This window comes from Balaenoptera ricei, chromosome X, assembly GCF_028023285.1.
Source record: "Balaenoptera ricei isolate mBalRic1 chromosome X, mBalRic1.hap2, whole genome shotgun sequence".
Taxonomy (NCBI): domain Eukaryota; kingdom Metazoa; phylum Chordata; class Mammalia; order Artiodactyla; family Balaenopteridae; genus Balaenoptera; species Balaenoptera ricei.
The window spans coordinates 131643810-131710808 of NC_082660.1; the positions used below are offsets into that span (position 1 = coordinate 131643810).

Here is a 66999-nt window from a genome sequence, read left to right on the forward strand (position 1 = left end):
TTTAATTGTGCTAATCATTTACATTTAATATAATTACTGATGAGGTAAGATTTGTGTCTGCCATTTTTCTATTTGTTTTCTACATTCCTTATGTATTTTTTGTTTCTCAATTCCTCCATTACTGCCTTGTTTTGAGTTAAATATATATGTTATAGTGTACAATTGTTTTCATTGTTATTTATTTTATTCTACATTTTTGAATTATTTTCTTCATGGTTGCCCTGGGGATTACTATTAACATCTTAATCTATAAATGTCTAGTTCAGATTAGTGCGAACTTAATTTCAATAATGTACAAAGACTTTTCTTCTTCATGGCTCTTTTCTCCATATAATATTATCATCAAAAATTGCCTCTTTATACATCTTGCTCCCTTCAACGTGTATTTATAATGATCACATTATGCAGTTGTCCGTTAAATCATATAGAATATAAAAGGAGTTACAAACAAAAATACATTTATACTGTCTTTTATATATACCTATGTAGTTACCTTTACTAGTATCCTTTATTTCTTCATATGGATCCAAGTTACAGTCTAGTTTTCTTTCATTTCAGCCTGAAGGACTTCCTTTATTATTTCCTGTTGGGAAGGTTTGCTTGTGATGATGCCCTTCAGTCTTTGTTTATCTGGGAATGTCTTAATTTCTCCTTCATTTTTGAATGATATATTTTGTTCTGTATATGTAACTCATGGTTGATAGTAGTTTCTTTTGTTTCGTTTTTTCCTTTCAGTACTTTGAAAATGTCATCTCACTGCTTTCTGATCTCCATGGTTTCTGATGAGAAATCAGCTTATCTTATTGGGGATCCCTTGTAAGTGAAGAGTCACTTCTCTCCTGCTCCTTTCAAGATTCTCTCTTTGTCTTCGTCTTTGGACATAATTTTATTACGTTGTGTCTAGATGTAAATATCTTTGAGATTATTACACTAAGAGTTCATTGAGCAGATATACAAATGGTCAGTAGCACATAACCACATGACCATAATGATGGTCAACATCATTAGCCATCCGGGAAATGCAAGTCAAAACCAAAATGAGATATCACTTCACACTAAGTAGGATAGAAATAATTAAAAGGTCATGTAATAACATGTTGGCGAGGTTGTGAAAAAAATTGAAACTCTCATACTCTGCTTGTGGGAATGTAAAATGGCACAGGAGTTTGAAAAAGAGTTTGGCGGTTCCCCAAAAAGCTAAACATAGTTACCATATGACCCTGGAATTCCACTCCTAGGTATATACCCATGAGAAATGCAAAGCATGTCCACACAGAAACCTGTACATGAATGTTCATAGCAGCATTAGTCATAATAACCAAAGGGTGGAAAAAACCCAAATGTTCATCCACTGATGAAAGAATAAATAATATGTGGTACATCCATACGATGGAATATAATTTGGCCATAAAATAAATGGAGTACTACAACAATGCATGAACCTTGAAATCATTATGCCAAGTGAAAGAAGCCAGTCACAAAGGACTATGTATTATAAGATTCCATTTATATGAAATATTCAAAATACGCGAACCTATAAACAGAAAAGATGTTACTGGTGGCTTAAGGCTGGGCACGGATAGGGAGATTGGGAGGTGATGACTGTGGTGCGTAGGGTTTCTTTCTGGAGTCCTGAAAATATTCTAAAGTTGATTAAGGTGAAAGCTGCAGAACTCTGTGAATATATTAAGTCATTGATCTGTACACTAAAAATGGGTGAATTGTATGGTATATGAATTATATCTCAATAAAGCTGTTTAAAACAATAGATGAACAAGAACTGTCTTCGTGAAGGTAGTTTACTAGTTAGTGCTTTGTAATCATAAAATGCTTGGCAATAAGACCTGGGCTTGAGTCTTTACTGCTCACTAGCTGTGTGACTTTGGGTGAATCATTTTCTCTTTCTGACTCTCATTTTCCTCATCTGTAAAATGGGGTTAATAGTAGTACCTACCTTATAAGGTGATTGTAAGGATCAAATTAAATATTGAATAAAAGGTGATTTCCAAACCTGAATATATGAAGACCCCAAGAATATATCTGTGGGCTCCTGAGAATATGTTCTGTGGTCTCAAGTTTGAGAAACACTGCCATTTCCATTTATCACAAGCACCAATACCAGTGCTAAAGCAGACACGGAAGCCAAGTATCACAGTTCACTTATGTGTGGTCCCCAAAATCATCCAGGATATACTTACTCATCAAAATCATAGAGAACTCACTGACCCTAACCCCCTTGAGAATATATCCACTGCAACTATAACTCTCATTACTGCTGGAGGGAGTGTAAGGTGTTACAACTACTTTGGACAACTGGTTGGCAATCAGTATACCTACAATGGAATATTATTCAGCCTTATAAAGGAAGGAAGCTCTGACACCTGCTACAACGTGGATGAACCTTGAGGACATTATGCTAAATGAAATAAGCCAGTCACAAAAAGACAAATATTGATACTACATGATTCCACTTCTGTGAGGCCCCTAGAGTAGTCAAATCCATAGAGACAGAAAGTAGAAGGGCAGGTGCCAGGGGATGTGGGCAGAGAGAAACAGGGAGTTGCTCTTCAATGGGTATAGGGTTTCAATTTTGCAAGATGAAAAAATTCTAGAAATCTGTTGCACAAAGGTATGATATTGTTAACACTACTGAACTACACACTTAAAAATGGTTAAGATGGTAAATTTTATGTTATGGGTTTTTAAACCACAATTTAAAAAAAATAAAAATAAAACACTTTCAAAAGAAAAGAAAAGGAGTATTTGCTGTTGGGCCACAAGAGCCAGAAGAGCTGGCAGCTGGGAAGCCATGTGGTACCAACACAGCCAGCACTAAAGTTTCTTCTGTCTGTTTGCTCTGGCATCAGGGTCCAGCTTCTCACCTAAAGTCCAACACAGTGGTCTTCTATCTTGGTTGCATGTTGGAATCACCTGAGGGGATTTGACATGTTCTGATGTCTGAACCCCACCCTAGAGATTCTGACCTACTTTATCCAGGGTATGGCGTGGTAATTTAAAAAACAAAACCAAAAAACAGGTATTTCTCAAATACAGCCACGATGGAGGACCACTGATCTAGAGAGATTCAGAGTTGGTGTGCAGGTCTCCTTGGGGACTTGTGATGGGGTTTCCAGGACTGATGCACTTTAAGGGCCTGAAATGAAGTAGCTAGTGGCGACAGAGAGAAGGTAGAATCAGCTGAGCTTGGTGATGATTGGAGTGGTTGGGGGGAGTCAAGGGTAACTTCCAGGTTCCTGGTTTGAACAACAGAAAGATGGTAGTGTGAATCAGTGCGGTAGGGAAGACTGGCTAGAGGAACAGTATTTGCAGGGGAAGACCATGGATTCAGGTTAGGAGAAGACTTATGGAGCTTGAGATGCCTATTATAGGTCCAGGTAGGGATGGTGGGTAGGGAATTGGATATTGTAAGCTGGAGCTTGGGGAGAGGTCCATGGCAGAGGTAAATCTGTGTATCATTGAAAGGTATAGGGATTAAGGAAATCACCCTGGGGAGGAAGTGTAGAGCGAGAAAAGAGAGCTCAGAACCAGCTTCTTGAGTACTTCAGTACTGGCTTAGGAAACTGAAAAAAAGAAGTGCCTTTAAAAATGGTAAAAATAATAACAGCTAATCTTTATTAGAAATTAATTTGTGCAGAGCCCTGTTCTCCAACCCTGTTCTAAAGGCTTTACTTGTTTTAACTCAATGCTCACAACAACTCTGAGTTAGGTCATTGTGATCAGTGTCTAAGTGCATTTTGGCTTTTGACTGCTTTGTTTGTTTTGTTTTGTTTTGTTTTTCTCTGGCTGCGCTGTGCAGCATGCAGGATCTTAGTTCCCCGACCAGGGATCAAACCCACGCCCCCTGCATTGGAAGAGCAGAGTCTTAACCACTGGACCACCAGGGAAGTCCCATGGTTGTTGACTGCTGAGAGCTTTCAAGCCCCATTCCTCCTCCTTTCCCTTTGGCCCCATACCTGAGCAAGTTCAGTGCTCTGTCCTGGGCACCAGTGGGAATTTCAAACCATGCAAGGCCCAGCCTCCACACACAGATTCCCACCCCAGCTCCACCCCCTCACCACAATAAAAGCCTGAAGCCATCCACCATCACCTCACTGCTGTTTTGCCCTAAACTGAACCTGAGCCCTTCACCTTGGGGAATCTTTGTGCTGTTCACTGTGTGAATAATCGACTATATTAGTTTCCTGTGGATGCTATAACAAACTACCACAAACTTGGTGGCGTAAACAGCAGAAATTTATTTTCTTACAGTTCTGGAGTCTGAAATCAGTTTCACTTGCCTGAAATTAAGGGTTAGCAGGACCACACTTCCTCCGGAAGCTCCAGGGCAGAATCTGTCCTCAGCATCTTTCAGCCTCTGGTGGCTGCCAGCATTCCTTGACTTGTGGCTGCATCCTCAGAAAACTAGGATCTTCAAATCGTTCTCTGTTCCATCTCCATATTGCCTTCTCCTCTGTGTGTGTGTGTGACCTTTGTCTCCCTCTGATAAGGATACATGTGACTGCACTTGGGGCCCACCTAAATGGCCCACCTAAAGATAATCCAGGGCAATGTCTTCATCTCAAGATCCTTAACTTCATCACACCCACAGAGATCCTTTCTTCAAATAAGGTAACATTTCCAGGTCCAAGGGATTAGGGCCTGATGTCTCAAGGAGCCATTTTTCAGCCTACCACACATGCATTGGTGCCCATGTGTCATTGTCCCAACATCCAAAAATCCTTGTGTGGAAGAAGCCTGTCCAGTATCCAGCAGGGGATGGCAGGCTCCCAAATAAAACAGCAGTATTATTCCCAATTCACAGATGACTGGAATGAGGGAACGGAGGAGCTTGGGGAAGTGAGGGAAGATGTGTTGTTTGGTTTTGTTTCTGCCCACAGGACTACTCCCTCATTACCTGAAAAAAACTCTTGGATCCTTAATAGCAATCAGGCAAGAAGTGAAAAGGCCATCTGTAGTGCAGTTTGCTGGCCTGGAAGTATTGGAGGAAAAGAAAAGAAAAATTCGAGACCCAAAGGACCATACCAATTCCTCAGTATAGAATGAGCTGATTGTAACCGTAACCTCTGAGCAGAGCGAATACCTTGAACGCCTGCAGGGAGCTAGCAAGCAGCTCCAAAGCTACAGTGGCGGTTCAGATCTGTTTACATGGAATTAAAGCTATAGTTGTTATCCATCACCCTACTTTTAGTGAGCAGCACATACTCAATTCACATCAGTAGTTACCGTGACAGTAGTTACTCTGATGTAGTTTTTCATAATTATCAGGCTGACTTTGACATTTGCTCTTCACAGTTCCTTACCAGTTTCCCCTGACAGTTTATCCTGCACGTATGGTTAGTTGCACCCTTTGACATTCCTCAGTGAAGTTGGATTAAGTTCAGTTTCCCCACAGAAGTTAGAAGATCCGGTTTCAAGTCCTGGTTCTGCCACTCTTGCTGAGCGACATGGACCAAATCCCTCCTCCTCTCTGGGTTTCAGATTTTGCATCTGAAAAAGAAGGGAGGTGTACGGCCCTTTTCAAAAGCACACAATTCTTTATAGTGGCTGAAGCATCTTGGACCTTCCCTGGAGAGAAATGATCTAAAAGGCAACTCAAACCACAGCACCGCTGACCCACACAGGAGGCTGCTGCCTTTGCAGTGTCTCAAGTTGGTCCTGAATTCTAAGACGTGGCATTGGGCAAAGAAAGGTCATCATTCTTCTTTGCAATGACTGTAACAGAGCTCATTCTTGGCAATTACTGTAGGTGGGAAGGAGAAAATTCTTTCATGATGAACAAAAGCTTTTGTGTCTCCTCCAAGCAGTGGAAAACTGCCTAGATGGACACACCAAACCACCCTGATGGGAGACTTTGGAATGTCTAATTTGAAAAACAGGCACGTGGCAAGCCAATGAAGGCTTCTGCTTCCCTTTTTCTCCATCTCTTTGCCTCTCCCCTACTTGTTCCACTGTGCCAAAATTAAACCGTCTTTTCTCTGGAAACTTTAAAACTTTACCATAATCATTTTTATTGGTTTTAAGCAATTACTAAATTAATCAGCAAAATAGTACAGCCAGATAACCAGCTTAATGTACTCCTGGGGTAGACAGCCTTTAAAGAGGCTCTTTATTCCATAGCAGCTAACCCATTTCCCTCTAGGATAAAACAGTTGGGACATGGGCTTTGAGCCTGATAAAGTCAGGCTGTAATCCCAAGTCTCTTATTTCCTGTGTGACTTTGGGCAAGTTGTTAACTTTTCTGGTCCTCCATTTCCTCATCTATAAAATCAGGCTCATAATAGCTACACCCTATGGTAAGTGGTTTACACGGATTCTATCCCTTAATGCTCACAGTAGCTCCTGAGGTTGGTGTCATCCGCCTTTATTGTGAGGATTAAGTGAGATAACTCAGGTAGGCAACCAGTATGTAGTAGGATGCTCAACAAAATGGTGACCAGTTACCTCTGTGTGCTCAACTTTGTGGCAGGTACTATAGAGGAAGTCAAGAAGTATTTACTCACTAAACATGAATTGAGCACCTACCATGTATTCATTTTAAAAGTAGAGAGGGAATGTTCAGAGAAAGTACACAACTCAGCTTCTCAATCTTGACTGGTTCTCTTCCGTTGGGAAGGGTTTGGATGAGGTTGGATTAAATACCCCTACTGGCCAGATAGCCTCCAAGTGTCATAGGTTTCTCTCCTGTATTTCCTAGTTCAGAGCTCAGGGCCACAAACTGGGACTTGATCCTCTGGTGGGGTGGGGTTGTGGAGGAAGCATCACTGGCATTGCTGATGAGGCTGGATAGAAACCAAAGCAAAGGCAGAAAAGATTTGGGCCATTCAAGTGGTCTCTGCAAGAGAAGGCAGGGGCTTGCACTCCCTCCTGCACAGAATGGCCTTCCCCCAACTTGGCTCCGGTCCACTGACTCTCCCTCCCACATCCCCCCATCTGTTGCACATGCTCCTTGCAGACCTTGCCAGACTCCCACTCTTTGATCTTTTTGGCATCTTCAGGTTATTCCCTAGGTCTGGCAGGAGACTTATATGCCCATTGAAATTCAACTCATCTTACGAGTTTGAATGGCCCCTCTGGGGACACTATAAGGACTGACATTTGAGGCCACCTTTCTATGGCATATGGTGAGAATGGCAGCTCTTTAATATGATATGAGCTGATGAGAGAAGTTTAATCCCTATTAAAGCCATCACAAATGTATGGTTATTTTTTTAATAAAAATAAGAGTGATATTTATGTAGTATGCATAAACCAACTATGAACATAAATCAATAAATAAAAAGTATCTGGTGGTACGACACACCAGATGTCAGCTTATTGCCAGATGCCAATATTTATAACCTTATCTATCTATATCATACACATACCCTGCTGCATTGATTAACATATAAACACTTTTGAATTACATGATTACATGTGATTTATAGATTTATATATGAGAAAACACAATTAACCAGGGAAAAAAACTATAAAGATGGTTGAGGCACTAAACAGCCTAAACAACAAAGGAATGCCAAAGATTAGACTATGGTACATTCAAGCATCAGTGATTTAAAGTAAGAAATGTTGCGTATAAAGACCTCACACTTAGCTTTCGGGCTACTGGTTCCAAAATGCAAAAAAATAAAATAAAAATTTTATCCGCTTAATTTTACTGAGCCACTGTAGCAGGTTGAAGAGCACCACCCTCCACCCCCCAATTCATGTCCACCTGGAACCTCAGACTGTGATTTTCTTTGGAAATAGAGTTTTTGCAGTTATAATTAGTTAAGAATCTCAAGATGAAATCATTCTGGATTTTGGGTGAGTCTTAAATCCAATGGCTGGTGTCCTTATGAGAAGACAAGAGGACACAGAGAGACAAACAGGGGAAAGCCATGTGAAGACGAAGGCAGAAATTAGAGTGATGCATCTGCAAGTCAAGAAATGCCAAGAATTGCCAACAACCACCAGAAGCTAGGAGAGAGAGGCACGGAACTGATTTCCCCTCAGAGCCTCTAGAAGGAATCAACCATCTCTACACCTTTATTTCAGACTTCTGGCCTTCTGAACTGTAAGACAACAAATTTCTGTTGCTTTAAGCCACCAGTTTGTGATAACTTGTTACAGCAGCCATCAGAAACAAATACAACCAACCACCTTAACTTTTATATCCAAACCTGACAAAGCATCAAAAATGAGAACTAATAAGCTATCTAATTTGTGAATATAGAAGCATAAATTCTAAATAAAATATCAGCAAAGCAATTCCTGAAAAATAATAAATTTTTTTGAGACTTGTTTACTAGGACCAGGCAGGTTTTATTTTAGATGTTTATTCGAAAAATCTATGATTAGTATTCATCACATCAGAATCAAAGCCATATGACCATCTTAATAGGTGTTAAGAGGGCATTTGTTAAAATCCACATGAGTTCCTAATAATCATTCTTAATAACATGTGATCATGAACATATTTCCTTAGCAGGACATACAATATGCATCTGAATGTGTGTATGTTGTGTGTCTATGTATACACACATGTTCTTCCTAGCTCTATCTACGGAGAGGACCTAGAAGCAATGACCCCAGTGGCAATGACCACACCTAGTGCCCAGATCTTGATTTCTGAATACCATTCTCCTTGGAGAAATGGACTGGGGCAGTAAATGTACAAGATGCGCCTGAAGCATCTTGTATACCAGAAAGTAGGAAATGCTCAAAGAATAAAAGGATGAGGATATGCCAAAGGAATTTAGGAGCCAACCTGAAAGAGCAGTCAATGGTTAAAGTTGGAACAATTCGAGCAACAAAATAAAGTAGTATTGGAGTATAACCCAAAGTACAAAATAAATATACATGAGTTCATACTGACATACTTGATTGAATAAATAAATGAGGTAGAAAGAAAAGCTCTTTCAATTCATAAATATAGGCAGAATAATGGACATAGAAAATCACCATTTGGCAAACGCCACCGTTTTTAAGAAGAATCAATAGCAGATGCTAAAATCGGTGCATGAAAGTATGATGAGCAACAGGATATTTACATAGTCTCAAAATATTTTACCACAAGATATTTATTATTACTAAGGGAAGCATACTAACTTTACAGTGAAGAAAGCCGGCAAACAATGATCAAAGTTAACATGATCAGCATGGGACATATCACCGTCACGCACCTCCTGATATGATGCCCTAAGAAGCACACAGAATCACTTCTGAGGCATTCTTGCTCCAAATGCAAAATATGAATTTAATCAAGGAAATGTCAGACAAACCCAGCTTAAATGACATTCTACAAAATAAGTGGCCAGTTCTCTTCAAAATTTCAGAATCGGTAAAAATAAAGACTAAAGGACCATCCCAGATCATAAAAGATGCGGGGGACATGACAACTACATGCCATGCGTGATCCTGGATTGGATCCTGGACCAAAAAAGAACAGATATCAGTGGAACAATTGTTAAAATCTGTGTAACATCTGTAGATTGGTTAATAATATTGTATCAATGTTAATTTTCTGGTTTTGATACTTGTACTATGGTTATGTAAGGTGTTAACTTTTGAGGAAACTGGATGAAGGGAATATGAGACTCCTTTGTACTATTTTGCATATTTTTGCCAATCTGAAATTATTTCAAAATCAAAAGTCAAATTTCAAGAAGCGCCTCTCAAAGTTTTAAAATTATAGTGTATATCATACAATGGAATTTTATGCAGATATTAAATTTAGGCTTTTCTTAAAGTAATAAGGTACCAATGAGGAAATGCTCACACTATATTAATTGAAGATATACTATGTATGTAAATTTTATGTTCTATATGATCCCGATTCTGTATAATTATTCATAGATATACACATAGCAAAGCAAGAAAAATGAAGGTAATACTGCAAAGGAGAGGACAAAATGATCATATCTGCAGATGTTATCACACTCCACTTCTACTTAGAAATGCAAGAGAATCAACTCTAAGAATTCTTAAGAGAATTCAATTAGGTGGTTATAAAATAAATGTACAGGATTTAGAGCATTCTGTATGCCAGCAATAACAAGTTGGAAAATACAATTTTAAAAGAAAATCCCATTCACAAATAAAACCTTTAGAATATTAAGGGTAAACTAAGATTTTAGCAAGAGGGATTTGAAATCTAAGCTAGTAAAGAGTTTGGATAGAGCTGGTAGAATTGGTTAAATATGGGGAAAAATAAAGTGAATCAGTATTCTTGCACTATATGCCATTGAAGAGTAGCAGAATATGCCACCCCAAAATATGACTCTTTGTTAAGGATTATTTTGAGCTGATTATTTTGAGAAACTGCAGACACAGGAGAAGCTCTAAAAACAGAGTAGAAGCTACCCTTTTGTAAGAGACATTTACATTAGAAAGTGGTCTGTACCAGGAAGAGAGCTATTACTAGAGATCATTTTTTTCATCTGAGACACTTACCTACATGGCAGGGAAGATTCTATTTACCATATATTTCCTCTTCTCACCTTCCTGTGAGTGGCCTTCTTCCCCTTTGAAACCCCAGAGCCCTGTCCCTTTCCTTAGCCCAGGATGGTATATAAGCCTGAATTGCCTGGCTGCCTTTTTGAGACTCATATCTTTGTGGGGCTCCTGTACGTACATATGTGCATACATAATTAAAATCATTTTTCTCCTTTTAATCTATTTCTTATTACAGGAGGGTCTCATCCAAGAATCTAGAAGCGTAGAGGGAAAATTATTTTCCCTGCTCTACACCATTATAAATATCCTATGAAATAAATAGTTAAATGTGAAATGTTTAACCATTGGGGAGAAATAACTAGACATCATTGAGGTGAATATTTAATCCCAGGGGAAGGAATAATTATTTAAGCATAAGTAGGTAGAAGATATAAAGGAAAAGACTGCTAGTTTTGACTACATAAAGTTTTAAATTTATTTACTTCAACAAGACCATAAATAAGAATAAGAGAAATAACAAATTTGGGAAAAAATTGTAATATATTTGACAGACAAGGGTCAGTAACCTTAATATGCAAAGAGTGCTTACAAATAAGCAAGAAAAAAAACTCGAACAGAAAAGAAGAGAATCCTAGAGTCTCCACCCCAAAACTATTGGAACTAATAAATAAATTCAGCAAAGATTGCAGGATACAAGAGTAATATACAGAAATTTGTTGCATTTTTTATACATTTATAATGAAATATCAGAAAGAGAAATTTTAAAAAAATCCCATTTAAAATCACATCAAAAAATAAAGTAAAATACCTAGTAATAAACCTAACTGAGGAGGTGAAAGAATTATACACTTAAAACTATAAAGCATTGATGAAGGAAATTGAAGATAATTCAAAGAAATGGAAAGATAGCTCGTGTTCTTGGATTGGAAGAATCAGTATTCTTAAAATGGCCATACTACCCAAAGAAATCCACAGATTTGATACAATCTCTATCAGAATATCCATGACATTTTTCACAGAACTAGAACAAATAATCCTAAAATGTATATGGACCCAGAAAAGACCCCAACTTGCCAAAGCAATCGTGAGAAAAAAGAACAAAGTTGGAAGTTTAACCCTCCCAGACTTCAGATTATACTACAAAGCTACAGTAATCAAAACAGCATGGTATTGGCACAAAAATAGACACATAGATCAATGGAACAGAATAGAGAGCCCGGAAATAAACCCACACATCTACGGTCAATTAACAAACAAGGTAAGAATATGCAATTGAGAAAAGACAGTCCTTCAATAAGTGGTGCCAGGAAAACTGGACAGCTACATGTAAAAGAGCAAAATTAGAACAGTTCTTCACACCATATACAAAAATAAATTCAAAATGGATTAAAGACCTAAATGTTAGACCAGATACAATAAAACTCCTAGAGGAACACATTGGCAGAACATTCTTTGACATAAATCACAGCAGTATCGTTTTGGATCCTTCTCCTACAGTAATGGAAACAAAAGCAAAAATAAACAAATGGAACCTAATTAAACTTAAAAGCTTTTGTACAGCAAAGAAAACCATAAACAAAATGAAAAGACAACCTGAGGAATGGGAGAAAATATTTGCAAACTATGCAACCAACAAGGGATTTCCAAAATATACAAACAGCTTACACAGCTCAATATCAAAAAACAAAAAACCCAATCAAAAAATGGGCAGAAGACCTAAATAGGCACTTCTCCAAAGAAGACATACAGATGGCCAACAGGCACATGACAAGATGGTCAATGTCACTCATTATTACAGAAATGCAAATCCAAATTACAATGAGATACCACCTCACACTGGTCAGAATGGCCATTATCAAAAAGTCTACAGGGCTTCCCTGGTGGCGCAGTGGTTGGGGATCTGCCTGCTAATGCAGGGGACACGGTTTTGAGCCCTGGTCTGGGAAGATCCCACATGCCGCGGAGCAACTGGGCCCGTGAGCCACAACTACTGAGCCTGCGTGTCTGGAGCCTGTGCCTCGCAACGGGAGGGGCCGCGATAGTGAAAGACCTGCGCACCGCGATGAAGAGTGGCCCGCGCACCGCGATGAAGATTGGCCCCCGCACCACGATGAAGAGTGGCCCCCACTTGCGCAACTAGAGAAAGCCCTCGCACGAAACGATGACCCAACACAGCCATAAACAAATAAATAAATAAATAAATAAATAAATAAATAAATAAAGTAGCTATTAATTTTAAAAAAAGTCTACAAAGAATAAATGCTGGAGAGGGTGTGGAGAAAAGGGAACCCTCTTACACTGATGGTGGGAATGTAAATTGGTTCAGCCACTATGGAAAACAGTACGGAGGTTCCTTAAAAAACTAAAAACAGAGCTACCATATGATCCAGCAATCCCACTTCTGGGCATATATCCAGAAAAGAAAAAAACTCTAATTTGAAAATATACATCACTGCAATGTTCATAGCAGCACTATTTACAATAGCTAAGACATGGAAGCCACCTAACTGTCCATTGAAAGATGAATGGATAAAGAAGACGTGGTATATATATATATATATATATATATATATATATATATATATACACACACACACACACACACACACACACACACACACACACTATGGAATACTACACAGCCATAAAGAAGAATGAAATATTGCCATTTGCAGCAATATGGATGAAACTAGAGATTATCATACTAAGTGAAGTAAATCAGACAGAGAAAGACAACTATCATATGATATCACCTATATGTGGAACCTAAAAATATGATACAAATGAACTTATTTACAAAACAGAAACAGACTCACAGACATAGAAAACAAACTTACGGTTACCAAAGGGGAAGGGGGAGAGGGATAAATTGGAAATTGGGGATTAACAGATACACACTATTATATACAAAATAGGTAAACAACAAGGACCTACTGTATAACACAGGGAACCATATTCAATATCTTGTAATAACCTATAATGGAAAAGAATCTGAAAAATAATATATATATGTATGTATAACTGAATCACTTTGCTGTACACCTGAAACATTGTAAATCAACTATACTTCAATAAAAAATATACTAAAAAATGAAACCAAAAACGAGACAGTTGGATTAAGAAGATATGGTATATATATGGAACACAATGGAACATTACTCAGACACAAAAAAGAATGAAATACTGCAATTTGCAGCAACATGGATGAACCTAGAGAGTATTATGCTTAGTGAAAAAAGTCAGACAAAGACAAATATTATATGGTATCACTTATGTGTGGAATCTAAAAAATAAAACAAGCAAAGGTATATACAAAACAGAAACAGACTCACAGACATAGAAAAAAAAAACTTGTTGTTACCAAATGGGAGAGGGAAAAGGGGAGGGACAGATTAGGGGTATGAGATTAACAGATACAAGCTACCATATATAAAACAGATAAGCAACAAGGATATACTGTATAGCACAGGGAATTATACCCATTATCTTGTAATAACCTATAATGGAATATAATATGCAAAAATACTGAATCATTATGCTGTACACTTGAAACTAACACAATACTGTAAGCCAACTATACTTCAATTTTCAAAAAGTGAAAAAAACATACAACAGTACTTACAGGAACAAAATATCAAAAACGGTATAAAAAATCCTGGTCCGTTTATCTTATAAGATAAAATACCACACATCAAAAATTATCTGACAAAAATTTCGGAATTATAAAAATAGTTACAAAATACAATATATTGCCAAGTAAAATACAATACAGGGTAAAGTAATAAAAACATGTTATAAAATAGTATTAAAGTATAATCTCAATTTAAATATATATATATTTATATTATATATTTTAAATATATAAGTACCTCCACCATTTGGCTTACTTCAAATATAACAAGAAAGTCTGTTTTGAATGTATTGGGAAGCCACTAAGAGTACAAAAATTTAAAACATAATTGAAATTGAAACAGTGTGATATTTTAATAAAAGAAAATCTAATTATATGATTTTAAATCACATATATATAAGTTCATTTATTCAGTAAATATTTATCAGGCACTGATTATGTAGCAAGCACTCTAGTAGGTTCTAGGGATACAATCATGAACAAGAACCCAAACTTGACCTGTGGCATTTACACTCCGGTACAGCACATGTATTCAGCATACAAATACACAAATAAATATATTACTACAGATTTCAATAAGTGTCTTGAAGAAATATTACAGGTTACTACTATGGCACATAAAGGGGGACTCATTTGTTAGGAGGGTGGGCGTGGTGTGAAGAGCATAGAAAAAGAACTAAAAGTTGTTTTTCAAATGTTAAAAGTGATGATGGGCCTTCCCTGGTGGCGCAGTGGTTGAGAGTCTGCCTGCCAATGCAGGGGACACGGGTTCGAGCCCTGGTCTGGGAAGATCCCACATGCCGCGGAGCAGCTGGGCCCATGAGCCACAACTACTGAGCCTGCGCGTCTGGAGCCTGTGCTCCACAACAAGAGAGGCCGCGAGAGTGAGAGGCCCGCGCACCGCGATGAAGAGTGGCCCCCGCTTGCCGCAACTAGAGAAAGCCCTCGCACAGAAACGAAGACCCAACACAGCCAAAAATAAATAAATAAATTTATTTTTTTTAAAAAGTGATGATGATTTTAATATGATCATTAGTAATCATTAGTGATTTTTCCTTTTTATAACTTTTGCTATATTTCCTTAAATTTCAGCAATGAACCTGTATTACTTTTATAATCAAAAGTGAAGAAAATACTTAGGAGTACACTTAACCAAGGAGGTGAAAGCCTTGTACACTGAAAACTATAAAATACTAACGATGGAAATTAAAGCAGACACAAGTAAATGGAAAGATACCTCGTGTTCATGGATTAGGAGAATCAATATTGTTAAAATGTCCATACTACCCAAAGCAATATACAGATTCAATGCAATCCCTATCAAAATCCCAGTGGCATTTTTTACAGAGATAGAAAAATCAACCCTAAAATTCATATGGAACCACAAAAGACTCCACATAGCCAAAACAATTTTGAGCAAGAACAAAGCCAGAGGCATCACACTTCCTGATTTCATAATATATTACAAGCTACAGTAATCAAAACAGTATGATACTGGCATAAAAACAGATATATAAACCAATGGAACAGAATAAAGAGCCCAGAAATAAACCCACACATATACAGTCAACTGATCTTCCAAAGGGTGCCAAGAATACACAATGGAGAAAGGATAGTGTCTTTAATAAATAATGTTGGGGAAACTGGATATCTGCATGCAAAAGAATGAAATTAGACCCTTATCTTGCACCATACACAGAAGTAAAGTCAAAATGGATTAAAAACTTAAATGTAAGACCTAAGACTGTAAAACTCCTAAAAGAGCTTCTTGACATTGGTTTCAGCAATGATTTCTTGGATATGACATCAAAAGCACATGCAACAAAAGCAAAAATAAACAAGGAGGATTACATCAAACTAGAAAGCCTTTGCACAGCAAAGGAAACAATCAATAAAATGAAAAGACAACCTACAGAATGGGAGAAAATGTCTGCAAACCATGTATCTGATGAAGAGTTAATATCCAAAATATATAAGGACCTCTTAAAACTCAACAGCAAAAAACCCAGAAATAATTCAATTAAAAACTGGGCAAAGGACTTAAATAGACATTTCTCCAAAGAAGACATACAAATAGGTCAACAGGGACATGAAAAGGTGCTCAACATCACTAATCACCAGGGAAAAGCAAATCAAAACCACAATGATATATCACTTCACATCTGTTAGGATGGCTATTATTAAAAAAAAAAAAAAAGATAGCAAGTGTTTTCAAGGATGTGGCAAAAAGGGAACCCTTGCATACTGTCAGAGGGAGTCTAATTTGGTGCAGCCACTATAGAAAACAGTTTTGAGGTTCCTCAGTAAATTACTTTTTTAATAAACTTATTTACTTATTTTATTTTTTGGCTGCGTTGGGTCTTCATTGCTGCATGCGGGCTTTCTCTAGTTGCGGCAAGCGGGGGCTACTCTTCATTGCGGTGTGCGGGCTTCTCATTGCAGTGGCTTCTCTTGTTGCAGAGCACAGGCTCTAGGCACACGGGTTTCAGTAGTTGTGGCACGTGGGCTCAGTAGTTGTGGCTCGTGGGCTCTAGAGCGCAGGCTCGGTAGTTGTGGCGCATGGGCTTAGTTGGTCCACGGAATGTGGGATCTTCCCAGACCAGGGCTTGAACTTGTGTCCCCTGGATTGGCAGGCGGATTCTTAACCACTGCACCACCAGGGAAGTCCCAAGGTGACTCAATAAATTAAATAGAGCTACCATATGATTCAGCTATCCTACTGCTAGGTATATATCCAAAGGAATTGAAATCAGGATCTCAAAGAGATATCTGTAATCCCATGTTCATTGCAACATTATTTACAATAGCCAGGACATGGAAGCAACCTAAATGTTCATTATCGGATGAATGGATAAAGAAAAGGTGGTTGTCTTAGTTTGGGATGCTATGACAAAGTACCATAAACTGGATGGCTTAAACAACAAACATTGATTTCTCCAGTTCCAGAGGCTAACGGTACTGTATTGTATACTTAAAAATCTGCTAAGAAGATAGATCTTTTGTTAAGTGTTCTATCATAAAAAATAATAGTAAATAAAGATGGTGGTAAAAAATTTTTGGAGATAATGGGTATGTTTATGACATAGATTGTGGTGATGGTTTCATGGGTGTATACTTGTCTCCAAACTCATCAAGTTGTTTATATTAAATATGTACAGCTTTTTGTATGTCAATCAGACCCCAATGAAGTGTTTTTTTAAAAAAGACATAAACAGTAAATGTAAAAGAAAACATAACAAAAATAAAACAGATATTTTAAATATTACTGCTTACTTTAGCCAATCCTCCAAAAATCATACTGTCTAACGAGGACAAGCTGACTTGCCTAAAATGTGTCCCTGTGTACATCTCCCCCCGTGGCCTGATGAACACAAAGGGACACCTGAGCCTTGTCCCAACTGCTCTTCAAGTCATTTTTTAAACTTTGTCACGACGTTGACATCTCCACCACTGGCTTACCTCAAATGCAAAAAAGAAAGTCTATTTTGGATATACCGGGAATCTTCTAAGAGCAAAAATTTTAAACATAGTTGAGAAAATAAGATAATGAATATAAAGCACTTGGCCCAGTGGGCGGAAGACGGTGACTGTTCAGTCAATGACGACCAACACCATCATCATTGGTATTACTTCTCAGTATATATTTACAATCCTCCTTTTGAAATACCGTAAGACCAATAACTTGGTAGCCTCATGGCTCTCCACATATTAGGGATAAGCATTTTTTTGCATGCAAATACACCATATTTATTGATTCCTCTGTCTCTCCTCCATGGAAGAAAATACTGTTGGTAGAAATAAAATATCAGCCTCAACTTGTACGGATACCCAAGATCTTGTAAGTCATTACAATGTGTTTTTGAGAGTTGCCACTTCACTGCTCTATAAAAAGCTTCCTGGAAAAGTATTAACAGATGGCCTCTGTTAGTAGCACACCAGATGGCAACCCAAATGAGAAGATTCAACTTAAATTCTCCAAACTGAAGGAACTGTGACACTAGCTTTTTAATAGGTGTGCAGCATTAGAGGTAGCAAAGAAATGATCAGTTAAGATAAAAACTCACTTTCTCTCCTTATTTCAATGTGGAATACAGTCTTCATTGCCTTACCAGTTTGCCAGATCATTCTGATAAAATGCTGGAAATGGTTTGCCCCACACAAACAGAAATTTTATTTGAAATGACTGACAGATTTATGAGGTGTAAGGCTAGTCTAAAGAATGAAAATACAAAGCAGTGCCCCAGGGACGAGTGATCTGTGGCACAGACACTCCTTTTTCTCCAGGACCAGTCAGTCATTAGTTTGCAACATTTTGCTCTTATTGTTAGAAATACTAGGCCTCAGCTCAACTATCAAACTTTGGACAGGGAGGTAATAACTGTTCTGAGATACTCATCTTTCCAGATGTCCAGTGCACCTACTGGTGAATAAAAGCCTGGGCTGCAGGTTCCCTTCTCAGGCATCGCTACTATACCAATTCTCTCAGGTTTCCCTGCGTGCCAAAATAACATTGCCTCATTAGGGTTCAGAAAAGGCCAACAGAGTCTTCATGTTGGCTTAGGAAGGTATCCTTCTACGATCTTAGGTTACATTAGTCAATGAAGATGTTTCTGGATATCAGAGAATACCCAAATATCAATGTTTCAAGACACCATGGAAACCACCCCCCCCAAGTTGGCACTCAACCATTTCATTCTGCAGGCTACCTTGGATCTTCAAATATGGAAGCCAATGGGGCACACTGTACAGATGGATTTTTGGCAAAGTGGCTGGAACTATGGTCTGCAGTACAAACACACCGCATTAGAATATGCATATATATGCTCTGAATCAGTCATTTGAGGGACATGGTGGATCACAGCCTCCCTGACTGCACAAGGCTGCCGTCCTCTCCTGCCTCAAGTGCAACTCTATTGCAGGGCTGAGGTAGACACAAAGGAAACATGAAGGCCACAAACCACATCAAACTGTCAGGAGTTCCTTCCAGTTTTCTTGCAAGCTCCGAGGACAGCTAGACGCTGTGAACACCAGGGATTGGGCTCCATCCGCTGCTCTCACGAACCCTCCATGCCTGTGAGTTTTAAGCTAAGACTGTGAGCACCCTTGCACAGTCACACATGGCTCCAGGGTTCCAGAGCACAGGTGCTGTCTAAAGAAAGAGTGAGTCCATCAAGGGGGCTGACCAGCCTGGAAAACCAAGTTCAAAGAAGTGCAAGTCGTCATGCATATCCAGCACCATCTGAAGGAGAGAAATCCTGGATCTGGGGTTGCTAAGGAGATGATCCTTGCTCAAGACAGGAACAGAGCACCGAGCTCCCTCAGTGCTGGAGTAAAAAATGCCCACCCCCAGGCCACCCACCTCTCCAAGCAATATTTGGCTTAATGACTCTGCTTCCCAGGTCTCTGGATACCAAGAAGGAGACGCAAAAACATTCTGGCTACTGGAAAGAGGGAAGTACTGTTATAGATTCTTTGACTTCTTGCTTTCTATGTCACTGCCTAGTATTTCAGTTGGCATGAGTCTGTCCTCACTTCTGGCACCCTGACATGACACAGCTTAAGACTGAGAACCAGCCTGCAGAAGTGGAGTTCTTCACCTGGGGTTCATGGCCTTTTAGGATAGGTCTTTAGGAGTTCAAGGAATTCCACGAACTTATATGTACAAATGTGTGCACAGGTGCGTATGACCATGAGGGGATATGAAGTAAAACAAAAATTCAGATTCCCAAAGTGGCCCATGACTCAAAAAAGGTTAAAAACCACTTCTCTAGCTTCCTGGTTGGTGAACACACATAGGTGCTGGGAGGGTGGCATGCCCGGAGAAGTCACAGAAGCTCCGTGCCACCCCCTATCCACCCACAATACCCTGCCCTGTGCATCTCTTTCATTTGGCTGTTCCTGAGTTGTGCCCTTTATAATAAACCAGTAATAGTAAGTTTCTGTTTTTAATCACTTCTCTAGAATGTGGTGACCCAACCAAGAAGCTGCTCTTGGGAAACCCTGCCCACCACTAACCATCACCCTTAGATGGCACCTAGGTATCTAGACAGCATCCCTGCATCCCCTTAAATTGCAACAGTGCAATGCCTAAACCATACCAGGCATGACCATTTCTATTATTTCTAAAGACTGTCAGAAAAGATTTTACAACGCCTCTCAGTTATAATCCAAAAGACAACTGTCCTCAAAGTAAAATAATAATTCTATTATTTGCTACCAAGCCTCACCCCACAGAAAGTTTGTCTTTTCTGTACTTCTAAGTCTTAGTATAATTGACTCATCTTCTCCAGGAATTATAAGGGCGGTCTGGTGGAAGGGTAGTTCTTCTTAATCCAAAAGTGCCTGGGCTTTCTTTACCACGTGATGTATTAGAGCTCAAAAACAGGTGGCATTAATCTCCTAATAATTAAATGAATCCATGATTGCCAATGAACAGCAGAGGACAATGTATGAACTTGCAAACCACACAGATGTCCTTTCAGACAAAGAAAGGATTTATAGAAAGTCAAATATACTGATAATAACATCACATATTTATCATGATGGTGGACGCAGGCAGAATCCCACAGAGTAAGCCTTCCTCTTGGCTTCGGCATTGGCTGCCAGCCAAAATTCACAGACTGTAAACAATGAAAACCTTTCCATGAAGAAAGTTAGGAGTGGAACTCGCTTGGGGTCCCCAACTTTCTGAGGAAGCGCTCAAGCCATAAGTCAAAGCAACATTTTCATCAGCCCAAGGTGGCAGGCAGGATAAATGACCTGGCCATGAATGCACACGTTGAGAGGGAACTGTGAGAGGGGCCCTCAGGAAATACCTGAGGAATGCTGACGCCCATCTCTGTGGGCCTGGGCTGGAGACGAAGGCCCCAGCGAAGGTGTTAGCCCACCGTGGGAAGCCGAGCTCCTCTGAGCCTGTCTCGCTCCAGTAAAACACAACGGCTTCATTGTTGACTTTCTGTGGAAACAAGGTTCTGGTTTTGCAAGCAGCCTAATTCAGGGAACATGCTGCCTGGCCTTGTGTGTTATGCGAAGCTAAGAGGGTTGAAGGCGGCCCTAAGTCGGGTCGTGGGCGGCCTGGTCCAGGAGATTACAATTCATGAGAGCAGATGTCCCCAGATTTTCCACTCTACTTTCCCAAGGTGTTGACGTTTCCCAGCTTTTGAAGATGCAAATTTGTGACGTGTGAAATGAAAAGTCCAGTACCCGTTCCTTTGAAAACCTAAAAGAAAAAAGTCACTTAGAAAAACTTCTTTCCCCTTGAGGTCACTGGGTTGATTCCACCCTCGACTGGTTGTTACCAAAGTTCATTACTCAGACTTTAAGTTCTAAATATCAAGGTTTCGGGGCATTGAGAGATGAGGGGAGAAAGGGGGGCTGAGAGGAAGCTGGGGGAAAGATGGGGGCACCGGAACTCTCAGCGGCTGGGCCAACTGGGGTCCAGACCCCAAAGAAGGAGTGCATTATGGCGAGGGGGCCCAGAAGAGTGGTCTCAGGTCCATGAGGAGCTTGCGGGAATGAACCCTCCTTATTCTTTTTTCCCACTGTTGAAATATCTGCAGGATGTTCTTAGGATAAAGAAGGGGAACAGGTCCTCTCCTCCTGCCTAGTGAATCACAGTCACGCTCTGCTCAAGAGTTTTTTCAGGATCCTGGTCCCCCACTCGGGATGAGTAGAAAGTCAGAGGTGATGATGGACACCTATGATTCCCAGAATACTTGCCATTATAGAATTGGGGTTCAAAGAAGACTGTAATACATAGGGCTCCCACAAAAAAGAGGTATCACTGGGAAATTTAATGGGCACCTTCGAACCCTTAATAGAGCTTTTCTGTGGACAGGAATGGGTAGAGAAGGGCAAAACCATGTGAATCTGCAGATGCTAGATGCTGGGCTAGACTCCTTCCTGTGTACCAACCTCCCAGTGCCTCCATCAGAGTTACAAATGGCTACATGTTCTGAAACAATCACTGAAACCACATAAAATAAATACACACCCAAAGGTCAAAGGACTCCTCAATTTGTCAAGTGCCTGGCACAGCATAGAGGAGTCAGCACATGGAAGAAATTGTTATGATCACATAGTTGTTTGAAACTGTTCCCAGCTTCTCCAACTGGACTGAGTTCCTTGAGAGCAGATGCCTCTTGTTATCTCCCTGCTGTACAGAGCACAGTTCCCGAAAGATAGAGTCAATGTAGGCAGCATTCAGTAAGTGTTTTTCAATGACTGAACGGAAGGAAGAAAGGAAGGAAGGAAGGAAGGGAGGAAGGGAGGAAGGAGGGAAGGAAAGAAGGAAGAATGGAAGGGAGGAAGGGAGGAAGGAAGGGAGGAAGGAGGGAAGGAAAGAAGGAAGAATGGAAGGGAGGAAGGGAGGAAGGAAGGGAGGAAGGGAGGAAGGAGGGAAGGAAAGAAGGAAGAATGGAAGGGAGGAAGGGAGGAAGGAAGGGAGGAAGGGAGGGAGGGAGGGAGGAAGGGAGGAAGGAAGGGAGGAAGGGAGGGAGGGAGGGAAGGAGGGAGGAAGGAAAGAAGGAAGGGAGGAAGGGAGGAAGGAGGGAAGGAAAGAAGGAGGGAAGGAAAGAAGGAGGGAAGGAAAGAAGGAAGAATGGAAGCGAGGAAGGGAGGAAGGGAGGGAGGTGGGGAGGGAGGGAAGGAGGGAGGAAGGAAGGAAGAAGAAAGAAAAAGCACTACATAGTCATTGCATGAAAAAAAGAACTTTCTCTCATCCGCCACATCAAATCAGTACCGCTGATTTTACTTCGCAACATCTTTAAAGCCATTCCTCCACTTCCTCCATCGCCGCTGCCACCATCTTGTCATGCACTCTAGCCTGGCCTCTTCCAGTCTCATAACTGGTCTTTCTTCCACCTATCTCAACTCCCCTTCCAATTACACTCCACTCCGCAGTCCAAAGAATTTAAGATTCATATCCAATCATCGTGATGGCCTCCTTCTTAAAATATTTCGGTGGATCCATTGCACACTTGGGATAAAGACCAACTCCTTACCACGGTGTGGCCGATTAAATGTGTGCTGAGAAGACCAGCATGGCCGCAGTGACGGGAATCCTAAAAGCAGAGCACATAAGAGGCTAGTTCAACTTCCGAGGAACAATATCCATTCCAGGCGGAGGCAGCCAGGGGGCAGCTGCTGAAGAAAGCCCTACTCTACCCAGACACGAAGGATACCTGTGGCTGAGACTGAGTGGACTAAGAAATCAGAGAGAAGAAATTTTGGACTTTAATTCTTTGGAATTAAGAATTCTAAGCTTTGGACTTCACTCAAGTACTTTAAGAACACCCATTTACTAACCAAGAATTGCCATGTTGAGAAGAAGTCATTATTGTCTCTCCTTTTTATTTTATAAATTTATTTATTTTTTAAATTTATTTCTTTATCTTTGGCTGTGTTGGGTCTTCTCTAGTTGCGGCGAGTGGGGGCTACTCTTCGTTGTGGAGCACCGGCTTCTCACTGCGGTGGCTTCTCTTGTTGCGGAGCACGGGCTCTAGGCACGCGGGCTTCAGTAGTTGTGGTCATGGCCTCAGTAGTTGTGGCTCGTGGGCTCTAGAGCACAGGCTCAGTAGTTGTGGCACACGGGCTTAGGTTCTCCGTGGCATGTGGGATCTTCCCGGACCAGGGCTCGAACCCGTGTCCCCTGCATTAGTAGGCGGATTCTTAACCACTGTGCCACCAGGGAAGTCCCATTATTGTCTCTTCATTGAAGCAGGTTCTCAAAGATACCTTTTGATCCCGGTTCGAGTCATTGTACGAATTTATTTTACAGCATTTGCCAATGTAATGTAATGGATTCCAAGAAAGGTTTTCTGCTATAACCCCTTCATTTTTTTGGTCAAATATTTATTGAGCACCTACTATGTTTCAGGTACTCTGCTAGGTGATGGGGTATCAATAGTAAAAAAGAAAGATATGGTTCCTTCCTTCAGGGAGCTGGGAAGTGTTCTGAAGGAAAAGAACAGGGTGCTCTGAGAGTGTATAACATGGGACCTGACCTAGCCAGAGGGGACAGAGAAAATATGACATTCTCTCTGAGACCAGAAAGATGAATAAGAATTACCCTGACATGGCACCTGTCAGTAGGATATTGGTTAAATAGAATATTCAAGAAATATGGTATTTAGGTTAATTGAAAGTTCTAGCTTTTTAATTAAATAATTAATTATACCTCATTTATAAAGACTAAAATTCCAGTCCTTTCATTTCTATTTTCTCATTTTACTGTTATAAACCCTCAATGAGGGAGATTGAGAATGTATCATTCTCTCTGGTTTTGTAGATATTTTCTGTGTCCCATCCACGTCCCTCAGCCCTTAGCATTTCCATGCACACCGGCCCTGCTTCCTGCTGCCAGTATGTGTGTCTCTTTGCCTGAGCGCTATCTCTGACCACTAGTGTCTGCTCCCCCTGCCCACGTGGCAGGCCTGAAGGATGAGGAATTAACCCTGTGCTGGAAGCAGCTCTGAACCAATGACCGGTGGGAGTCAGTATATGAACGACCTAGGCCTTCATCCCTTAGGCAGGACAACTTGGAGGCAGGTATTCTACTTTGGTACCTAGAGATCTCCAGAGGGATTAAGCTGCCATTGTCCACAGTGGTAACTGACTTCATAACACACACTTTGGTGGTTGCTTTCCTGCCTTGTAGCATTTCTGTATTCCTCTGTAGGTGTTTCCTGAGATCACCTCTCTAATGGTTAATTTTATATGTCAACTTGGCTAGGCCATGGTGCTCAGCTGTTTGGTCAAACACCGCTCCACATTTTCTGTGAAGGTATTGTTTAGGTGTGATTAACACTGAAATCAGTAGACTTTGAGTAAAGCAGGTTGCCCTCCATTGTGTGGGTGGGCCTCATCCAATCAGTTGAAGGTGCTAAAAGAAAAAGGCTGAGGTTCCCCCAAAGAGGAAGCAGTTCTGCTCTGGATGGCCTTCAGACTTGAGCTGCAACGTCAATACTTCCCTGCATCTCCAGCCTGCTGGCCTGTCCTGCAGATTTCAGGCTTGCCAGCCCCCCAGGTCTATAGCTATATCTATGCAAATATATACACGCAAATATACATATAGAAATGCATACATAAATACATACACAAATATATACATATATGCATTATATGTAGAACATACGTGTGTATGTATATATATGTTTGGATAGATAGATAGAGCTAAGTGACTTACTGAAGTCACAAAATGTCTTCGACATAGAGTTCAGACGAGAAACCCCATCTCCTCACTGGCACGTGATTTGGCAAACACTTGCTTCACCCTCCTATTCCCATGTCCACGCAGACATGGTGAGTTGATCTTTTCCTCTGGGCCCAGTCGCATCCTCAGAAACTCTCTCAAGCCTCACTCTGGGCAGCCTTTTGCAGTCAGTAGGGCCTGGTGTACAAGAAGAGACCCGTTCGCCACCCCTGTTCTGGACCGCATTGAGAACCTCTCTGAAACACATCGCCATACTTTCTGACTTTGGTAGCGGCTGGCAGGATCTGACTAGTTCTCCCCACCTCTGACGCCCGACCAGCAACTTGAAGCTGGAGTCAATCGTGCATTGCAGACCCACCCCACCCTGCCCGCCCCTCCGCACACTTACATGCCCATTCAAGCCTGCTCCATTTCCTGACAGCACCCCTCCCCCCGAACACCCATGCCCAGGCCCTGAGCTGGGAATTGTGTCACTCCCAGAGCCCAGATCTGATGGCCCAGCCAGAGCTGAGGCTAGCATGGGCCTGGCCAGGAAGAGGTGGTACTCTATGCTGATGGGCTGAGAAAAGCAACTCAGGAGGGAATGAACTCCTCTAGACACAGGCGATTATTGCGGTCCCTCCTTCCAGTGGCTAAGGGGAGCTGGCTAAGAAAAGAACAAAAAAGTGTCACAGAGCTGATCCTGTTCTTCTCGAGTCCTCACACATGAGCCTAGAGCTCATTCACATATTTGCCAAAGTGCTTGCAGGTGCCGCAACTTCTCTTCTTATGGAATCTAAGGCCACGGATTTGGGAAAGTGGATTCGCAAGATAAACGCAGCAGAGGTGGCAAACCCTAGTGGGTTAAGAGCAGCAAAGGGGGCTGGTGCAGGGACCCCTGGCCCAGCTGGGAATCTTCCGACTGTCCCCGGAGACAAAGCTGCCCATGTTGGTCCGGGCGGCTCCTGGAAGATGGAGGCGTGGAACCAGCGGGCCCCTCCCCCATCCAGGCTGCGGGTCTGCAGCACACACAGCTGCAGCGCATCAAGACAAAAGGGAGAAAATGAAAGGGCTCTAGGCTGCAGGTTGAGTGGGACACGGTGACGAAGACAGCAGGAACCTTCCACGAGAGGAAATGCTTTAGCAAACAAGGCCTGGCCTCTGAGCCCTCACCCCCACCTTTGACCTGCTTTGATCAGCACAAGCCAGCTGCGAAAGCGAGGATGCTGGGAACTAGCAAAGCCGAGGCTCCCGATTCCTAGTGGGAAAACAGTCTACCTTTTCTCCTACGTGGGTACATAGTTTGTCAAGGTCACGTTGATGAGACCACAAATAGTGAACCAAAAGCCATCTGGATCAGAGATTAGGAGACCAGGGTCCAAGTGTCAGCATGACCACCGACCCCCAAGGTGACACACCCAAGGTCAAGGGCCATCCACATGCAGGGTGATATTGCGGTAGCATAACCACTCTGAGGCTTTGTGTTTGGAAAGTCCGTACAGTTCACTGGTCTGAGCAAATCCTGAAAACAACCCAGTGAGACAGGCAGGTGTATCATCCCATTTTACACATGACGCGACTAAGACTCAGAGAGGTTAACACACTTACCTAAGGACACACAGCTAGTCAGCGGTGGAGTCAGAATTCACACTCTCAAATCAGGGCCCATTCTTACCTGCCATGGTTTCTCTTACAAGCTCTCAGAGAGTGATCAAAAAGTGATGCAACAAATACTTTTTCAAGCACTCGTGAGGCCCTGATCTGAGTGCTGAGTGTGAGAAGGCAGTGGTAAAGAAGATATGACAAGGAAGATATGCCCCAGGAAGTCAGGAAATGTGTGTGTGTGAGTTTGGTTTGAGGTTAAACTCATCCAAGTCTAGTTTATAAAGAAAGAAGGAAAATAAACCCAGGAGATTATGTTGCTGCTCATAGTGAACACAGCTCCCATGCGGAGAAGAGCAGGCCTTTTGCAGGACTCCTGAGTGTGACAGCTGGGAAGGATTGGCCCCAGATGGGGAGACCCAGGCCCAGGAAGGAGATCTGTCCCAGGTCACCCCATGGGTCACGGGCAGGATCAGGGTCAAGGCTTCAATCTCAGGACTGGGAGGGCAGAGATGGGAACACAATCCCTAACCTCCAGGCAAACAATGAAGAAATGTTATAAATAACTGTCAGAGACCTTAATACTTACAAAGTCATTATTCCATTAAGTAGCTTCTTTTTAGCAGAAGTATCCCCTGACCAGAGTCCCCCTTCCCTCTTAATGTTTCTACTCCAGCAGTGGCAGCTTGGAGTGTGCAGATTCATCAGAGGGTCCCTGATCTCATGGAGCTTGGAAAAAAAGAGGGGACATACTTCTGGAACAGATGCCAGACACTGCCCGGGCGTGACACGTTCTCAGGCCCGAGAGGGCACGTGGCTTGCACATGGTCATCCAGCCTTCAGGCAGCAGAATAGGATCAACCTGGATCTGTGTGGGCTCTTCCGGACCCTCGTGGGAATTCTGCTTGGCCACCTGAAGGTCCAAGCTGACTCGAAAAAGGGGACCAGAGGTGGGGGGCTCATTGGGAAATCTGGTTTAGTTGCCAAGACCAGAAGATAGAAATTCCATGGCTGCACATCCCCACTGAGTCCTGGAGCCCTCCAACCAGATGGGAGAGCCTTGTGAAGAGTCTGGAGATGTGGACATGAATGTGTTGGGACCCCAGTGATTTCAGGAGCCCCCCCGTTCAAAATGCCCAATGTTGCCACCTATAATACCAGGCAAATGCCCCTTGGCAGGCTTCACCTCCTTCTTGGGCTTCCCAGAGTTAAATCACTGCTGGTCCTTCCACTGTGGGGTCTGGGTGCCCACGCCAGGGGCACGGCCTGTATCAGTGCATCCTGTGTGCACAGGGCCTCCCAGAGCCCAAACCCGGTGACCAATGGTTGAACTCAGTGGAGCTCGGCATAAAGTCCCCCGAAACTGGTGTGCCCGCGTGGGTGTTAGAGCGAGGGCAGTAAACAAAAAGAGAAAAGTAGAGCATTACCTCCAGTTGCTGCTTCTAACTGACTCCTAACCGCTAGGCGGGTCTAAGGACCTATTTGTTCTCTGCCTGAACACGTGGACTTATCACCGTCCACCTTGGACCAGAACTCCTGGAGCCTGGCTTCAGCCCTAACCGCTCCCAGGCTCTGAGTCCCCTCAGGGCAGCTCACTGCTACCCCACCCGAGTCACCCTGCCCGTGGAGGGTGGCCAGAATTGGCAAATCATAATCCCGGATGCCCAGTTAAATTGGAATTTCCGATAAACAACAAATCATTGTTTAGTTAAGTATGACCCATGCGATATTTGGGACGTACTGATAGTAAGCAATGTATTCATTGTTCATCTGAAATTCGTATTTAACCAGGCGTCCTGGATTTTATCAGGCAACCCTATTCCTGCAGCCCACTTGGTGGCTGGCACCTGCCGCCAAAACTGGTTGAGGGAGAAAACAGTAAAATATCCTGCTTTGCAAAAGTATTGGGGGATACATACTACAGGCTGCAGCCGCGGCTTTTCTTCCTCTTGTGTCATTTTTGGAGGGCGTTTTCACCACATATAAAGCCTGCATCTCATGGCATGCAAATGAGACCCAGTCCCAGAGGGGGGAAAATGAGTTAGAGAGTAGTTAGAAAACAACCCCAGGGAATCCGAGACCCGCGCTTCATCTGCCGAGTCTTTTCTTCTCGTTAATTCATAACAGTGTCTTTTAAATCCTGGACTAGAATTCGAGAACAGTCGGTGTGCGAGTGTGACAGTCATTACTTCTAGAAGACGCCCGCTCCGCCAGCTGGGCGCCCTCCGCGTGTTCTTGGTGCCACAGCGGCCTCCAGTGGTCGCCCGAGGAACCGCACGCCGTCTCCACCGCCGGCCAGAGCCCGAGCCAGGCCCCGGCGGCTGCAGGGAGGAGCGGCGCCGGCGGCCCCGCGGCCCGGGCTGGGTGGGAGGATCGCAGCCGAAAGGCACAAATCCAAGCGCGCCACGTGGAAACAAAGCTCTTCCCTGTGGCTGTGAAGCTCCGAGCAGACCAGGGTTATATTTCATCTTGTGTGCCAACGTGCAACGTGTCTGCTGACCCAATTTTACAGACGTTCTCTTCAAAACGGACTCGGCTTTGTGAATATTTTTCTTTATCAAGCCGTGATGATGGAAACGTCAAAAAAAAATCCTTTAAATAGAGAGAAGGTTGGGCTTGGAATTGATTCTTATTCTACCAGGTGGTGATGCTTAAATGGATAGTTGGGGAGATGTGGTGAAACCGCTGGAATTAGTACTCCCACCCCCACCCCTTGCCTCTTACCTCCAACCTAGCAACAGTCTCGCTTCATTTCCGAGCAAGGGCGGCACGGCTGATCGATTATTGAAAACACACGGCTCCCAGAACCTTGTTCATTTTCATATATGCAGCTCGGGGCAAGAGGTTCTCTGCCACAGCTTCCCTTTGATTTGAAAGCAATACAAAGAATAAAGGGAAATGAAAAATATGGCCATAGAGGGGCCGGCGCTTGATCCTTACACACACACACACACACACACACACACACGTGTGCGCCTTCCAGGTACATACAAAGGCAATTTTCCGAACGGGTGGGTCACCAGCCTTTCCCCTTTCACAAGTTGATATTCTGGCAGCTCCACAGCTTTGAGTTGGCTCGTTTGCACATTATTTCAGCTGAAATCTACCTCCTGGGTGGGGAGACCCAAGGACAGCAACGATGCCCACGCAGCAGCCCCTGCAGCGGGGCCACGGAGAACCGGCTCGGAGGTGGCGGGAGGAGAGACGCGTGGACCTGGGTCTGAGGCCTGCCCGCCCGGGCACCTGCGAGAACTTGGCCCAGCGGCTTCCGGGCTCTGCGCTTCAGCGCCCCCTCGTGGAATAAGGAGCTGCCTGGGCGTCCTCCCAACTCTGAGTCTCTCTCAATGCCCTCAAGACGCCTTCGGTCTTCCTCAAATTCTTTTTTAGAAATTCCTTTCGTTCATTCATTTCGCAAACACGTATGTGCCTAAAATGTGCCAGGCACTGGGTTAGAAGCTTAGCATAGAGAAGTGAATAGGAAATGCCCTCTTCCTGAGAACAAGGTCACTGCAAAGTGACAGAAGGTGTACCAGAGGAGAGGTATCAACCCGGGTACCCTGCTCTGCTGCTGGGGGTGTAAATTTGGGCCACCTCTTCGGAGGCCAGTTGGGCACCAGCTTCCAGATTGTCACGTGCACAGACTGCATGAGTCAGGAGCCCCGGCTGCTTGACTGGCTCTGGTTAACTGAAGCAGAAAAGATTCTGGCTTTTTTTCTTTTTTCCAGGTTATTGAGTAACTCACTGAGTCCCAGGGAAGGCTGCTGTCTCAGGATCAGGTAGGGACGTAGGTGACCAGGCAGCTGCCATGACCATAACCAAAATCGCACCACAGAGCAGTCTGGCAATGACACTGCCGTTGTCCCTGCGGGACGCGGGAGGCCGCTGCTTGCCGGCTGTGAGCGCAGATCCTGTGTGCTGTGCCATACCACCCTCGCCTCCTATGGCAAAGTGGGGAGAAGCGTGTCTGCTTAGCTGGGTAGACGTCGTATACCCGCCCTCTAGCCACAAGGAAGCCACAGGGAGGGTGGGGACCCGATATTTTCTGCTTCTCCGATGGCAAGTGGGCTGTGCCTCCCACCCAAAAAAAGAGCGTGGGGAATTGCCGCAGCAGAGGAAGACGTTTACGATGCTGGTGGCCAAAATTATGACAAATGTCTTCCACACGTGCCTTTGACCTGGAAATTCCATTTCTACAATTTAATCCTTTAGTGTTACATTAATACTTACACAGGTGCTCAGTTATCCCACAAACATTTGTTGTGTGTGCTACCATGTGCTAGGCACTAGGAGATAAGGGCGCAAAAATGGACACTCTGTGCCCCCATGGAGCTTCCCGTGAAAACAGATACAAATGAAGTCATTCCCGAAATGAGTGTGAAAGTACAAGTGAGCTGAGGGCTACGAGGGAGTGGGGTGGGTATGATGCAGCAGGGAAGGATGCTCTTGGGACGGGAGGGTCCAGCTGGCCTTGAGGACAGAGGAGCCAGGATGGGGGAGACGTGGCAGGTCTGTAGGGGCCAAACCACGAAGGGTCTACACGAAGGCCAGGTTGAAGTGTTTTCTGCGTGTCCTTGTTTCACTGGGAAGCCACTGAAACATTTGGAGGTGAGGGAGGTGCAAACAGTGACACGATCAGATTTGCATTTGCAGAGATCAGAACTGTGTGAATTGGATTGCAGTGCAGCAGGAGTGGGAGATCCCTTAGGAAGTGGCTGCACGTCCAAGTGACTGGAGATGGTGGCATGGACGGTATGAAGGTCAAGGCTGGGAAGAGCAGCAGTCTTGATGTTAACCTTTGTAGAAATATTCACATGGATTAGGTGCCACGGGAGACGAAGGACACACCGAGGTTTCCGGCTTTGTCCTCCGGGAAACAGCATCACGTGCTCACATCGTGTCATAGAAAGCTGGGGTTGGGGAAGACCTTAGAAATCATGCAGCGTGAAAAGCGGGTTGTAAAACAGTATGGAGAAAAACAGGATGCAGAACAGGGTCCAATTGTTGCATAGACTGTGCACAGGAAGGGAGGGCTATGCCGAGTTAACGGTGGAGTCAGATTGTCTTTGCTTTGTACATTTTTCTAATTTTTCTGTGATGAATATGTAAATACTTTCACAATAAGGGAGGAATCCAATCTTATTTTTTAAAAGAAATTACCTAGTATATATAACTCCTCTGCGATCAGAGAGAAAACTGAGATGGGAAAAATCTCTCTGGACAGGAAGAAAGAAGAAATTCAATCAATTACTACTGGAGAAACTTTTTTTGTTTGAAAATCTTCATCTGTATTTGAAAGCTCCTTGCCCTCCTGAAAGATTTTTTTCAGCGTTATTTGCAAAGGGCCACTCCCCTTATATAGTCAGCACATTATTTTAATAATTGAGTGTGTATTCCCCAAATCATAAAAGGGTCAGAGACAGAAGGGGTTTTGGGAGTTAGTCCTGCTCCGGCAAATGATTGCCTGCCAGGGTCTCTGGACCTCAGCACTCCTGCCCGGGGGGGCCTGCTGGGTTTTGTCCTGTGCATGCGTCCTATCAGCCCTGGCCTCTCCCCACTCAATGCCAGCACCCCGGCCCCAGTTGTGACAACCAAAGGTGACTCTAGACATTGCCAAATATCCCCGAAGGCAGAATCGCCCCCGTTGAGAACCACCGGCCTAGGTGTTGCTTACATACCTCAGGTGACAGAGAGCTCACCACACCTAGAAGCAAGCTCTTGCAACCCGGAGTCGCTGTTGGAGAGTTCAGCCTTCCACTGAGCCGCCATCTGTCTCCCTGCAGCGTCAGTGCTGCTTCTTCCTTTGGGCCCATTAGCAAGCGTGTCCAGTCTCACTTTCGCATGATGCTTCTGCAGAGATTTCAAGACAGTGCCCCGCACTGCTCCCCATCGCCCCCCTCGGCCTGCTCCCAAGTCATTTGTCTCCCAAGTTGAACATTCCTCCTTCAGCTGTTTGCCTCACAGGACATGCTGGGTCTTTTGTTGGTCCACATTTCCATGACCGCTCCAGGTCCCCGGCTAAACATGATTCTCCAGGTGCTGGCTGGCCGTGGGGTGACCACCTCCCTCCTCCTGGACGCCCATTTATGTAGCCCGCAGCTATGTCACACCAGGTCTCCGTACCAAGCTGCTGGCCAAAATGCTGAAGGTTTGCCTGTGTGACTGCTTTCTTGGGTCACCCCCCAACCCAGCACCTTGGATCTGGGCCCCCACCCACTCTGTTAGGACTAACTACGTTTATCCTTCTCAAATTTCACCATTTCACAAGAAATCTGTAACCATGCTTGCCTCAGGGGACAGCGGGGGGGGCTGAGGACTGGATGGAAGAGAAAATGACTCTTCATTGCACACACGTCTGTGCCTTTTAAACTTTGTACCGCACATATGTATTACCTGGTCACAGTAAACAAGCCAGCAAATAAATACATGGGACATACTTCACCTGCTTAGGGTCACCCAATCCATCCAGCCTGTCCTGACCCATTTGGAAATGGATGCTGTGTCTTCCAGTATCCTCAATTTCACCCCCAAAGACCTTCCAAATCTTCACTGAAGGCCATCCGCGAGGCAAGCCTCACCAAGGCACTTTTAAGTCAAGGTACTGAGTGATGACTTTTCCATTTGGGACCCCAGGAACTCACCCATTTTCTTCGAGAAGACAAGTCAGCCCTCCTCTAAGCGATCGCTCTTGCGTATCTGGTCTCCCTAAACAGAGGCTCACCTGACTGGCCACCCTACTTCCTCCTTTCTGGGGAGTCTCTAACTGCAGGGCAAGCCGGGAGAAGTATCACCCCGCGGAAAGGCGCTTCTACGCTCCGGTGTAACTCACCCTTACCACCATGAACCCGGCTCCAGCACCCAGCCCACGGCGCACCTGCGCTGCCCTCACCCAGCTGCGCACCTGGACTGCGGCACTAAGATCTGCTAAAGGCCTCCATTTATTGATATTTTAAGGCAGCAGCGAGCAGTCCTGAAGTAGCAGCAAGAATTTCACACACTGGTAATGGCAAATGTATATGATTTATTCATACAATAACTCATGCTGCACTTAACACACATACAAGGCCACCTTTTCAATAGTGTGGAAGAGATTAATTGATAAAACCTGTTAAGTAAATCATGAGTTTTGAATATAAATCACCTGCAAAAGGTTCTTTCCAAAACACACTCGGAACGACGATAAATTAGGACAAGGGTTTTGTAAATGCCAGCCTCGGTCCTGCTGCAAACCGTCTTTCCAGCATAAATCACACAGTCCCTGTCACAGGCAGGAAGAAGCAAAAGTGGTTATTAACCCTTGGCCTTTGCCCCTCTCTTTGTCCGCATCCTAACTCTTGCTTCCTAGCAAGTGCCAAGTACACTAGACCTCGTGGCTTTGTTCCCCCCGGCAGGGGGTCTCTGCTCCTCCTGTGATCCTGTGCGGGCACCCGCAGGTGGTCTCCCAGACACCTCATTCAGAGCCAACCCAAGCCACGTTTGTTTCCTCCAGCCTGGACTCGTCCCCATCAGAGGCCTAAAACCATCGTCCGGAATCCAGAGCCAAACAAGGATATCCTCCGGTGACTGGTGCCATTGGCTGCCAGGGCTCTTGGGCAGGAAACTCTGTCCCAAAGAAAAGCCCTTGAAGGTGGGCTCCCCACCACATCAGACGCTCGACAGGAAGGCAGCCTCTGCCCCAGCAGGTAGGTAAATGAGAGAGACACCAGCACGAGCTTCAGTAGCACGTGGAGGGCAAGTCCCGACAGCAGTGAGGGCTCTGAGCGTCACAGCAACAGTGCGGCTGACCCGAGGGCCCCAATCAGTGACAGCCCTCTCGGCTTCAAGGTCTCGTTCACAGAAGAGAGAGACTGCCCAGAAGAGCCAAGGGGACACCGAGGGCATGGGGGTGGGAAGGGGCTAGGCTGAGAGCAGGTTCAACCACAACGGGCTGTACCTAAGGCCCAAAGAGACCCTGGGTGGAGGCCGAAGTGGGCAGCTGGGTTCTAGCCCAACACCCGAGCCCAGGCCAGAACTTGAGACTCCTCAGAGGAGCTATAACCTGCAGGCTGGACTTGGGCAAGGAGAAGGCGCTGAGCCTCATTGAGGAATGTGTACCCCCAAATTCTCACACAGTGAGCTATGACAGCTGGGGCGCCTGGCAGGCATCACTGAGGTTGGCCTGAGGGGGAAGGGCCAGCCCCTTGCTAGAGTTCAGAGAAATCCTGCCCTCTGTAGCCGGGGCGAGTCACCTTGCTCATCTCTCAGCACACTCCCCACCATTTTTTTAAAAATTTATTTATTATTTATTTTTGGTCACATCGGGTCTTTGTTGCTGTGCACGGGCTTTCTCTAGTTGCGGCGAGCGGGGGCCGCTCTTCATTGAGGTGCGTGGGCTTTTCATTGCGGTGGCTTCTCTTGTTGCGGAGCACGGGCTCTAGGCACGTGGGCTTCAGTAGTTGTGGCTCACGGGCTTCAGTAGTTGTGGCTCGCGGGCTCTAGAGCGCAGGCTCAGTAGTTGTGGCGCACGGGCTTTGTTGCTCCGTGGCATGTGGGATCTTCCCGGACAAGGGCTCGAACCCGTGCCCCCTGCACTGGCAGGCGGGTTCTTAACCACTGCGCCACCAGGGAAGCCCCCTCCCCACCATTTTTAAGTGATTAGAGATGAGCATGGGCTGGGTATCTGCCCAGAAGAATTAAAAGCAGACACTCGAACAGGTATTTGTACACCCATGTTCAGAGCAGCGTTATTTGCGATAGCCTAAGGGCAGAAACTCCCCAAGTGCCCATCTGGGATGGATGAATAAACAATGCAGTCTATCCACACCATGGAACATCATTCAGCCTTAAAAAGGAAGGACATTCAGACACCTGCTACGGCATGGGTGAACCTAGTGGATATTCTAAGTGAAAGAAGCCAGACACAAAATGCAAATAAGTGTGTGATTTCACTTATATGAGGTTTGTAAAGTAGTCAAGTTCAGAGAGACAGAAAGTAGAATGGTGGCTACCAGGGGCTGGGAAAGAGGAAGAATGGGGAGTGACTGTTGGATGGGGACAGAGTTTTGGTTTTGCAAGAGGAAGAGTTCTGAGGGTGGATGATGGCAACAGCGGCATAACACTGTGATGTGACTGTGCTTAACGCCACAGAACTGTACACATAATAACGTGTGAGATGGTAAATTTGATGTTATGTGTATTTTACCACAATTTTTTAAAAATGTGTACAAAAATTTGAGAATTTCGGTCAAAAAAAAAGGTTAATGTAGGAATGGTGGTGCAGTCATGACAACTGCTAACCAAGAACTGTCAACAACATGAAAAAGCAGGCTAACGTTACTTTAGACCAAAACAGCTGGACACGGGATTCTACGTGGTAGATGTGAGCTATGTCAAGGTGAACGTGTCCATATCTGTGCACATGGACGTGGGCAGGAGAAAGAGCAGAAAGCAATGTCCCCACGGCAGCGGTGGCCACGTTCTGGAGGCGCGCTTCTGTTCATCCTCACCACTTCCTGCGTCTTCCAAATTTTACAAGATGAGTATATACTATTCTGATAATGGGGTGGAGAGACAGGGTAGATTAAGTATAAAAACCAACCACAAGAAAAGCTAAGGAATATGAATATTTATTAAATCTCTAGATTGGCAGGGGTCTCCATGTTTACTAGGAAAAGACAGGAAAAAAATCACTTAGGAAAAGAGCAATTTGTTTGATTACTTATAAAAGCGAAACCTAAAATTTAAAGGCAAATTCACACAACTAGAAATACAAATGCCCAACAATCGTACAGAGAGGACAGTGATCAAGGTCATTAATAAGCAAAGAATTCAAAGCTCACAGAGGATGCCACTTTCACCTATTATTCTGGGGGTTAGGGTTTTTGTTTGTTTTTAAGGTTTGTATAATCTGTACGCTTGTTTGCTTTATTTTCAGTTTTACTACCTTAAGGAAGCAGGAGAGTGGGGCAAGGACTGAAATCAAGATGCTTTTGGTAATTTGGCACTGAGAGCCCGTCCTACGGGAGTAATGTGAAGTACACAAAATCATTTTATTCACAAAGTTGCTCATCACAACATTATCTACAATACTGCAAATTTGGAAATTGACTAAATTCCCAATAACTGAAAGAAGGTTAAGTAAATTATGATGAAATTACACAATAAAATATACTACCACCAGTACAAAGTATCTTTGCAAAAACCTGTAATAACCACATGTAACAGTGAAAAAATAGGAATATAAAATTGCACGATACAGCACACGGTATGATCGTAACAGTGTAAAAAATTTACACCCCCAAAAAGACAAGATATTAAGTGACTCTTTTGGTGTAAAATACTGACGCATTTTCTTACCTTTTACTACATTTGTATTTTCCAATTTTTCTAAAATTAACACGTTAATTCTACAATCAGAAAAAAATACTTTTAAAGTAAGGTGCCCACAAGATTCCTCAGCGATGTTCATTTCATCCCATGATGCAATCTAGAGAGTTCAAACCCCTCAGCCTCTCGGAAGTGGGGGTATGGGAGCGGGCGGTGCAGAGTGATCATGGATGGATAGATGGATGGATGGATGGATGGATGGATGGGTGGATGGGTGGATGGGTGGATGGGTGGTGAAGGGAGGAGGGGACAACCTAAGGGTGGGCAGGGAGGCAGGGATCGGCAAGGGACAGTCAGGGACCAGCGTGCAAACTGGTCAGCCGAGGAAAGGGGCTTTGTGGAGTCAGGGAAGACTCTGACTGCTCAGCGGAGGTCTGTGTAGACCCAGTAGTAGGCACTAACGGTGTTCTTAAAGGGCAGGACCAAAGAAGGATTTCAGGAAGACACATGGATTCTTTGGGAGCAGGGGAGGAAAGAGGAGGGGGAGGTAAACTACGTGGGAAGGAGGTGCGAAGGGCTAGGATGATGGCGGTGGGAGTGGAGGGGAAGAGACCGATTGCCAGAGGGAACTCCCTGCGCTAAGCTTAAACCAAACGTATGTGGCTCACTACCGGACAAGTCTCCGTGGGCAAACAGAGTAGAGAATCAGCCCATAGGAGGAACCTGCCAACAGCCGGGTGGCTCAGCCCAGAGTTAATCTAGGGCAGCTCCGTTCAGTCCACTTTCTGGCACAACTGAAAGGTTGTAGATCGGTGCTGTCCGATACGGTAGCCACAACACACACTGGCTCTTGAGCACATGAAATATCGCAAGCGTGACAGAGATTCTGCTTTTGAAATGTTTATTTCATTTTAATTAACTGAAATTTAAATAGTCACATGTGCGTAGTGGCTACTGGTCAGCCCACGCCTAGGGGCAGTGGTTTTCAAGTGCGCTCTTTGGAGGAGCGGCGTGATGTGTCCGAAGAGCAGCCTCTCAGGCCCCAGCCCAGACACCCTGAAGCAGAAGCTCTGCAGGCAGGACCCAGCAGCAGCCCTTGGGGTGCTCCTGCTGCACCCTCGTGTTTCTGAGCCACTGAATTAGGGCCACTCAAAATTTCTGAGATCACTGGTCCGGGTTTCAACTAAACTGCATAAAAGAACCCCTGGCTCAAGTCTACAAAGAGTGACTCTCCGAGAACCATTAATAAAACGTGTCCAGCTCAGCAGGATCAGAGAAAAGTTACGTGATGCAACGAAGACGTGGTTTCTCAAAGCCGAGTCAAGATAAGGAATGTGGTTGGCTTTGAAGTGTGAAAACCAGAGAGCAGCTGCTCATCCCAATGAACGCTGCAGACGTGCACAAGTGGCTCTAAATTGGGTTCAGTGTCAAAAACACAAAAAGCGACCGTCGCCCGTGAGATGATTTAGAAGAGCACGCCCCTGAACGTGAAATGCAGCCGCGCTTCTAAAAGGAGAGATTCGTAAAGGGAGGCCAAGAAAAGCTAAAACCTAAGGAGAGAGGAAGCATTCTGAGGCTACGCCCTCGCAGAGAAAAGAGGACACAGAAGCACTTCCAGCAGAGCCAGATCTACACGCGAAACACCCCAAAGCAGACCCAGCCCCGGCTGTGGCTTCGGTCACGTGATGGCCAGAATGCATGTCACTTTGCTCTCTTTGGCACGGTTCAAATTACGCCTTCCGCAAGAGTAGAATTTGGAGATTCTTGATACTGAAACTGTGCTTCAAGAAATAAAGAGAGAAAAAAATGATGAAGTGTACATATAATAGTCAACCAGGAATGCAAAATAAAAGCCTGGGTGAAAACGTCTCGTTGTAACCGTGCAGTAGGAGATGAAGCTAAATACGCTGAAAATACATCATGAGGAATTTGACCGGATTGTAAAATTCTTAGTGGAAGTGATGTAAGTGATAAAGAGGATAGGATGAAGAAGGAGAAAGAAAAGGCTGAAGGAAACCATCTACAAAGCTGAGGCTTCCCAGAAGAGACTCGAGCTTCGGGATCAGGAGAGAGGAATAGGGCCCTCCACTCCTCAAGCAGATATCGTTGCCAGAACACTATGTCACTTAATCGCTTAGAAGATTGTTGTGTTACCATATATGCCTCCACTGTAGGCTAATTAGTAAAAAAATAAATAAATAAATCTGTATTTGAAATTTTACTGATTTGAAGTAATCTTATAATATCTTGCCTTTTTGTTTACAGTTTAACACAGTGCAGTAACTTAATTTGCCGTACTTTGTTTCACAAATATTTAAACACCAAAGCAGCACTTGTAAACAAAGAATTACTAAAAGTTACTTTGATACAGGACTACATGTTTATTAGATGTTTATTAAGAGAGTGCTTGACTCTTCTGGTGACTAATGATAATTAATCAACTTCAACGTGTTGTGAATATGACCTGTGAATATTCCATCATTTTTAAGATGACGTAGGCTAAGCTTATTACTACCACCTGCCTTTCTGGTTACTTTCCTATTTAGGGAACATAGAACCACATTCTGGGGGATTAGAAATCACCTAATATTATATTAATGAAAAGTTTTCACAGTTCTCAAAATAATTTAGAATTTAACAAAATTAATGTTGTCTTTAATCAGCACTTAAAAAGTAAGACTATTTCCCGTCTCCTGGATAAATGGATGTTTGCAACCAACCATCTCTAGAGAACGAGAACACTAATGGTTTTGAATGACTCAATTCATGGATAGTTATGCCTTTAACTATTTTCCACTGTGAATAAAGATGCCTTTTAATAGATGCCTTTGGGTTCAAAGGTCATATTACTTGCTAACAAATTATTGTTTGGGCCAGAAAGTCTCTGAAAAATTTTAACTGAATTTCTCATACATCTCACGCCTCCAGTTTAGTGAGCATTATTTATTATTTGATGTAGAAATTCCATATTAATCACTTCATGCATATTTTATTTTTGGATTAGAAAATTTGCCATCTTAGAAAAACTGAAGCTAGACTTTAAGGCACTGGCATCTAGCATTATTATTTAACTTTACATTTTAAAAAGAAACCTAGATTACATGTTGATATAATATTTTGAATATATTGGGCTAAATAAGATATATTATTAAATTATAAACAAAAGAACTAGGAACTTTGTGTCAAACCTAATTTGACATGTGGTTGCTTTTCGAAATGCACTAAATTTCACAAATACTTAAAGTATTTCTTGAGTACAGTGTTATGTTCAGTTATTATGGTCTTGATAGCTAAAGTTATGACAATTTTAGTTTGCTCACTCTGTACTTATTCATTCAACAAATAAGCTATGACTGTTCCAAAAAAAAGGAAAGAAGAGGTTCAGCCCAGTCCAATTACCAATTATAAAGACAAATCAAAAGTTTCGGCTGTTAACGTATTCTTAGGCCAAATTGTTGATGCATGTTTTGACTGCCTACCCCTGGAGTTGCTTCCAATATTACAGGTAATCACGAAATAACCAGTCTAATTCCTTCTCTCACCAGCTGGACGGGAGCGCGTTATATATGCCCTGTGCGGTTGGCAAACCTCAAGGCGTCACTGATCGGGGAAGGGCTCCACCTTGGGAGTCATTATACATATTGTGATCCTGCCAAGGGTCAGAAGCTACAAAATACAGTTCCCCTGCATGGACGTCTGAAAAGTTAGCCAGAAATTCCCGGGGATTGAAGCCAACCCACACAGTATACCTATAGTCTACTGTGCGTATGGAGTAGCCCATGACCTTTATATCTTTTAAACTCGGCTTGTCAGAATTCCACTGAGGAGAGTCTGCAGGCCGGGGGTACTGGCTATAGGCCACCACCTCACGGGGATTACCATGGATGTATGGATCTTCTTCCGGGTCACGGACCTGAAAATGCTTCAGAAGGTTCCGGCCTTCTCGGCACAGCTCCACGTGAAACGAGGGGATGGGGCAGCGAGGAGGGACGCGCAGCCCTGCAAGTCCCGCGAGCGTGGGGAAGAGAGAGAGCAGTTCCACGAGGTCCCCGGCTTGCCGGCCTGAAAGAGGAAGCAGCCCGGCGGAGGGGTTACAGCGCAGAAGCCCGCCGCAGCCAGGCTGCTCGAGCAGAGCGCGCGCCCAGGCCCTACACGCCGACTTCTGTTCTTTCACAGCATTTATTCTTAGCCCAAGAGTTTTAGGAACAAAGCCGACTCGGCACCTCACCCGATAGCAGGGCAGAATGAAGGTGCCCTCAGCCTGTTGACACTTTTAAACACGATTTGAATTTAGGACCCACCAGTGTTTAAGTGATTCAGGCAAGGGTCATCGGTGGAGGCCCAGACCGCTGGGGAGAAGTCTGTTGAGGACAAGCTATTCCAAGCCTCATAGCATCACCCCGCGGATCACTCCTTTTTGGAAGTCTGCACTTGATCCGTCGCCCTTTTATTGTTGTAAAATACACACGACATAAAGTTTATCACCTTAACCATTTTTTAGTGTCTGGGTCGGTGGCGTTAAGTACAGCCCCACCATCCATCACAGAACTCTCTTCACCTTGCACAACTCCCCGTCGCCACCCCCCAGCTCCTGGCACCCACCCTGCTACTTTCTGTCTCTCTGTGTTGACTACTCTAGGCACCTCATAGAAGTGGAATCACAAGAGTATGTGTCCTTTTGTGCCTGGCTTCTTTCACTTAGCATCACGTCTTCAGAGAGTCCACCCATGTCGTAGCACGTGTCAGAGTTTCCTTCCCTTTAAGGCTGAATGATATCCCATTGTATGGGCGCGCCACGTTTTGCTTATTCATTCATCTGTCAATAGACACTCGGGTTACTCCCACCTTTTGGCTATTAATTAACGCTATGAACATTCTTCTACACGTTTCTCTTTGAATGCCTGTTTTCAATTCTGTGGGCTATATACCTAGGAGTGGAACTGCCGAGCCACACGACCATTCTATGTTTAACCTTTTGAGGAACCACCAAACTCTTTTCCACAGTGACTGTACCATTTTACATTCCCACCGGCAATGTCTGAGGGCTCCAATTTCTCCATACCCTTGCCAGTACTGTTGTTTGCTGTTTGTTTTGATAACAGCCGTTCTAATGGGTGTGAAATGGTATCTCATTATGGGTGATTTATCTTTAAAGTCTAAATCCTACACTTTATATTGACTCCTGTTAAAATTTATTGTGACCTTGGGCCATCATTCTAGCCTTTCTGGATCTTTAAGCGCTTGCTCTATACGGCTCAATTTTATTTCTGACGCATTTGGTTTGTAAGTAAAATAAAAAGAAAAAAGGTGAAGAAAGCTTTTTTAAAAGATACCTTTACAAGGGCAAGACCTGGCTGACACAACCGCCTTAACCAGGCCGTCAAGCTTGGCATCGCTAATAATGGCACAGGCCGCCATGAAGTGCCCCCAATGGGATACGGCTGGAGCCACAACCTCACATGTGTGCACGCGTCCAAAGTGTTTACCCTGCATCTAGTCCCGAGGAAGCAATCCGACAAATCCAGGTCGTGGGTCGTTGTGCAAGACAGCCGCCCCGGACGCTTGAAAGAGACGAGGTCAGGGAGATGTGGGGTCCCAGAGGACGACAGGCCTTGTCGGCCACTGTAAGGACGTTTTACTCAGACTTGACACAGGAGTGTAGGAGCCCCAGAGCAGGGCTGTGACACCACCTGACTTGGGTTTTATCAGGCTCACTGCGGCTGTTAAAATCAGGATCACTGAGGAAAAACTCCAGGGATCAAGGTCACAAGCAAGGAGAGTTTAGCAAGAGATGGTGGCAGTGTGGTCCACGGTGGTGACAGTCGGGTGGGGGGGAAGTGGTGTGGACATATTCTGAATGGAGAGTGACAGGCTTGCTGACACACCACGAATCGCGTACAGACTATGACAGAAAGACAGGGGCCGATGGCCCCGTGGTTTTGTGGCCTGGGGGACTACTGCCATTTCCTGAGACGGGGAAGAGCGTCAAAAGAAAGGCTTAAGGTCAAAGGTCAAATGTTCAGCTTTGGGCACATCAGACTGGCCAACTGGGACAGGCTGTTGGAAATCCAAGTCCAAAGATCAGGGAAGACATACAGGCTAGAGATAAAATTTGGAAATAAGCAGGATGGCAGTGCAGTTACATCAGTTTACAATGTGAACGCCTCCCAACTGAAGTTTCAGAAAGGATTCTCAACCTGTCAGAAGATTTCTCCCAGCAAATAAAGGGCTATAATCATGCCCTGAAACTGTTTAACATTTTTATCAATGACATGAAAGAAGACAGTGCATGCAGCACACAGAACTCAAATGTGTGGAAAAGAAAATTGGGCCGTAGAAAACAAACTCGGGAAGATCCAGAAAGGCCAGAATGATGGGCCAGAACCAAGAAAAATTTAAACAAGAATCAATAGAAAGTGCAGGATTTAGACGTTAACAAGATGGATTAAATGCAGAAGTCCCGAAAGGGGGCAACCTGGTTTAGTAGAGTTCACAGCAAAAGCACTCCAAAAAGAGCAAATGCCACCTGAAGTACACGACTCATCTCTGCGCTGAGCAGATCGAGTCAGGAGACAACTCACAGAGAACCCACAGGCCGACCCCCGTGGCAGCGATGGCCATCTTGTCCAGCTGATGTTTCCGGAAGTGTTTTCTCAAACTGGAGCTTTTTGGAAGACAAAGACCAGGATAACCAGGGGCCTGACGCTACCTGGAGAGGACCAGCTTGGGAGGACTGAGACACGGAGGTCAAAGTAAACTTGCCCTTCACTCCTGGGGACGGCAAAAGCAGAAGCACTGATTTGACAGAGCCGGTGCTTCAGCAGATGGAGATGCTGCCGAGCTGGCAAACGTCTCCCGCACAGAGGCCTGAGTCCCGGCCAGAAGTGAGCAGGTAACGGAGTTCTGCTCACCGGTAAGCAGGCAGCCCCCGCCCCAGTGGAGTCGGCTAGCCCCTCCTCTGCGCTCAGAACACACTGCCGTCACCTCTGCGACAGCCCTCCCCATCCTGGGGGGGCCAGCTGCTCCTCTGTCGCTCCCCCTCTCCAAGCCCCTGTGGACAGGGGCCATACTCGTTAGCTCTGGGCCTGCCACTCCCCTTCCGCGCGCAGGAAGGCCAGATCAAGCAGCATCACTCCTGAATGTTCATACCTGGCTCCACTGATTCTGAGATGGAATCAAAAGGGTCGAGGTATGGGAAAAGCTTGTCGCCTGCCGCCGGAAGCGGAGCCGTCCTTCCCGGAACATAGAACACCAGGGGCACGCGAGTAGTGACGTCAAAATTGCTGTATTTGGCCCATTCTCCGTGTTCGCCTAGAGCCCACCCTGGTTCATAAAAAGCACACAGAATGACAGAAAAAGAATAATCACCTCGTGGCTTGCTCATTTCAGTTAGACACCATTTCATTCCCTGCTGTTAAAGCCAGAGGAAGCAAAACCTGATCGTCTAGAGGGCGCATACCACCAAAACAGGAGCTGTGAAACTGTGGCACAATCGCTCAACTTTTAAAAATAGTATCTTTTTCAATTTTTAAGACATACCACAGACCAAGAAAATATAACTTCTGATTCCAGATCCTTAACCTTGATTAAAAACCACCCCCAACCCTCATTTAAAGCAAAAGATAGCTTGAATACCCCAAGATGGAACTTTCCAATCACTTCATGTTTGAGTGCCCTTTTTGATATAAAAAATATAAAAGAGATTGTATGTTAAGTATTTCGTATTAAAAAAATAACCCAAACTACAAAAAGCTGCTGTGCATGGCTTCAAGAAGGCTTCTGTGGTTCGGATGTAGGCAGTCCCAGGAGGGCCCTTTGAGAAAGGCCATTTGTAATCAGCTACAGCTGCCTCCGAGCCAAAGCGAGCTCCGAGTGACCCTGCCTTCACGGGGGTGCAGTGGACTGTGGAAGCACTGGTGGAGAAAACTGGGCGCTGAGACTAAGGTCCGGAAGGGGATGGCAGATCATTAGGCAAACTGTGAAAAATTACACCTCCACACTTAACAAAACAATATGGGTCTTTACAAGGTGCAAGGTAGGCCTGTGAGAAATGACACGGAGAAGTGTCTATGACATTAAGTGGAAAAAACAAGCCAGGGAACAAAACAGGACACAAGCACAATCAATCCTGCCACGTTCCACGACGACACGTTACGCACATGCACACTCATGACATATAGCCCCATGTATATGCACGACTGAAGGCAGGCAGATGGACCCCGGATCTGTCAGCACCAGTTAGCTCTGGGCAGGTGGGATAAAGGGCAGGGTGCTCTGGCCCTACATGATGTGCTCTGTACACTTCTTCCTTGTTACAGTGAGCACATGCTATGATCTAACATTGTCCCACTTCATATTCGACGATATTAAAAAACTGTTTTCCTGTTTCTAGGTAGGATGACGGTAGTGTGGTTAAACTTCAAAAGAGCCAAATTTGTTAGAAATACTGTTCAGAAAACTGAACCACTGAGACTGGCTTCAGAACAGTTCGGGGGTGAGGGAGGATAACTGGGGCAAAAATTAAAAAGAATTTTTTTAAAAAGATGTTTCCACTTTTGGAAGAAGTGAGAAACTGCCTTAGAAGAGACACAGAGTTGTGAACCCCAGGCTCCTGGCAGAGAGGACAGCGGGGCTGGGGGAGGAAGGGGTAAGTCGGGTCTGAGGGCCTTGTTGGGCTCTGCCAGGATTGTTCTGGATCTTCGTAAGAGAAACCAGAAGTCCTGCAACCCTCTAGGTTAGAAATGGGTTAAAGGGGCTCCCCACACAAATGGACGGCTCCCGCTGGGCTCACCAAGAAACAACAGTTACTACAAGGTCCCCCCACCCACCCAGCTCCACCACCCAAGCCCCCAAGATGCTTCTTTGACCCAAAAGAGGGCCCGCTTCCATGGAGAGAAGTCCCAGGGCTAACAAGGTGGCCGTAAAAGCACCCAAGACTCCAGACTCAGGGCACTGCTGATTCACAAAAGAGAATACACACCTATTTCAGGCAGTCTAGGAAAGTTTTCACAGAAAAGGTCAGATGCTTTGAGCGACTCACCCGGGCATTTCAAAATGCTTACCGTGATCCGAGGTAAGCGCCACAATCGTGCTGCTCGCCAGCTGAAGATCGTCCAGAGCACTCAAAAGGTGGCCAACCTGCGTATCCAAATACGAAACACAGGCAAAGTAGCTCTGGCGGATTTTCCGCTGCAATTTAAAGAAGAAGAAGAAGAATGAGAGTGACTGCAAGTTAAAGCCCCAGCCCTCGGGTGCCCTTGATGACCTTCTTAGCCAAAACGGAACACCCGTTCCCCTGCCATCTCACCCCCGCCCCTTGTACAGCCACAGCAAAACCCGCACGTCCACAAGGAGGATTCTTTGCTACGCAAATCAGTTTTCACTTTAGGGCTCAGATCACAGCACATGGATGTGCCACTTACTATTCCTTTCTGTCTCCTTCACATACTCTTGCGGGTCCCAGGAGACAACCATGTACACAGAAACTGACCCCTCAGCCTTCCAAAGTCTGCTGAGGGTCACACCAAAGATACCATATAGCTGTATTCATTTCCTGGGCCGCTCTAACAAAGTATGACAGACTTGGTGGCTTAAAACAACAGAGACAGATCGCCTCCCAGTTCTGGAAGCCAGAAGTCTGAACTCAAGGTGTCGGCAGAGCCTCTCTGAAGGCTCCAGGGGAGGAACGTTCTAGCTTCTGGTGGTGGCCACAATCCTTGGCACTTCTTCTCATAAGGACCCCAGCCATACTGGCTCAGGGCCCACCCCACAGCAGCATGACCTCATCCTGACCAGTCACACCTGCAATGACCCTATTTCCAAACAAGGCCACATTCTGAGGCCCTGGGGGTCAGGACTTCCACGGATCTTTCTGAGGGACGCACCTCAACTCTAACAACGGCCGTGAGTGGGCCTCTCCCCTGAGCTCTTCGTAACCCAGCAGATGGCAGCCGCTTCCCTCACAGCCTGTGGCTGGCACGCGCGCCTCCTTCCCAACAAACTGCCCGCAGGCAGGAGAACGGTGGCGGAGGAGGGAGAGCAGCACACCCTCCACGGACCCTCAACCCCAGAGCGGCTTCCGGAGCAGACAGGCTCCGTGAAAGAGCCACAGCCTCTGCTGGGCTGACTCTTCCCCCGCCTGGTTCACAAATCTTAAAGAAAAAGATGAGTCCCCTACCCCTGCCACAGGGGAGAAGCGAGGGAGCTGCCGGGCGATCAGACTAGCCCCAGCGTCCGTGTGTCCCAGCCAGTCCTGTCAGCCGGACCCGGGGCGAGAACAGTCATGAGACTTGCCCCCTCTCCCCAGGTGGTGAAGACAATGGTTATCCATCTAACCTTCTAGAAGGATTATGCTGAACCCTGGCTACTTCTACCTTCTGGTAGATAAAAGTCTCCAGTCTGTAACTTGGGGAACTTCGGTCCTCCTGGGGACCAAAGATACCTGTCAGGATGGCTGTGTACTAGTCAAGGGTACGCCTTCCTTCCTCTGCGGGCCCCTGGAGACAAGAGAAGCAGCAGATGTGGTCGTCAACCTCACTGAGCCACCCGTCCAGTGAGGACAGGCATGGAGACAAGAAAAGGCGCGTTACTGGCGGGGCCCAGGGACGACCCTAGAGAATGAGCCCTCGAGTCGGCCTGGGGAAATCGGGGGAGGCTTCACAGAGGAGTTAGCATTTGAGGAGAGGAGCTGGCAGTCAGACAAGCGGGGGGCGGATGCCCTAAGCAGGGGCTGCAGCGCGTGGAACAGTGGGAAGTCTCCGCAGGCCAGGGCGCATTTTGGGCCAGCAAGCTGGCCAGTGTGGCTGCAGAGTCACACGGGAGGGCTGGGGAGCAGGACAGGACGCTGAAAAGGCAGGTCACGGCCAGATGGTACAGACCCAGAGGGCCCATCCAAGGAGTGGAGGTCTCGGGCTGGAGGCCAACGAAGGCACCGAGGTCACCCCAGGAGAGGAAGTGACACAATCTGGGCTGCAGGTGAATGAGGGTCCCCCACCGAGAGCCCGGAGCAGACGCCAGGGGCTCGAGGGGAACCAGCACTAGATCAGCGCTGCGCGCACGGGGCAGGCTCCACGGTCGCTCGTTGAAGCGACAAACCAAGACCGGACCACTGCGGTGGCCCCCAGAGTCGTGCCGGAGGAGCAAGAGGAATTTAGGGAGACGGGGTAGGAGCGGGGGAGGGGAAGGAGTAAGCAGGGAAAGGAGCTGAGGACTCCAAGGGGAACTCCAGGCATCTCGTTAGGCTGGCAGCACGGTTCAGTGGCACGGAGGGGGCGGGGGGCACAGGAGGAGGAGGAGGAGGAGGAAAGGAAGAGCAGGAATGGCGGTGCAGCCACACGGGGCCTCTAGCAAGCAGTGGACAGACACGTCTGCAATCAGGAGCGTGGGGCTGGAGACGTGGTTCCGGGGCTCATCCACAGCAGGCTCAGCGGGCAGGGCTGGGGACGAAGGGCATAAACAACACGGTGGGGGGGGGGCCCGGGCTTGACCCCGGAGAGCAGCACCTCCTAAGCGGCAGACACAGAACGAGGGGCTTGCCCTGGGGACTGCAGTGGAGGGGGCCCAGGAGGCTTGGAAAGGAAGCCCAGGAAGCAGACATTTCCAGAAGGCGTAGCTCTCTCAACAGTGAGAGAGCAGCAGGGATTCAGGGAAGGTCAGGACCCACGAGGATGGATTTTATTTGCCAGCAAGATCAGGGTTGACCCATCAGGGTTGACCCAGATGAGAGAACGCTTAGTGGGATGGGGAGGCAGAAGGCCGCACAGAGGTGGACGAAGAATGAAAGGACAGCGAGGCCACAGACGCAGCCAGAACAGACCACGTCGCACTCATTCTCCTGTGGAGGGCGGGCGAAGGAGCAGGAAGGGGAAGAAACAGGCAGGGGCCAGGGAGGCGGTACTTCTGAAGATGGGATGGATGGCAGCGGATGTAGAGGCTGGACGGAAGTTGGGAGGAGACGGCAAGGAGGGGGAACGGGGTAGGGAGGGGCCGAGTCCCTGCAGCTCTTCTTCTGAGACCAGGGAGAAGGCCACAAGCTCAGCACACAGGCACGCACAATTCTGGCTACAAGTGAGGGAGGTTATTTACAGCTCCCGTTTACCAAGTACCTGCTGGGTGCCATCTGATCCTCCGAACCACCCCAGAAGGTGAGCATTACCACTTCCATCTTACACAGGAGGACTCCGAGGCTCCGCGAGAGGTTGATTAACTTGCCTAGAGACACACAGCTGGCAAGGGGCACAGCCAGGATGTGTACCCACGTTCAGCCTGTGCCTTCCCCTTCCTCAGACTGGCAACCAGCCTCTGCCTCTGAAACAGGAAGTACAGTCATCTGCTGAGAGACGGGGCAGAAGGGCGGGGGGGCAGGGGGGAGGAGGGCGCGGGGGCAGAGGAACGTGAGGGGCTGGAGGGGAGTGGTGAGGGTTCAGCACAGCTGCAGAGGGCAAGAGGGAGCCAAGCAGAGGACTGGGCATGCGAGCATGTCCCTGCCTCAGGACGCGGGCTTGAGAGCAGACAGGGTGGCCGGACTGTCCTGTGGTCAGGGTATTGCAGTCAGGATGAGGATAAAGGGACGCGCATGCTCAGGAGCTGGCAGGAAGAGTAAGTGACCGGCCACGGGGCCTCAGCTATCCAGGGAGGGAGCAGAGCCCAGAGGGGAGCTGGACACGGGGAGAGGGGGCCACACACCGGCGATCCCCGCGTGGCCCCAGGCTCACGCACACGGCACTGAGTTAGAGGGCTGACGGCTGAAGGGGGCACAGAACCCAGAGGCTCAAGACCCAGAGCTGCAGGCAGATGATGAGCAGGGCCAAGTGCAAGGTGAATGTGGGGCGAGGATCAGCACACGAGTACACCAGGGAGGTCCTCTGGGTCACACTGTGAACCTGTGTGTCCAACTGGGCAGCTACACCGCCAGTGGGTGTGGTGAGAGGAGGGGCTGACACAATCGCGGGGGCGGGGAAGGCACCCTCGCCGTGCAGCCGACACTGTCCTAGACACCCCACACGTTCACCGTGGTCCCCGCTGAAAACCTCCAGAGCAGCTGTCATCGCGGAAAACCTTCCCCCATCTTGTGTCGATTTTGCAGATAAGGACACCGAGGCTCAGGGAGATAGGATGACTCGTCAGCAGCCATGCAGCTGGTGTGGGGTAACTGGAATTCGAACCTAGACTGGTCAGAGCCAACGAAACAAACGCAGGGGCTCTGGCATCACACCTCCCAGGGGGCACTCCTCCGCAGTAACCGTGTGATCTGGGCAAGTCTCTGGTGTCCTTACCTGGACTACAGAGAGAGCAGGCCCCCCGCTAGGGCCCCACGGGGACCAAAGAGCACACACAAAATGCTGAGCACCCTTCCTGGTGTGCAGTCCGAAATTTAAAGGGTCATCGGGAGTGACTGTCACTAACGCGATGTCCAGGCGCAGCCTCGGAGCTGCAACTCCAGCAAACCTCGCTCTCAGAACCCCTGCGGGGGGAAGTAGGAACCCAACAGACCGACGGGCCCGCTGCTTCTCAAACTCTCACCACTGCCACCCGAGACGCAGGGATGCACAGCCCTCCTCACCCAAACCCTTGCCGTCCGAACACAGGGGCCAGAGAGCAAGAGACACCTGGGCAGTCTGTCTGGTTTTGTTTTGTCTCGACCCGTATCCTACGGCAGCGGTTCTCAAACTTCTGCCTGCGTTAGAATCACCAGGTGTGTGTTTTTGGAAATGCAGGTTCTCGGGCCCCACTCCCAGCCTCCAACTCCCTGACTCTGAGTGGGACCAGGATGCCATGCTTCTAACAAGCCCTCGTGGGGATTCTGATGCAGACGGCCCAGGAAGCACTGTGAAAACGCTGTCCTCTTCCTTCCCCTGTAGACAGGCTGCTGGAGTGTTCACGTGCTAACAGAAAGGCAGGGCTGCGTGTGGAATATTCCGGAAAGAGTGTTGCTCAGCGTGTGCTCTGCACGCCAGGGAGAGCGGGGCTGACGAGTCACCCCCACGTCGCGGCAAACGGACCCCAGACACTGCAGCTGGACGGCGCTGGCCGTGTTGGTGCCCCAGCTCCCTCTGCGCCAAGGCCCCGCTCACCAAGCCACCTCCTGAGAGTAATGGATGCCCGTGTCGGCTTTCCCACAGGGGACCCGCCAGAACCAGCAAACGGAGAGTTCTGGGTGGCACAGGAGTCGCCAACCACCCTACACCTGACCGACTGTCACCTGGATTCAACAGCATCTCCTATCAGTTAGTGAGGGTCACCCAGGGCTCCTCCCCATGCCGGGCCCACAGCCCGCGAGTCCCCAGATCTCCAGACGCCCCCTTCTTTGGAAGCGGAGACGCTGAAGGGGAGACTCTATCCACCCAGCACGTTTGCCCCAGCCCCGGTGCTCCACAGACCGCCTCACACAGAGAAAGTTCTCAGCAAGACACAAGGGACGGAGCATGTCCACTGAGAAAAGCACCATCACTCGTGACATCATGCCATAAGCGCCCAATACTTCCCCCAAATCCGTCCTTGATACCTGAAAGTCGGCGGGAATCGGGCCGTAGGGCACGCTGAGGTTTAAGGCTTGGACATCCTCCCGCCGCCTGATATCCATCCAGGGGTTGTAGGCCACAGGAGGGAGGCCGGCAGGGACCTGGGGATCAGGAGCCAGGGTGATGTTCTCCAAGGGATACAGCTTCTGAAACTCCTTGGGGGAAAAGCACACAAAGCCACCAGGCTGTCACTCTTCTGGCAAAGGCACAAGGCTGGGCCTCTACTGGTGTTTACGCTGCCTCTTCTCTAAGCCTGCGATGCGTTCACACAGGTATCTCCCCCACTTGCAAGTCACTCTCACGAGATGCCAGTGGCAATGAAATCATTCGACTGGTTTCCTACAAACCGAGCAGCGACAGCTCTCTTCCCTCATAGAGACCGATGCCCTCCTCTTCCTGTCGCCACCTCCCCTCCAACTAGAAAAGGTGTGCAGAGGTGTGGCCAGTTCTCCAAATCACCCTCACCCTCAGAAATTCACTGGGAGAGCACACAGGAGTCCACACACAGCCCTACTCACGGCTGCAATTACTGCAGCGAAAGGATACCAGCCATAGTCAGCAAAGGGGACTGTCACAGGGGGTATCTGGGGGAAACCAGGCACAGGCTGCCAGAGTCCTCCCCCGGTGAAATCACACAGGATGCGCGCAATTCCACCAGCAACAAGCTGTGTGACAGCATGTGTGCAACGCTGCTGCCAGGGAAGCAGAGGCTCGTGAAAGCCTCAGCACCCAGGATTTTTACTGGGGCTGGTCACGCAGGCACCCTCTGCCCGCACAGATCAAAATGCCAGACTCGAAGCAGGAAAGGAGGGGTTTCCGGAACAGTTCAGGCCTAGGGAGCCACTTGGCAGTTCTGGGAATGGTGGGAACACTCCCGAGATCCAGGTTCCCAGAGGCCAGGGCAAGGGCCAACCTCACGAGCAGGCCTTTCAACGGATCACAGTCAGGCCTGCTAGGTTAACTCCTTCTGCACGAGAGACAGAAGTTGGCCTCACTCCATCAAGAGGGCTGACAGCTCCTGCTAGGAAGGCGAGATCCCCTGGGCCAATCAAAGCGCGACACTCACAGCATCAAAGAGCACATCTCTGGTCTCCACGCCCATCACAAGTGACGGGCATGCTTTGCAAAGTCAAAAGGGTGGGCTGCTCAGGCCCGGGGAAAACGTGATAGGAAAAAACTGAAAAATATTCTGAAAAAGAAGAGACTACATACTCTAAATGATACACACGCAAGTGCAGGATTTGAGCCTCCAACAAGCCACGTGGTGCCCTGTGTTTCAGGGCTCAGGGGGAAAGGCAGTTACTGAAGAGGGCTTCACATCTCCTGGAATTGTGTACCAAGGACCGCCACTTACTGCAGACTTTGGTGGCCAGCCCTGCATCCCTCCTCGTGATGACTCACTAGCCAACCCAACATTACTCACTGACTTCTAGGGAAAAACCCTCCAGTGGAGGAAGTAGAAGCCAAGCGTTTCTAACAAGATTCTTACGTGTCCTAAGCCTACTTCTTAGCCTTGACCTCTGAAAACCATCTTCATACCACTGAGTATACTAGTGCCATCAGGCGTCCCTGGTGACCAGGGACAGAAGGACGTGGCCACCTTCACTATGACACAGCTGTCACAGCTGTGCTGGATCAGCCCTCAGCCAGCTCTTCACCTTGGGGTATCTGAAGGGGATGTGCGGCTTATGATAGCCCACAGCCAGGAAGAAAGGACTGGCAGATGTTTTCATCTTTCCCAACAACCGTATGGCTTGCTCGGTGCTCTGCTTGTCAGGCAGGGTGCCCTCGGGCACATCTGCCACATCCACAGGGCACAGCAGGTTGGCATGGAGTTCTCCGTCTGGTCCCCTACAGGTCTTTCAAAACAAAACATACAAAGTCAGCTTTTTAAATGCAAGAAACAGAAGTCATGAAAGTTCCACACAGTGGATTTAACCTTTATATTTCGAGCACATTAAGTATCAGTCATCCAGACTACACGGGCACATAGAAGTAGAAGTAAAACAGAAAAGTGTTTTTCTTCTTTTCCAGGCAGAGGCCAGAAATCCACCAGAACTTAGTTAGCTTCTTGTTGTTCATCCTCTGTCTCTAGGTCATAATTAATTAAAGGAAACCAAAGTAAACTAACGATCAAAAAAAAAAATCTGTCTCCAATTCAACAATAAAAAAACGTAGACAAAGGACTTGAATAGATATTTCCCCAAAGAAGATATACAAATGGCCAATAAGCACATGTAAACATACTTAACATCATTAGTCATTAGGGAAAGGAAAAAAAAAATCTGTTTTCAATTTCAAAGACAGATTAAAGCTTATAAGTGACAGGGCCACAGTTCACTAGATGAAGTGACAGCTCATGGAGTTTCCAGATCCTCAGCTACACCATGCACAGGATGGAACCTACCGCTTCATTTCCTAAAGTGGCCACGTCGGCCACGTCGGCCAATTTCAGTTTTTTTATAAATTTTTTATTTATTTATTTATTATTATTATTATTAATTTTTGGCTGTGTTGGGTCCTCGTTTCTGCGCAAGGGCTTCCTCTAGTTGCGGCAAGTGGGGGCCACTCCTCATCGCGGTGCGCGGGCCTCCCACTATCGCGGCCTCTCCCGTTGAGGAGCACAGGCTCCAGACGCGCAGGCTCAGTAGTTGTGGCTCACGGGCCCAGCCGCTCCGCGGCATGTGGGATCTTCCCAGACCAGGGCTCGAACCCGTGTCCCCTGCATTGGCAGGCGGACTCTCAACCACTGCGCCACCAGGGAAGCCCCCAATTTCAGTTTTGACCATGACTTCTACCTCACAAACAGCCAGAGGCAGCGGCAGCTGCTGCCCCATCTCACCGAGGAGCACTCTTTCACAGGTCTGCCCTGTCCACACCGCCCTGGGCAGGGCAGCCGCCATCTGCCTCCCAGTACCTGCTCACGTTCACATGGTCTGCAGCACCGCCAGGGATCTGGTGCAGTCAGACCCACCACCTTGAGAATGATGTGGGAGATGGGGACAGGGACCTGGCATTTGTGAGGCTACTAAAAGTAGCAAGATGATTTCAGGGAACAGAAGGATTGAGATGGGGTCTTCCAATCTCATTCTCTTAATACTCAAGCCACAAGCCAAAGGCCAGAGCCCGCTGGCTTTCACTGTATTCTGAAATGAAAGTTGTCATGAATTTAGAACACTCTTCTGCACCCCACCAACCTCCCCAAATCCACACCCTTCTCCCCACGGTGGCTCTAAAATCCTCTGAGAAACATGTCATTTATCAGTGCTCCAGCTGTTTTCCTGAATTTCTTAAATGTAAGTTTTAGTTGCATTTATACATTGGGGGCTCCTCTGAACCGAGATTAAGTTTCCTTATAGATTCCTTTTTTTCATAATGCTTTAAAATTTTAAAGCCCCTATCAAAGGTCTCAGCACCTGAACACGTCCATTAGGCCCAAGACAGACAGACAGACAGACAGACAGATAGACAGAAAGCCTTTCTCCCAATCTGGGCTGAGGTGCTTAGAGCACAGGTCTCTCTTCGTCCTTCCATGTCTCGGCATCTCCGATAACGAACCCTCTGCACAGAGCCTTATCCAGAGTGAGCACGAAGGAGCCATTAAGTGAGTCTTGCACACTAGAGCATAAGCTTCTAGAGCGAGGCATCCCTGCCAGCTTCTAAAATGCAGCCACCTCTCCGCTGGACCTAATGCTAAAGATCCCAACAGTCATCTCTGTCAGCTCATGATCACAAACCAAACCCACAAAGCCCACCACAGAACCAGCTGGCAAGGACGCACATGCTGCACACACAATAGTTAACCTTGATTTGCTAGACAGGGAAGAAGAGGTTCCCCTCAGAGCAGTACCCCTTGCATGGCCTTACCTTGGTGTTTTCATACTTTTCAGAGGAGGGATGATAAGGTGGAACAGACCAGCTATAAGGAGAATCATCACTATGATTGGAAGATACTCCTTGAGGGGGAAAAAGAAGGAAAGTCATTAACTAAAGCATGGCGAGTCCTTCAGTGCCCTCCCCCACCAAAATGTACACTTTGCACACAAGTGGGAAAGGGCCATCCCCTTCTTTTGGCCTCAGTTTCCTCATCTATAAAATCAGGAGCCTAGGCCAGATGATGAGAAGTCCCCACGAAAACCGACCCTCTGGGCTTCTATCTGAGTACTGAGCCCCTGACCCAGCCCCAAAGAGCCCTTGCTGGCACCTCTCCCCACCCTACAAAGGAGGCGGCAGAGGCAGGGGCACAACCAGGGCTGGCTGGGCAAGGGGAGGCTCCGCGAAGGGGGGTGCCTTGCCGGATGCCAACCAGACACGAGACGAGGAGGCCGGGGTTCGAACCCCTGACACTGCCTTAGGACGCCAGGTTCAGTGCTCTTTCATGACGCAGAAACCCACCCCTGAGCTCGGTAGTTTACAGTCTACCTGGGAAGACAAAATAACAACGTGTGACACCGAGGAAGGACTGCCAGCTGTCTGGAGAGGAGAAGTGCTGTGTGACTGAAGGAGCCCCGGGCACAGAGGGGACGTGGGTCCGGGGAGGGCTGGCAGCGAGGGCTCTGGAGGGAGGGACCGCCTGTGCAGATGAGCCGGGAGGAGCTGAGAGGGTAGCGTGGGCAGCGCCGCGGGAGAAGGGCGTCGCCAGCACGGGGACACACGGGGACACACGGGGACTCCAATGGCGAGCACCTGGCGAGGCAGGACTGGAGGCGAAGGGGCGGCGGGCGGAGGGCTTCTCAACCCCGCGGGCACAGTGGGAGCGCAGAGCGGGCTGACGGACCTGGTCCAAACCCCTGCGCTGCCCCGCGTGCCCGTGCGATCTCAGGCACGCTCCGCGAGCCTCGGTTTCCTCCTTGGGAAATGACGCCGATGAGAAAGCCCACCTTGCCTGCTGCTGGGGAGAGGACTACGGGGGCACTCGGCACAGCATCCAGCAGGCGCCCGGCACTCAATCAAGGTGGCTGCCGTCAGCCTCAAGGAGGCCCCTCCCCGACACAGCAGGGTCTTGAGAACAAAGACCCGCTTGAAAAATGTGTCTCCAGGAGGGCTGCAGGCAAAGTGTTTGCTCTCCGGCTAAGACAACCCCACAATCTAATTATCAGGGGTAAGGAGGCCAGGCGCCACCCCTCGGGCCTCGGGCCTCGTCAGGCCTCCCTTCCTGAAGCACGATCTCCCCTCTGCTGTGTTTGCTCCTTTCGTCTCTCTCTCCAGCTGTGCTCAGGCCAGAGTGTCAAGATGTGAGCACCCACTGCAGAAAGTTCTACTTGCACTTGCTGGCGACCTTTCGGCCCCACAGCCTGACAGATCTGCCTTCCAAACTGGGCCCAACTTTGCGGCCCCTCATGGTAAGCGCTTCTCAGGACAGAGCTTGGGCTCTCAAGGCACCCCACCCCACGCTGCCCTGGGATGCTCCCCTGGGAAGGCAATCAAGGCAGCTGCCACTCTAGCTTCCCAGAGGAGGAATCGGAGGCTCGAAGAGGTTGAACGATTTGCCCCGGGTCCCATGCACACCTAAGAAGTGGCAGAACTGGGACTAGGTGCCACTGCCCATCAGCGGTTCACTCTGCCTCCAGAGGTGCTCATCCCGGCGGAATGCGGCACAGAGACCTGAAAACAAGTGGGGCTAAACTACAGTACATGTCTCTGTTAGACCACTGTGCTGCCGTTAAAAATGACGGCACGAAGCGTCACCATGCGGGAAAACGTTTACGTCTACAACACTCACAATACAGCTGCGCATCACTGCTGGTATAGTGGTGAGCACAGCTGCCTTCCACAATATAAAGTTGTATATCCAGGAAAATCTCAAATCAGAAAAATAATATGCCCAGAACCAGGGGACATCACCACAATACAGCTCTCCTTAGTGGTGCAAATACAAGCAATTTACATTCTTTTTTTTTTTTTCTCTCTCTTTTCTGCCGCACTGCGCAGCTTGCGGGGTCTTAGTTCCCGACCAGGGATTTAACCCGCGCCCTCAGCCGTGAAAGTGCTGAGTCCTAACCACTGGACTGCCAGAGAATTCCCAATTTATATTCTTTAGTTTATACTTCCCTTTTTCTCCCCCAACTTTCTGTCAAATAATCATGCCTTACTTCAAGTTAAAAACAAAAAAGTTTTAAACTCTCTGCTTCAGCATTCTCATTCTGGCATTAAAGAGAACCAGTTTAGCTGGCAGTGTTGAAGGTCAGGACTGGGTTGCCCCTGGCACCCTAGGGACCCTGGGTACCAGCTTACCCTCCTCTTTCTGACCTAATTCACAGACAGTGGGCAGGCAACCCCTGCCAAATTGCAGCCTCTTCACTGGGCAAGTCAGCAGAGCTGCCCTGGTCTCACTTCACTGCCAGGGACCCTGGGTTACAGGGGGTCAGGCGCAGAGCTGGACTCGCAGCCAACGCTCTCCCTCCCCCCCCCCCCAGCCAGTGCCCTTCCTTCCCCCCACGCAGCCAAAGGAACCAAGCAGCACCATGACTGGTTTCCAAAAGGAAGAAAAAGCCCTTCTACCCTTTTTCACTTTCGGTGAGAACACAAAGCCAAGCCGAGAAATAATATCCTGGACAAAGGGGGCAGTGACTAACAAGGTGTCCACCGAGCCCCAGCCCCAGGAGGGGACCCCAGTTCTCAGACAGGAAGATGGAGAGAACCCAGACTCTGAGGAGCACGCAGTACCAGGATGAAAGACTTTTCCAACCGACATGGTCACGTAGCCATTCTCCTTGAAGTACTGGGGGATGGTGGAGAAGTTTCCAGAGTGTGCCCTCCAGTAGGAGTTGAAGTCATACAGGCGGGTAGTGTCTGGTCTCCTCCCGGTGAGCAAGGACACGCGGCTCGGGGCGCACACGGCTTGCTGGTAGGGGGCAGAAGCAGAGGGACACGTTCTCAGAGGAAAACAAAGTCTGGGAGCTAAAAGGTAACCAGGCAACCTCCCAGGTCCTCGGCTAACAGCTTGGCGGCTGAGTCATGCAGATCTCAAAGCCAACCAGCAGGAGTTGGGCCTCACCCAGCCGCCAGCAAGAAGTCTTCCCCGAGAGAGGAAGGCCGCAGCCCCTCCATCCAGCAGATGACTGTGTCCTTCTGCATGATGGCGTCTCACGGGTGCCCGGAGCAAGCAAAGGTCTAGGGAGCGGCCCCATGAAGGGGCACAGGAAGGAGGGCCGCCGTGGCAGCATCCCCTCCTTCTCAGCACCAGGCAATCCCCAGTTGGGGGAAGAAAGGTGGGCAGGACCAGCCTGAACACAGTATACCAGGGCACACCCTCCACCCAAGGAGAAGCACCCCTGAAAGGCACAAGCTTGTGGACAACCAGGTTTTCTCAGCCGCCATTTTCCAAACTGTGCTCCCCTCTCCTAAAGAGATGCCTGGCACAATGAGTGCCATCCCCCAACCCTCAGTGCACGAGGCACACACCCACACCCAGAGGTGCCCAGACATACCTGGGCAAAGGCATTCTGGAAGAGGAGGCTGTGGGAGGCCAGCTGGTCCATGTTTGGGGACCTTATGAGCTTGTCCCCGTAACAACCCAGGGAGGGGCGTAGGTCATCCACGATGATTAGAAGGACATTCAGAGCATCTGCACAGGAAGGAGGGGCTTCAGTGAGATCACCTGCACTGACACCCAACCCCCACCCGGGGTAGGTGCTAGGGTACCCAGAGGTCCAAGGCTGGCCCCAGCACCTTGACAGCCCAGCCAGCTAAGCCAGGGAGGGTGGGAGTGGGTGCACAGAAGAAGCCCCAGTCCGGGGTGGGAGGGTTCGGCTTTGGCCATGGCCTCAAGCCTGGATGAGGGAGGGAGAGAAAAAAGAGGGAGGGAGGGAAGGATGGTGGGTGGGTGGGTGCAGGGAGGGAGGGGAGGAAGGATCGATGGAAGAAGGAATGGTAGGAGGGAGGGAGCGAGGGAGTTAAGGATGGAGGTAGGCAGGGAAGTAGGGAGGGAGCCCCGCAGTGTGGGCGAGGGCGCCGGAGGCACCTGTGGCCGAGTTGCCCGGCGCCGCGGATCCGACAGAGGCGCAGACGGAGCCCAGGACCAGGCCAAGCCACAGCAGGCCCCCGCCGGGCGGCAGCATTTTTGCCCCGGCGCAGCCGCTCCGGGGCGACGATGACAGGTTTCGGCCGCCCCCGCCGCCTGTCTCGCGTCGTAAACCCGGGCAACCTGCCCGATGCGGCCGCAGCCGGCCGCAGAGGCCGGCGCCCCGGCCCCCCCCCGAACGCGAGTGCGCCTGCGCGAGATCCGGGCCACAGGGGGCGGAGCCGCGGCTCCAGCGCAGCGCCTGCCCCGCCCACCGGGCCGACTCACTGGTTGGGGCCCTCCTCCCGCGTCGGGCAGGCACTTGGGGAGTCTTTCCAGGTGTCTCCAAAGATTTGCGTTGCAACCACTGTCCTCAACCAGCAGTTTCCCGCCACTTTGCCTTTGCTCGTGCTATGCGTTTCACCTGGAGGCCCTTCCCTTCCCTCTTCTCTCTATAAAAGTCATACTTTTCCTTGCAGACCAGCCCAAATGCCATTCTCCTTCCATGAGGCCCTTTGAGAACTCGCCTTCCTCCATCTAAAGGGACCCCTCTCCTATGCATTTGTTCAACAAATAACTTATTAAGCACACCAGATATGTATACCGAGCACTGTTGGCGGCTTGGGAGTTCTAAGTCCCTTCCCTTGTGGAGCTTGTGGACGATAAATGACCAAATAAACATTGAATAGCAGTGGGCATGCGCGGTCTGGAAAAAAATAATATGGGGGCGTGGGTGGCACATGGGGAGTTTCATGTTATTTTCTATGGGGTGGCCAGGCAAAGCCTCACTAATAAAGTGATATGTGAACAAGAACTTGAAGGAGGTGAGAGAGCAGGCATTGTGGAGAGCATGCTTGACAGTGTTAGCTGATGGCACAGAGGCTGGTGTGGCTGGTGGGGAAACAGGAGATGGGGAGCAGGTAGGAGATGGGAGGAGTGAGGGTCATAACTCTTCGGTGGCAAGAATCATTCACTGTGTGCCTGGGGATGAGGGTTAGGAAGGACATCACAATCCTCTCTCTCTGTCTCTGACTCACTTCCACCTCCTAGTGAAATAACCTAACACAATGCCAGGCAGATTGGAGATCTTTTTTTGCATACAGGAATACATAAATATTAGTATAGTTATTGAGGGTTTCCTATACCCAGGCAACATGCTAATTATCTCTTCACACCAACACTGTGAGCTAGATGCTACTATCATTCCCATTTTACAGATCCAGAAATTAAAACTCAAAGAGGCCAAATCACTTGACCTGGCACACAGCCAGGAAGTGGAGGTGCAGGGTGGCTTTCCGTGAGAGGGAACCTCCTCGGTTGGTAGCCAGAGCGCAGTCATCGCAGGAGGCTTGCTGCCATTGCTGCTGCACCTCATTTGCTGTATCCTGGGGTCCCAGCAGGTTGGCTGTTCACACTGCAGCCTGGCTGGCAACGCCCCCTTCCCTGGGAAGGGCCAGCCTCCACCTGCACTCCCCAGGCCAGAGCATAGGATGAGTCCCTCGGGGTAGGCTAGCCCCAGCCAAGTGCCCAAGCTGCCAGGCTTCAGGAGGCACCTCAGCTGTCCCTCCTCATCCTGACACTTCCCTTGTATTGGTGGCTGCCTTTTTCCTCCCAAAAGTATGGCCCCTAATGTTTCAGGAAACTCTGAGCCCAACATCAACAAGGACTCCAGTGTCTATTTAGAAAATTACTCTCATCCTTATTTCCTCTTTCCTTGGCATCTGTGATACTTTCTCATAGCAACAGGTGTCTCCTGAGAGCTTGTGAACTAAGGAGCAAATGATATCATACTTGTCATTATCAAAAAGCCATTAACAAAAATTCATTCAGTAACCCCCAGGGTTGACCAAGGAAGGGAATGAGGCAAAAGTCGCACACAGTTCCCACCTCTAAAAATGTCTGTAGTTCTCTTGTGGACTCCGTTCAAGTCGGCAAACGTTTCCGGAGCACCATCCCGTCCAGGCCCTGGGGCGGGAGGCGAGAAGGATGCATGAGGAATCAGGAGGCAGACGGGTCCTTGCCTGCAGCCCCCCAGCCACGTACTACCTGTGGGGAGGAGGGACAGCAGCACGACCTGATCACCATCACAGAGGTGGACTTCTGATTTGTCAAAAAGAGAGTTTCTCCAGAGGAAGCAATCAGAGGTGAAGACAAATTCACCCAGTCCAACACTGATCTAAGCAGCCTCTGACTTGTTGCCGAGGTGTTGGGGTACACCAAGAAGGAGCAGCTGGAGAGCCCGTCTAGACAACAGCCGGGCCTCTAATGACAGATATGAGAGACCAGACAAGAGGCCTATGAGCATTTGAGCATGCAGTCTCAGCTGCATCTTTCTGGAAGAGTTTAAATTTGAATAAAGGTGCACAGCTAGCATCCATTGACAGACGTGGTGTACACACCCCTAAGGTGAGCATCAATGAGTCATGCCCGTGTATAATCCCCTCCCATTGGGTGTGAGTGGAACCTGTGCTTCTAGCCAATAGAATCTGGCAAAGGCGAGACAGGATGTCACACCTGTGACTACATTATGATGTGTATAAGGGTCCATCTTGCTAGCACAGAGAGATTTCCTGCTGGTCTTGGAAAAGCCATATTGTAACTGCCCCTAGAGAGAGCCACATGGCAGGGAACTGTGGGCGGTTTTTAGGACCTAAGAGTGGCCTCCAGCCAACAGTCATTGAGAAGCCAAGAGAACTCAGTCCTAGAACCACAAGGAAATGGATTTGGCCAACAACCACAAGAGCCTGATAGAGGACTCTGAACTCCACAAGGGAATGCAGCCTGGTGAGACCCTGAGCAGAGGATCCAGCTAAGCTGTGCCTGGACTCCTGACCCACAGAAACTGTGAACTAATAAATGTGTGTTGTTTTAAGCCACTAAATTTGTGGTAACTTATTATGAAGCAATACAAGGTGAATACAACATTGCTCATTCACAAAATGAATAGACCTTTGACTGCAAGGTCAGATCCCTTCCTAGGGAGACCCTAACAAGACTCAAGCAGATGTGGAAGAGTCTTCTTATGGTTATGAAAGCATTGATGCCATAAGAGTCCATGAGAGCAGGTTGGAATGGTTCCACAGAAACCGTGCCGATTAACACCAATCCACCAGCTCTGCCAGGGTGTGTGAAGGCTACACAATTCTGGACAGAAAAGATGGCCTCTCTGTCCTCAACCTTGCTATGGCCGTCATCAAAGAAAAGACTGAGGGGGGACTTCCCTAGTGGCGCACTGGTTAAGAATCTGCCTGCCAATGGAGGGGACACGGGTTTGATCCCTGGTCCGGGAAGATCCCACATGCCGCGGAGCAACTAAGCCTGTGCGCCACAACTACTGAGCCTGTGCTCTAGAGCCCGTGCTGCGCAACAAGAGAAGCCACGGCAATGAGAAGCCCATGCACCACAATGAAGAGTAGCCCCCCCTCGCCGCAACTAGAGAAAGCCCATGTGCAGCAACGAAGACCCAACGCAGCCATAAATAAATAAATAAATAAATAGATTAATAAATAATTAATTAATTAAAAAAAAAGACTGAGGGAAGAGGGGAGGCCTTCAATGTTCCAACAAAGGCCAAGAGGCCACAGGCACAGCTGAGATTGAACTTGGAGGGCAACCGGCGAGGCTTGAAAGATGAAATGCAGAAGTAGAGGGAGATCATGGTGGAGGAGAAGTGAAAACAAACACTGAAGACTGACTTTGTTGGACACATAGTCCAATTTCAGGAACACAAAGCAGCCCTGACTGCTCTAGATACCCTTGACTTTAATGACTCCCATGATTGAAATTTCAAAGCTGAGTTTTAAAAAAGTACTTAAACATCCCAACAGACCAGAATGTGAATGCCCTCTTCAATATCAGCTGTGTTCATACAGTGGCTCCAATTCATTGAGCAGTTAAGGGAGTAACCTAGTTTCACTAAAAATTAAAATATTTAGCTGGAAACATCATAAAATCAGGCCTTGGATGTCTCAAAATTGGCACCACTTTGTAGCTCAATGCCTACGTGAGATTTAATAGGGGCATCCAGTGCACAGAGTCCCAATCTTTCAATATAAAGTAGTTTACACAAGCCAATCTTAACTATATTTCTGGAATATTAAATAAATAATAATTGGTTCCACTTCCAGCTCAAATTGACTAACAAGACACATGCATTTATTGTCTCTTATGGGTTGGGTTCATCAGAAAGCTGACTCTAAAACAGAGTTAAGTGTGCAGGATGTTTATTAGGGAGTGCCTTCAGGAGAAATACCTGTGGAAAGGGTGGGAAGGGAGTAAGAATGGACAGAAAGAGCAGTCGAGTGGTGCTACAGGCCTTGGCTAACCCCACGGGGCAGTCTAGAGCTAGAATAGGCCTTCAGAGTTGTCTCAAGTTAGGCCGAGATGGCCAGGTATTTGTACATCACCTGGATAAGTCACTGAATGTGGCTACCCTTGGAGGGCTGTGATCTTGGGCAAAGTGGCTCTCTGCAGCTGAGGCAAGCCCTGAAGGGGTAGATGGCCTTAAAGGGCTGCCCTCTCAGCCACTGGGGCAAGAAGGCCTTCACTGAGAGGGGGCTTAAGTGGCACATCTCTGTGTTCACATCTCTTCTGCCCTTTGAAATCATCATGAAGGAACAAAAATAATATAACCTGACAGCAAGATAGGATGGGAGAAGATGCTCAAATTCAATTGTTATTAGGAAACTGTACATCAAAACCACAGTGAAGTAGCACTTTCACTAGACTGATTAGTAGCACCCACTAGACTGATTAATATCAAAAAACTAAAAATAATAAGCATGGGTAAGGATGTGGAGACATCGGAACCCTTATACCTTGCTCTTAGGAATGTAAAATGATTCAGTCACTGTGGAAAACAGTTTTCAGTTCCTCAAAAATTAAACATAGAATGACCATTTGACTCAGTGGCTCTACTCTTAGGTAGAAGGTTTGAAGATTTGAAAACTGGTACCCAAACAAATATATGTACATGCATGTTCATAGCAGCACGTCACAATAGCCAAGAGTAGAACAAGCTGAAATGTCCATCGACAGATGACTGGATAAATGAATCGTGGTAGATACATACAATGGAATATCATGCAGCCATATAAAAGGAATGGAGTACTGATGCATGCTACACCATGGACGATGCTACACCATGGATGAATTTGAAAGCATCCTGCTAATTGAAAGAATCCAGACACAAAGGGTCACATATTGTATGATTCCATTTATCTGAAATAGTCACAAGAGATAAATCTGTAGAGACAGAACACTAATTGGTGGCTGCCAGGGGTTGGGGGAGAGGGGATGGGGAGCAACTGCTTAATGTGTACAGGGTTTCCTTTGGGGATGATAAAAATGTTTTGGAACTAGATAGAGGTGGTGGTTGTACAACACTGTGAATGCACTAAATGCCACTGAATTATTTACTTTAAAATGGTTAATTTTACATTATGTGAATTTTATCTCAATTTTTAAAAAGTAAAAAAAAAAAAAAAAAAAAAGGGAGGGGGACCTACAATGGCTTAAAAACTTCCCCAAATTCCTGGAAGCTGCCACAGTGGAGACTGATGAAGCCACAGCCTAGAATACCTACAAAGGGACTTCAGCTAAGGAGGGAACAAACTTAGCTTAGACAGTCTCCCAATTCTGAGACAGCAGGTATGACAGTGGGCAGAGTAAGACATGGGACTTAACCCAGACAGATTAACTGAAGGTTTCTATATGGCCGTTAACCTCCCCCAGAAGGCCCCAAAGCCAGTCTTTAACCCAAGAATGAAAAAAAAAGAAGGGTTCTTCTCTAAAGAAATTGAATAATTTGTCTCGGGGAGGGCTAGGAAAACTGGAGTCAGTATTGAAACCACCACCACCAAAAAAATTTCTCCATATTATGAAATTTTTGAGGACCCCCAACAAAACTATCAGCACACTGTCTCTTCATCTTAAAACAAAGCCTGCAAATCAATAACTCCCTCCCATGTACTCAAAGCTGCCAGTCGGCCTCGTTCTTAAGTGTAATCGGACAACAAAGAAAGGTCAAACATTTGAAGGTGGCATACAAGATGACAGAGAAATATCAAGAAAAACAAATAGCAAAGCTGGCCCTAAAGGAAAGAGATGACTAAGGCACCAAAAAGAATAATTTTTAAAGGACAAACAAAAATACCCTTTATTAAGATCATCAGAAAGACTTGAGAAGCGATTGAATATATGAAACAAGAATAGATTGCTATGGAAAAATTCCAACAGAACATTAAAGACCACTTGGAAATTAGAACTATGGTTGTAAAGTTCAACATTCAATAAAAGAATTGAAAAGTCAAGTTGAGAGAAACTTTTAAAATGTTGAACAGAAATATAGCAAAGGACACCACCAAGGGCTGGCAAGAATGTGGAGCGATTCAAACTCTCTCACATTGCTTGTAGGAGCGTTCATTGATACAGCTATTTTGGAAAACTCTGTGGCAGAATTTGCCAAAGCTAAAGTTAAACATGTGCCCACCCCAAGAACTGGCAACTCTACTCCAAGGCATATGCCCAACAGATGTGAGACTTCTAGCCACCGAAAGACATGGACAAGAATGTTCATAGTATTATTCGTAATAGCCCCCAACTGGAAGCAACCCAAAGGTCCTTCAATTGTATCCAATAATTTGGATAGATAAACTGTGATATAATCACAAAATGGAATACAATGCAGCAGTAAAAAGAACAAACTACTGATACATGCAACAACATAGTTAAATTCAAAAAACATGTTAATTGCAAGAAGCCAGACATCAAAGAGTACATAGTGTGCAATGACATTTATAGGAAGTTCTAGAACAGCAAAACAGATCTGTGGTGATAAGGTCAGAATAGTGGTTACCTTTGGGGGGAAGGTATGGAACAGGAGTGGGGCATGAGGAAGTCTTCACGGGTGCTGGAAATGTTCTAGTATTTTATCTGATTAGTGATTATATGAGTGAGTACATATGAAAAACAATTAAGCTCTACACTTAAGATTTGTGCACTTTAGTGTATGTAAGTTATTACTCAATAACATAGGCAAACAAAATCTCGGAAGTATGAAACAAAATATGAGACAATTAGGAAGACTAACATCTTACTAAGTTATAGAAATGGAAGAGAAAACATGGAGGGGAGGAAATTAAAGATATATTAGAAAAATAACTTTAGAGCTAAAGAAAAAATAGTTCATACTGAAAAGGTTTATTGAGTACCTAGCACAATGAATGAACACATACCCAAGCTTATGCATAGTTTTGTGAAAGTTCAGAGCACCAAGGATAAGGAAAGATTCTAAAAGCTT

At 46.8% G+C, this 66999-nt stretch overlaps 1 protein-coding gene across 3 annotated transcripts; it reads right to left on the minus strand.

The window, feature by feature from the left end:
* Nucleotides 1-36462: 36462 nt before the first annotated feature.
* On the minus strand, nt 36463-59890 carry IDS (iduronate 2-sulfatase). Of its 3 annotated transcripts, XM_059911047.1 has the most exons (10): nt 59661-59890; nt 59128-59264; nt 58364-58541; nt 55565-55653; nt 53356-53556; nt 51682-51852; nt 46241-46367; nt 44328-44501; nt 41480-41622; nt 41184-41240 (listed from the first exon to the last, which is right to left on the minus strand). In XM_059911047.1, the coding sequence occupies exons 1-9, from the start codon at nt 59755-59757 to the stop codon at nt 41495-41497; spliced, it is 1302 nt and encodes a 433-aa protein (XP_059767030.1). In that variant the 5' UTR covers nt 59758-59890; the 3' UTR covers nt 41184-41240; nt 41480-41494. The 3 variants fall into 3 exon arrangements, with proteins under 3 accessions (XP_059767029.1, XP_059767030.1, XP_059767031.1); XM_059911046.1 differs by lacking the exon at nt 41480-41622 and having other exon boundaries at nt 36463-41240; XM_059911048.1 differs by lacking the exons at nt 41184-41240; nt 41480-41622 and adding an exon at nt 41656-43842.
* Nucleotides 59891-66999: the final 7109 nt, after the last annotated feature.

Coding starts and splice junctions, on each gene's coding strand:
- IDS (XM_059911046.1), bottom strand. CDS start 59,757: ATGCTGCCGCCCGGCGGGGGCCTGCTGTGGCTTGGCCTGGTCCTGGGC. Junction 53,557..55,564: donor AAAAGTATGAAAACACCAAG/GTAAGGCCATGC, acceptor TTGTTTTGAAAG/ACCTGTAGGGGACCAGACGG. Junction 46,368..51,681: donor CGATTCCCGCCGACTTTCAG/GTATCAAGGACG, acceptor TTTAAATTGCAG/CGGAAAATCCGCCAGAGCTA.